We start from the raw sequence: 72089 nt of genomic DNA on the forward strand, positions 1-72089 counted from the left end.
CGCTTGCCTGCTTGTTTAGAATTTCACAGTCCTCCAAGCACAGCCGGAACGGGGAGGCAGATGCAGGCGCCCCAGACCTGCCTAGCCATTTCAGTGCGCCCAGAAGGTGCGAAGGTCCCAAACAAGCTGGACTCAGGGGAAAGTGCATGGGGCACTTACCTCAGGCCACCGGGTCTCTGGAACCAGTGGCACTAGCCTGCTTGCTTAGAACTCCACAGTCCTCCAAGCACAGCTGGGATTGGGGAGACAGATACAGGTGCCCCAGACCTGCTAGCTGTTCCAGTGCACCCGGAAGGTGCAAAAGTCCCAAACAAGCTGGACTCTGGGGAAAGTGGGCGCCCACCTGCTTGCTTAGAACTCCACAGTCCTCCAAGCACACCCAGGATCGGGGAGGCAGATCAAATGGCTGTATTTTTAACTGGATTGTTGCTACAACACATTTACGGTTATGAATATAGTGAATGGCAAACACGGTCCCAGTGGAAGCTCTGAGGGTTTGCTTGCTTTCTGGAGAGCTCCGTCACTTCCCACCTGACCCCAAGGTGTGTGTGGCCTGGACTAAGCAGCCCCTCCCTCCCATGGGTGCCCAAGCCAGTGGCACACTCAGCAAACCAAAGGTGCTTGTGTCTATCTACTTTGAGTAGCCATGCTTCTGACCTCCTGAGGGCAGTGGTCTCTGTGCTGTCAGCCAGGCAGCCTGGGCCCAAAGCGGAAGTCCTGCCTGTGACACCCACAGTTCTCTCAGGCCCTGCCCTTCACCACAACCTCCTCCTCTGCACACCTGTGCTGGCTCACTCTGCTCTGTGCACTGCAAGGCTTCAGCAAGTCCTGTTTTCCTGTGGGTGGAGAAGGACTTTTCTGTCATTTCTAAAGTAACATATCAGACTAGGGAAGTAAAGCTCACCTCCAAATTCTGGTTCCTGTGCCTTGGCTGGCTTTAAGGAGAGGTGATGGAGGAGCCCAGGATGCAAAGTGGCCTCACTGCAAGCGTCCCCTGCTCTAGTCCCAGCTAACAGAACCCTTGTGATTACATGTCATTTCACCAGTTTGTAATTAAAGTGAAATCCATACAATGTAAAGTCACTCCTGCTGACTGGGAGGTGCTTGGCATTTGGCACATGGTGGTGTTGGGCAGCTGTGCATTGTGTCCTTCTGAAGGCTCTTGGCAGCCCCTCTGAAAACTTCACACTTCCGAAGTTGGTCCCTGTTCCCTTTCTTCCCAGCCCTGCACCACCAGGGCCTCTCCAGGATGGAGCCTGTGTCCTGAGTCAAGCAGCACTAGCTACCTTAACTGTGCCCAGACACATCTGAAGAGTTTCTGAGTGTTATTTCCTGAATCCTCAGAAAAGCTTGAAGAGCTGAGTAGCAATAGCTGTGGGTAAGTGGCTCATCATCATCTATTATTACTATTTCCATTGTCATTGTCATATCATTAATTCTTCGTGTGTAAAAAGGAACCACTGATGACCACATTCATGTGAGAGGCATTGGTTTCCACCAGGAACAGTAAAGAGGGCTAGCCTGTGCCTCAGGGGCTGGAGCTGGAGCCTTAGGGTGAGCACTGGCCCAAGGCCTGCAGGGAGAGAGGGACCTGATGTGTAAGTGATTTTCACTTACCTTCCCTCTAGGCCATGGGGGAAGAAAGAGACCTGACCACAGCCCCACCTCAGAGGGGCAGGTGGCCCAGGGGTGCAGAGCTCAGCACCCCAGTGCTTGGAGAGGAAGGCAAACTCGTGCCAGCTCTCTGCCCTGTGCCCACTGGTGCATCCTTGTTACTGCGCCTCTCCTATTCCCATTTCCTCTTTCATGACACAGGTAATAAATACACAAGGGGCTCCATGTGCATCACCCCGCACCTCACATGCATCTTTAGGGCCGCCTCCTGGCTGGGGACACTGGTGCACACACAGGAACCAGCCCACCTGCCAGGGAGGCGAGGTTGGTTGTCTCGGGGCCATCGGGCACTCCCACAGCAGACAGCCGGCTGCAGTGTGGAGCACACGGGGGTTCCAGGGCCTGGGGCTCAGGGTGCACAGCCTCGCCCCAGCCTTACCCCCACACCTGCCTGTATGGCTCGCACGGGAAGCACCCAGCTCCTCCTTCCAGGGCCCCTCCAGGCCTTTTCCAGAAGCCTAAGGGGCCTTGTTGGGCGCAGGCACTTCTGTCACTGAGCTAAATCCCCAGCCCCCTCTTCCTGGAATGTCCCAGGGGATGTCTGGACCCGTTGCGGAAAGCTACATAGCTGATGGCAGGGTCTCTGGTGAGCATGATAATCTGGCGGGTCGGGAGGTAGAGCCATAGGTCTTATAAGGGGCGGCCCTGGGATCCCGTACTCGCTTTTATTGACCCATTTACTCTGAGAAATCCTGCGTTGCAGCTCATTTATGGCCTCAGAGTAGGGCCTTTTTGACTGCGTGTGTGTGACTTCCCCTCTTTTGGTGGTGTCTGTATCTGCCATTTTGTATACTTCTCCTTTCTCCCCATCATTATCTGACGAGTCTGGGTTGGGTGGGGTCACCTCGCCTGCGGCACTGGACTCGAGAGGTTGCTCGCTGGAGGATTCTGCCTGATGGTAATCAAGCGCCATGGCGCCAGCCCTTATATGGTCACGACAAGAGGTGTCTGCAAGACAGCTTCTCACTACGGCCCAAAGGGGTCTGACTCCTGGCTCCAAGAGGCCATTTTCTGCTGCAAAGTCAAGATCTCTACCTAATTTATCCCAGCTGGGGATGGTAACGGACCCCGTGGGACCAAACCAAGGTGCTACCTTATCGACCTGATCGAGGAAGTTTTGAATTTGTTCTCATTTCATTTGTAATCCCTTTTCTCTCAGTAAGTCGCTTAAGGCGACTGACAGTGGCTGAGTAGCCGTGTTACCCATGTTAACCGGAATTTCAAGAGTTTCTTTTTATTTTATATTTTTTTCTTTTCTTTTTTTCTTTCTTTTCTTTTTTTTTTTTTTTTTATACAGGGACAGCTTAGTCCCCGCGCCCCTTTACGGCGCCCCCAAAACCGGCCTCTTTACGGCCCCGGAACTCTCTTTACGAGTTCCTGACCCTTGCGATGCGTCCGCCCATGGTTGCCCGATAGCCCCCGCTATCCGGCCCTGTTGCGTAGCACCCGCTACCAACGTTGAGCAGTTTAACCTGTCTGCCCCCGCCCGCCAAGTAGCCCCTGCTATTGGCGCTTGACGGTTTTACCTGTTAACGTCTCTGTTCCGTCGGAGAGAGAGGTTCGTTCCCCGTACTGTTGGAGAGAGTGTCTCAGCGTTTCGGGCTCCCCGTATGGGCCACCAGTTGACCGGCGCAGCCCCAATGAAACAGGAGACAGGAGATGCTCTTGTGGACGACAGTTAACTGCTGGTTTATTTATGCGGGCTCTGGTTTATATATTTGGCCGTGACCAATCACAGGCTGTCACAAGGAAGCAGGGCGGGAATGGGATGTAGGCTCTGGCTATTATATCTAGCTGTGGCCAATCAGGAGTTGCCACAGAGTACGGAGTAGAGTGCGGGGTGCGCACAGGTTGGCTAATTTAAAGAGGGACGTAGCGCATTGTAGAAGCTGGCGTGGTCCTTAGTCCCGGCTGGGGTATGGTATGTTGAGCACCTGCGCCCAACAGGCCTGATGGGTGGGGTATAACTGAAAGAGCACTGTTTTGACACAGCAGAGAATATTGCACCAAAAATGTAGAAAATCACTGTATACCTTGGATATTTACCTTCAAAATATAAACCACTTAAAATCAGGACTTTCAGGTTATCTTTAGGTGTTTCAGGCCAAGCACCTGCAACATAGTAGGTGATCAATAAAAATAGTGACCCTGATGGTCGCTTGCTAGATATTTATTTATCATAAAATGGTTTCTTTAAGAATTTACTGTTTTAGAAAATAAAATTCTAATTTCCCAGTTTGGACTCATATACAAGCCAGTTGGATAGAGAAGGAAATTGCTTTGGCTCTCTTTAAACCTCACTAGAAAATTCAAAAGATATCCATCTTCATGCAAGGTGCAGTGCACACCTATAATCCTAGAAGTCTGCAAGGCTGAGGCAGGAGGATCAGTCAGGCCTGGTTTAGGCAGCTCAGCACCTTAGCAAGACCAGTCTCAAAATAAAAGATAAAAAGACTGCGGTTGTAGCTCAGTATGAGAGACCTGGGTTCAGTTAGCCATACTAGAAAAACAAAACAATCAAACAAACAAAAAGATGTTCTTTTTCTAGCTGAGTATCTAGAAAGATACCCAAGGAAACAGGTTTATGAGATGGTCACAAAAGCTATTCGCTGGTAATGAATCCACAAATGATAACTCAGAGGCTGCTGAAAGATTTGCTCTGAGAGTTTTAGGAAATATGCAGCCCTTCAGACAGAAGGCAGGAGCCAGAAAAGAAAAGAGAATCATTGCCTCAGTAGGAAAACTGGCCCTTTACCATCAGCACTGAATAAGCCCAGCCTTTCCTGCACCTGTGAGCCATCTGTCCTCTCCCCTGGTGTGACCTCAGGGCCTCCCTGGGCCGCGGCACACTTCTCCCGGCTGCTCAGCTCACAAGTCCACTCCCTCCCCTCAGACTCATTCCTCCCTCTGTTGTCTGGTTCCAGCCCCGCGGCTCCACTGAAATGTTCCCTCCACAATCACTGGCTGCTCCCTCACCACCAACCCCAGACACACCTCCCTGGTGTCACGGTCCTGGCCTTCACACTCACTGCTAGTGACAGTGACCTCCTCTGAGACTTTACTAACCTCCATGGTGCACCGCCCCTGGGTTTGCCTCTGCTGTGTGTGTTCAGCTATGACACACCGACCTGGGTTTCCCAAGGCACCCAAGATGACACAGTCCCTGACTAAACTCACGCCCTCTCCAACTGTCCTCCTGTGTCCTCCTTCAAGACCAAGGCTTCTCATTCACGCGAATGCTAAAGCCATAGCACCTGGTGGCATCTTTGATCATCCCTCTTCCTCAGTGCTGATCACCACCCTGAACTGACCTCACAGCCACTGGACCCGCACCAAGCTGTGGCCCAGTGAGCAATCAGCAGTGCTTGTCACGGTTGCTGAGTATCTCTCCAGTACTTATGCTTTTCGGTATCCTTCTCAAACCACTCCAGTTTCATTAGCCAATAAATAATTGGAAACTCTTAACAACTTCCTATCTATGAGCCTCACTTTTCTGGCATGTGAACTGACAGAATGTAGAACCCTAAATTGTCTCCTGCTCTGAATTGTGTAATTATAAAACTTTACAGCCAAAGAGATGCTCAGGGCAAAATCAACTGCAGTGCTTTAGGAGACCACCTCACTTTACCAATTTAAATTACATTACAGCTAACCACAGTTGGCCCTGACACCCGCATCATCACAGCAATCCCACAGTCCTGAAGACAACTTTGAGTAAGGCCTTTTCCCTCCAACAGAACCTGCCTTATGCAACACTTGGACTATAGGAAACATTGCAAATGCAGTTCTAGTACTGTTAACAAAGATACCTACTGTGGTTCCTTAAATGCCTTAAAAAGTTACAGCTCCCTTGAAAATGTCCCTTGTGGGGACTTTTATGTAAAGGTTCAGTCCTTTTGTGTTGACTCTCCCCCATAGGCCTGTGTGGTAGAGGTTGGTCCCTGGCTGGTGAGTTACTGAGGGGTGGCGGGACTTTTAACAAGTGGGAGCAGGGAGTCTTGGGTGATTAGGCTCGTGCTGCCAAAGGCAGCATGAGGGGCGAGGGTGGGCTGAGTACCCTGGCCTTCATGCACTGCTTTGCCACAAGCCCCAAGCACAGGGCCAGTCCATCAGTCACGGACTGAAATCTTCAGACCTGTGGTCAGAAGAAACCTTTACTTTCAATAAATGAATTAGCTTGGACGTTTATTATAGCCACAGAAAGCTGATGTGCAAACTGTCCTAGTAAAGGCCTCACAGGGACACAGGTGTGTGCTGAAAGGGGCATCAATTAATCACAGAAGGACGAACGTTCCTCCTCAGAGCTTGTGAGACTGGAAGCTGGCACGCACCTCTCTGCTAAGGGTTAATTTCTAATTCTAGGAACGGGACTTTCCTCTGGTTGAGCAGGCCTTTTCACGACAGTGCCAGCTCCTGTGGCATGAATGGGAGAATAACATTTAATGCCGCCTCTCATCTTCCAAAGACCCGGTGCGAAAGAAAGGAGAGCAGCAAATGGAGGAGTGCGGGGCCAGAAGTGTGCAGCCCTCTGAGCACAGTGCAGGGGAAGCAGCAGGCGCCAGCAGGGTCGGAGTGGACAGAGCCCAGCTGGCTGGCCTCTCCAGAGACCTGGTCTCCCAGAGGGGTCAGCTGAGTCCTGGTCCTCGGGGAAATGCCAGACTCCTCAGCTAAGAGCACCGGCCTGTCATCTTAAGATGCAGAACTAAGAGCTGTCTATACTTGACTGTTTCAGATGGAGTCATTCTAAGCTGCAAAACTGTCAAGTTGCATCAGACAGCTCTAATTCCAAGGCAACGGCTTTCAAAGTCTTTGGACAGCAACTCACAATAACAGGTAAAATATTTTTATCATAAATGGACACACAAAAAAATCAAAGGTTTTATTAAACCTTGTTATTAAACCTGGCCTCATTACACACACGACTCCAGCCGTGCTTACTGCAGTCTGCTCCCCTCTTTTTAAGTGCTCCTTACAAGTTCCAGAATTATTTCATAATCCACAGAGGGTCAGAACCCAACTATGAGCCTGCGGGGGTCGGCCACTGCCACCATCAGTCCTGTGTCCGGGTTTTTTCCAGGTTCATTAAGTTCATCTACAAACAGCAGCAAGGTGGAAGGGCCCCCATCACGACTCAACCAGCACAGCAGAGGGGACCCCACCATGACTCACGGTGCGGAGGCCCCTGCCTTGGCGAGGCGGTGATGTGGGAAAGGCAGAAGTTGGTCAGCGGCAGGCAGGACTCAGGCGACACGGAGGAAGGCAGCCGTCACTACACCACACAGAATGGTTCCTTAGGCATCCTAGAGTGAGGTAAGGGAGAAGGAAAAGCTGCCAAGGACACTTCCACAGTGAAAGGACCATGTCTGAGGGAGGGTTTCCGGGTACCATACGTGGCCTTAGGTACTTTCCACCCTCGGAACAGGGGTGTGCAGGACAGCTCCCCCAGTCATGTGGTCTCAAGTATCTCAATAGGCATCATTTAGTCATTTAAAAGGATGACTGCAAATTAAATTAGTTCATCCTAATTATGCCAAAATGATAAATTCAAATAAGCAAGGTAATTTGCTTCTAAATTAAAAATTTTTTCAATCACTTGGCATCTCAAATCAAAGCAAATGGGTAATGTTACCAATTATATCAATTTGACTCTTACATTTAAATACATAAACATAGGATGAACTGAATTAAAATTCTCATTTGATATGCACTTATTAACATGTGTACTCAGGTGGGGATGTACTCAGCAAGTGAACCAGGGTCAAGACCTTGGAAACCAGAGAAGGTTGCTGCAGAAGCACCTTCGTGAGATTCCAGTAACAGGAGGGGTCCCCGGAACCAACAAACAAGCTGGCCCCAAAGGCAAACCAAGGCAGATCCCCCATGGAAGGCAGCACTGTGCAAGCTGATGAAATGTTTATCAACAGGAGCTATTTGAAAATAATACAAATATTCAGTTTTAGGAAGAAGCCTGATGCTAAGATGCTAAGCTTCAACATGGCTTCAGTTATGATTTCAGGATTCATAGAAAGGAAAGAAATGAACATTTATTGAGTATCTATGTTTTTGCCTGTCATCACTAAGTACTTACATATACAAGGTAGCATTGGAATTAGGAATTAGAGGTGTTAAATAATGTGCGCTAGGTCCCACAATAATAAATGACAGAATGAATATTTAAACCCATCTTCTAATCACACATAAATTATTTGTGTCACTGTTACTTACTTTATCTTCATCAGCATTCAAAATATTATATAGTTCAAAACATTTGCTTAAATCATCCCTCAGCTTTCTGATTAAGAATAGGTCAACTCAGATTCCAGTTGCATGGCTAATAAGCAATAAAGAGATTCTGTTTTACAGGGGAGGTGTCTCACTGTGTGGCCCAGACTGGCCTTGAACTCCTGAACTCAGTGATCCGTTGGCTTCAGCCTCCCCAGTAGCTGGAACCATAGTTATGTGCCACCATGCCTGGCTCCACAAAGGGATCTTTTAAACATAATATGCAAAGAGCTAATCATGCATTCTTGGTAGCATCCTTTCTTTCTAGTATTTAATAAGGTCTATGCATGCTTGATGTCTTATACAAGAACAAAACTGTTCTAGTTATCTACTGCTGTATAAGAAATGTCACCAAAGCACAGATGACTTACAATGGTAATGTGTTCATCTCTCTCTATCCTGTGAGCTGGCTGGGTCTGGCTGGGCGGTTCTTGCTTGGGGTCTATTGGGAATTGCAGTTGACTGTCAGTTGGGGCTTCCACTGTCGAAAGGCTCAGCTGCACTGGGAGCCCAAGGGAGCAGCCCAAGAGTAAATGCTCCAGGGACCCAGGCTCTCACGACGTCCCACAGCCTGAGAAGTCCCAGGAGGTCACCTCCACGGCGACTACTGACTGAGGTACTAATGCAGCTGAGACCTAAGACGTAGAGTTAAACTCACTTTCTTTCTTTCTTTCTTTCTTTCTTTCTTTCTTCCTTCCTTCCTTCCTTCCTTCCTCCCTTCCTTCCTTCCTTCCTTCCTTTTTCTTTATTTCTTTCTCTTTCTTTTCTTTCTTTCTCTTTCTCTCTCTTTTTCTTTCTTTTTTTCCTTCTTTCTTTCTCTTCCTCCCTCCCTGCCTTCCTTCCTTTCCTCCTCATTTCTTCCTTTTACAGTGGTCTCACTGTGCAGCCCGGGCTGGTCTCCAGCTCCTGGGCGGTCTTAGCCTCCCCAGTGCTGGGATCACCAGATGCGCCACCCTGCCGGCTCGAACCCCACCTTTACATGAGAAACACTGCATGCACAGGGGACAGTGAGGAGCCTCAGCAAACTGGGTCCCTGCTCTGCCGTCCTGGCATCTCTGCTGTCCCCGCTGTGTTAGAAGGGAAAACAGACCATGAGATCACAACAAAACACACTTTTTTATCTTTAGTTCTGTCTTCTTCTCCAGGAGCTCAGGATTCTGAGTGAATGAATAGATGAATGTCTCTGTCTCTCCCTTTTCCATTCTACTCATTTTCCTCCTTCTGTACCTTTTCTTTTATTCTAACTAAATAAAAAGGCTTTTTTTAAAAAAAAGCAGTAACATTATGTATTGAAATATTATACTGTACACCATAAATGTGTAAGATTAGTAGGTGGGTTTTTAAAAGTAGCGAGTAATACTAACAGGTAGATTGGCAAATCTATGGTTAATAAGTCTCCACTCACGTTTCCTCTCTGACTCACTGACTGACTCAGACCGCGTCTTTTAGAGGAAAGTGCAGGAGAACTTCCTTTAACACAGGCAAAGAGAGAAAGGAATAGGGAGAGAAGCTGCTTATGAGGACAGAAGGAAAGCATAAACGGGAAGAGACAAGAAGCCAGATTCTCCCTTTTTCTTTCCAGCTCATTTCCACCATTGCCAGCCTGATCCAGTCTTATTTCCTAAAGTTCAAGTTACGCCATATTACTTACCTGTTCTTCTTACCAGAGCCTTTATGCCCTTAGAAACCATCAAAAAGTTTTCCACTGCTCAGGAGGCTGAGGCAGGATGGTTGTAAGTTCAGGACCACTCCAGAGACTGTATGCTGGTGTGTGCCTGTAATACCAGCACTAGGGAGGCTGAGGCAGGAGGATTGCCACAAATTCAAGGCCAGCTTGGGCCACATAATGAGTTTAAAACCAGCCTACACTACAAAGACCTATCTCAAAGAGGTTTTCTTCATGGCACTCCCAATTATAAATAAATAGTCAGCCCCTAAGTGACTTCTGAAGGTCAAAGTACCCCATAAGCACTTGAGTGCTTTTCAGAGTCCAGCCCAATACTTTTCACCAATATTGGCTCTTGCAGCCTCTAGATGATACAGTTGATGCTGTTAGAGCCCTCTAAGGTCTGTATACAAACACAGTGCAAAGAGAAATTAAAAAAGGTCTTGCCATTTAAGTCACTGTGTAATAATACATGAAATCTGGTCTAAGCAAAACAAAATATTATCTTTACATAGCAGTGCATCAATGTTGTGAACTTTAGAACTGTAATTAGGGTCCTAATTATTCCTTACAAACAGAGACTTTTTTTTATCTTCAGTCTTCAGTTCCAGTGGCATTCATCAACAAGTGCTACCCCAACATCTGTCTCGTGGGGCCTCACAAGGAGATCCCTTCAAGGTGGGAGCTGATGTTAGCTGAGTGGCTTGGAAGGTGATGGGATTGGCAGCATGCCGCATTCCAGGCTTATTCTAGCCGTGCCTTTCAACACTGCATCATCTGATGTGAATTTCTATGGAGATCTTCACCCAAGTTCCACTTCACTTTGTTTACTTGGTATACAGCAGTTGAAAAGATTATATTATGCCAATTTGGTAGCCAATTTGACAAATAGTCAATAACTTGTCACAGCTTCAATATGCAAAGAGTATAAAAAATAATTACAGGAAGAGTTAAGAACAGGACTGCTAATGCTATAGCTCTTTTAGAGGCTGATATTAAAGGAATTTTTAAAGCCAAATATGTGACTGTGGTGTCTGATTATGTAATCTGGGTGTGATATGTGATGAAACAGATTTCCTGGGTGCTGTGGGTCACTGTCAGGTGTAGTTAAAGCTATGGGTACCATTTGGAAAGTACAGACTGGGACAGGGGAAGAGACTTGTTTGTTTTGGTACTGAGGATCGAACTGATGACCTCATGCTTGTCAGGCAGTGCATATACGGCTGAGCTAAATCCCCAGTGGAAGAGGCTTTTTGAAGCAAAGAACAAATTAGGAATGATTTCAGTGATGATCTTGCCACGTCAAGCTCCAGGTCATCATGACCCACTCTGTACCCTTCAAAGTGTGTTGAAATCTGGGGGAAGTGACACCGAATCTGGGAAAGCATTACTGTAAAGCTAATGGCAACTTTGGGAAGGAGACGTTTGAAGTATTCAAGAGTAGGAAGCTGGCAGTCTGCAACCATGAAAGTAGACCTCAGCTAATACCTTAGCTTTTTAGAAAAACAACTAGTTTGCAAGCCTGGATTGGAAGTGTAAGCAATAGTCTATTCCTGTTTGACTTGCTTTGAGTTTGAAAGTCACAAAGAGAAGTAAGTCCAAGATTGCTGGAGTCACCCTGTGACCAAGGGTTCCTGTTTGGGGTGCGTGCGTCCGTGTGGGACATGAGGGGTGGCAGGACTTCCTCGAGAGGGCCCGCGGGAGGCCGTGTGCTTGGCCCTCACCATGTCTGGCTTCCTCTGGAGAGAAGGGACTCCTCCTGTCACGTGTGCTCGGCCAGCACCACCCTCGCACCCCCGCAGCGCAGGGCTCCAGGCCAGCTCGGCCCCTCTCCAGCCCCCAGCAGACAGCGGAGAGTGCCCCTGCCCACAGCCTCACCAGGATGCTGCAGGGCTTCGCGTCACTGGATTACCTTGCTTGTGTTCCTTTGCTTATTTTCTGTCTTCAGAGGCAAGGACATCACCGAGGTCCCTGTGTGCGGTGCAGCTGCCCCAGCTTCAGAGCAGGAGGTGCTCAGTCTTGCGTGTGGAGGGAGGGGCAGTGCAAAGGCTGTCACTGCCACAGCATCCCCGGGACTTCTGTCCAGGTGGAGTCACACGCAGCCAAGCGGTAAGTAGCCCTGACCTGTGCTCTCTGTATGCAGGAGAGCCCAGGTTGGGTTCCAGAGCTTTCAGCCCTTTCCTGCCTTGGGTTGACAGGGAAGAGGCCGTAGTGGCGGGAGTCCTATGAGGCCATTTTACTGGCTCTAACAGCTTTGGAAAAGACTCCACAATTCCTTTCTTACCTTATTTGTGAATTTCCAAAAATAATCCATGTTTTATATCTGTAATCCAATGAAAAGTGCTTTGAAGAAGTTAAAAGCACTCCATAAATGTAAGATATAATTATGTATGCATGCAGTCCCATTAACCTTGGCAACTGAGAGTTGGTTATACATTTAAGGTTTAATTAGTTTCGATAGAACAGTGGCTCACACTTTTCTAATGGGTAGGGCCAGACAAGGGCTTAGAATTTGTGCCTTTGGTTATTTTTTTTTTTTTAATCAAGATAAAGTCTGAAATCCCTCAAAGTGAGAGGTTTGGCGTAAGCGAAGGGTGCTGACCTCTCATCCACAGCTAACAATAGGCAAATGGTACTGAATGCTTGGGTTTTCTTGCTTCAGATTTCAGACAAGAATATAATTTCCACAAAAACTCTTAGGTTAGTCCTGGGAGCAAAATCCCCTGGACAATCTAAAAATGGAGATTTCTTTTAAAGATGTGTTTCCTGTTCTTTGCAGTCCTGTGTGCAGCCACCAGACTGGCTCCACTTTTGCTGAAGTACAAGGAGTTCACCTCGAACTTCCCTTTTGCAGCCTGCCTCGCTGCAGTGAGGTCCATGCGGGTTGCTTCCAGCGCCCTTTCACTCCTGCAGAGGTGAAAGCAGCGTCCACAGGCCTCCTACTCAAGGTTGCCAAAGGGATCACTCTGGCTCAAGAGTCCTCCTCATTCCAGGCTCAGGGCTCTGCACAGTGACATCAGGAAGCCGTGCTGGAAGGGGAAAAGAGAAGAAAAGCAAAGGCACCAGCTGAGGTATAACCCTGCAGCAGCAGGAGCACAAGATACCAGTGCAAAGGTGTGGAGCAGGAATGTGGTGGGCACAGCCTTGCACTGCACCTTCAGACCTGAAGTGAGAGCATCTGGATCTCAAGGAAGAGGCAACGAGACAGTTTCACTCTGTGAAGAAAATGGGTGGAGATGAGTTCTTCTCAAGCTGGTCATTGTCAGGACCAGCTTGCAGCTGAAACTGAGGAAACTTACGCAAATGTTATGAAGCACAAGGATGGCAAAAGTATCTTTTGTGCCACTCGTGTGCCTGCCATGCTGTCTGCATCTATGTTTGCGATGTATATAATCTTGGACTGATGGCGTCACTGGCCTAAACTCTATAGTCATCTGGTGTAACCTTGTCCTGGGGTTAGCACTGATGTCCCTCTGTACTGGGAATGTGCTAAATACTCCGGGAGGTTCAAAAATTGGAACTGTAATTGATCAGATTGTTGAAACACTATGGGGCAAGGTACTGAAGCCACTGAGTGACAATTTGATGGAGGAAAACAGAGCAGCCCGTAGCAGACTCTACCAGAGCAGGCCTGACTGACCAGGCGTCTCACTATTCAGATTATGGACAGTCTGATGGCTCCTCTCATCGACTCTGCTCTCCCTTTTTTATGCTTGCTGAAGAGTGGGAATGCAAATAAAAATAAACCAAAGTTTATCATCAAAAATGAATAAATAAATAACTAGAAATGGCGAGAGTAGTTTCTCTTGGGGAATGAAACCGAGGGAGCTGGAAGAGTGTGGTGAGAACTGGACGTGGCTGCTGCTGTCTCTGTAAACCCTTCTTTGCCAGTAGGCTTCCGAGTCATATGTATGATTACTTAAATATTAATTTTTAATAGGCTCTGAGGGACGAAATGGCTTCTATAAGAAGAGAGGAGGGGAGGAGCTGCTGATGCACTCAGGCTGCAGTGCAGGATGCAACTGCAGGAGAGGCCTCGCTGTCCAAGGCACTGAATAGAAGAGTCTGGAAAATACACATTTAGATGCTGTTGGAAGGAGGGCGGAAAACAATGGTGTTGAACAAAGGGGCGATGTACTTTGAACTAAGCTTGACACACAGCAGCAGTTCTCAAATTTGAGTCACACCAGAATCACTTGCTTGTCAAAATCTGGCTGCCAAGGGTTCAGCGGTGTAGCACTTACCCACCATGCCGGGGTTTGGTCCCCAGAACTGCCAAAGGAAAAAAAAAAACAATAATTATTGGTTCCCAACCAAAGAAATTCCTCCTTCCATGCGTCCAGGATGTGCATTTTAATGTTTCTGGGTGATGCTAACGCCTCTGGTTGGGCAGCACAAACAGAGAACTGCTAGCAAGGAGAAGCACAAATTAACAAGAAGTCAGGATGGGAGTGATGAAAGGGCAGCAGGAGAGTGAGGGTCCCGCAGGGAGGAGCAGGAGGGATGCAGCCCTGGTCAGGGAGCCGGCCATGGGACGAGGGGACAGATGCGCTGTTTCACAGACCGTGTGTGGGGTAATCACAAATCACAACCACTGGTAAATCCCCCATGCCTGTGCCAGGCGCACGAGGTGCACTTGAAATTCATATTTAAAATAGCAGCCTGTGTAGAAATTAAGCTCTGAGTTTATCTTCCTCCCCCTTCCTCCCACACCAGCAACCCCTTCCTAGTGCACAGTAGAGGGGAGACCTCTGCTACCGGTAGCTGGTCAGCTGGGGAGGCTGTTTCTGCATGGAAAGCCATACTCAAAACAGTTTCTGATTTCATTTTGCAGTATCTTGTAGCTAAATAAAGTTTGAAACAGATAAAGATCACAGGATGTGTTCATCTCTATGGAGTGGGGCAAAAAAAAAAAAAAATGCTTAACTCACCATAGCATGCAAATGCCCTGTTAACATGTGGAGGCCTCTTTTCTCAAATATTTGTAGAGTACCAACTACAGGACATTGTGGAGGTGCTTATGGTACAAACGTGAATCCCACAGCAACTCTGCTCACAGCAATTTAGAACTAGCGATGTTTTTCTGACGTTCTTGCATTTGCTGAGGATTATGTTCAGTTTGTAATAACCCAAGAGCAGGGACAGATGAATGACTTCTAAGCTGAAATTGTCTGCCATCTGATGATTTCACTGAGGGGCAGGCTTGGGTTCTGGACATTTCCCTAAGCGCAGATGCATTCTGCTGACACAGACTTCAGTGTGTCTCTGTATTTGGTTCTTTACGCCTTGTGAGCATTTTATCACTTATATCTTTCAGTGCCCAAAGAGAGTGCCACATGGGGCTTTTAAAATACCATTTCCTTTACTGCTTCCCAAAATAACAAGGTCGCTTCAGGACCAGAGAGCTTTTGGCACTGTGACCCCATTCCCAGGAGCAGTAATGGTTCTGGAGAGTAGCAAGCATTTTCACAGCTGCAGTCTTGGTGCTGGCCTTCCCACCGCCGGTGAGAGTCATGTCCAAGGGAAAACAGATGTGGAACCAGCCATCCCAGGGACAAGGCGACAGGACAGTGCTTCTGCGGTCAGAGAGCAACTGAAAATGATTCCTGCAGCTGGAACAAAACAAAGACACGGGCCGCGGGTCAGCTTCCTCTGCAGTGCTGACCAACCAGCACACCTAAGCAGCGTGGCTCATATGTTGAAGGCAACATTTCCCTTTTCAACTCTTCAAAAGAGCCCACATGCCAGCTTGGACAGTGGAGGAAAATGAAAGGAAACAGCTTCCATATCATTAGGATTAATGGAGTCATTGTGGCCCCCAGTGTCACCTGCCCCATCCCAACCCCTGTGGTCTCCACATGTCCCTTAGATCAAGCGCAGGACACGCTGTTGCCACCTCGCCCAAATTCCTGCATCTCGCTTAGCTCTCGGCATGGCATGCCTAGTTAGCTCTGCTGAGGCACCTTTGAAAACTCAAATGCTACTTCTAAAATCTTCACACACACACAGCCTGAGCTCATGTTGTCCTCCAACTCTTGCTCGTTGAATTCGCCAAGGGAGCTATCTTCCTGCTGCCCACCCATGCCCTGCTCACACTGCGTCTTCCTTTCCCTCTGCCCCACTGCCCAGATTGCCCTCCAGGAGCGCCCCTCTTCTCCTGGTAGAACTTAATTCATCTCTGCTCCCGGAGGAGCCTGCAGGGGGCGCCTCTGTGTCCTGGCCGAGCCAGGTTCCTATGCACTGAATTCACTACCATGTGTCACACGGTGTTTGCATGACTTCTGCTGTTGCTTGACTTCTGTCTGACGTCAGGCTGCTCACTCCCTGAGGACAGGACTCTGTCTGCTTCTTGCTGTACTGTAGGGCCTAGCACAGTGTCTTACACGTATTAGATACCAAATGAATACATTCAGGAAGACAGTGCCTGGCAAGTTGTTGTGACTAATATGAGAATAAGGAAGTCTAGAATTCGTAGTGAATGACAATAGGTCTCACATATCTAACTTTCAATGATAAGTATGGGTCCCAACCCAGTTGTTTTTATCGTCCCATTTCAAAGATTTAAAAACTGAGCCACACAGAGATTAACTACTCAGAATTACACAGTTACACATGTAAAATACCTACAGTGGGCGAGGTTTCATGAATACACATGCCACAAAAAGCCAATCTGTCCTAGGAAGTGTTTGTTCAGTCACTTTTAAAGATTTCAGCTACCAGTGCTTTAAGGACCATAGGTTTTCCTATTTGGAATTTGACTTGGAAAGTAGAATGCAATTTGTTCTCTTTACACATGTGTCTGTCAGTCACTCAGACACGAAGGTCAGGAACACCCTTCCCTGGATTTCACCTACTTCTATGCCTTTTCAGGATGAAATGTTTCTATGTGAGTATAAAGGCGCTGTGCTCCCAATCATTGTCCACCCTCACCCCCATCATTTTTTTAATGAACGGGACAGACATTGCTGAAGTTAAGTGACCAGAGGAAACAATGAGAGAGCTGGGAATATGGGAAAGAGGAGGGGGAGGGGAGAGGGAGGGGAGGGAAGTAGGAGGGGAAGAGGGGGAGGGCAAGGGGAGGGAGAAGAAGAAAACAGTAAGAACAACAGGAGAAGGAGAAGGAGAGGAAGGGAAGAAAGACTGAAGAAGAGATCCATTTCTTTAGAAAGGGGAAGAGGACCAGCAAGACGCCACTCTCCCGAACTCAGCAGGAAGCCACTCACCCCACTGGTCCCCAGAGCTGGCGGGGCTTTGGGTCCAATCTGGTATAGATGATGTGATGTTCAAAGGAGGCAAAGCCTTCGGGGATGGCTAGAAGAGAGGGAGGGTACTACACAGAAGTAGCAAATAATTTATTTGCAAAAAGAACTCTAGATGGAGCACTTCGCTCTGTTCGAGTTTCCCGTGATGCCTGACTCACTGGCTTGAGGATGGTAGAGAAACAAAGGGTGGGGTGGGAGCGCATCGGTTCTGTGGTGGGAAACAGAGCGGAGGGGCAAAACAACCACAATGAACTCCGCTTGGGACATGGAAGCGGGTGCTTTGAGCAGGATCCATGTAAAGAGAGAAGCAGAGAAAAAGAGAGAAGAAAGAAGAGAAGCAAGAAGGAGGAAGAGTTAGAGCAGGAAAAGGTCTGACCAGGGGCGCAGAAACTTGGTGTCTTAATCTGAAGAATACCACTACGCAGAGCTGGGATCCAATCACTGGGGTGCGATTCAAACGGAATCATCCATTAGTGGTACCCTCCCTAGAAGTCAGGCATCCGGTCTTTAAAATTGGGTTTTCATTGTCCTTTGCTCACACAGTATTTTTAAGGAATAAACTCTCATCCCTGTGACTGTCTTCGTACCTACTGCTGCTCAATCAGTGTTATCAGCTGCAGGTGAAGATGACCGATCACTTCAAAACCTAAATAGGAGGTCCCCGTTGTACTGAGTAATATTGCAATTGATCAGCAGTTAAGCAGGAGTGATATACTGGTCTCTCTTCCAGAGGCCACCACTCTTTAACGGTGAACCTTGTGTACATTCAGTGTCAAAAGCCAAGGTGAAGTGCCATCTTCAAAACTGCCCGCGGTAGGCTTAGTCTACAGCAGCATTTTCTGGTCTCTGCCTTGGCTTTCATTCTTTGTCTTTTCCTCCTCTGTTTACTTTGCTGCTTTGCTGTTTTCCGGTCCTTTGAAACCTGCGCTCCCCTCCCCACGTGAGGATCCTGGAGAGCCAGACTAAGCAGATCCGCTTCCCCTCCGCTTGAAAGGCTGCAGGCAGCCGGGAAAGGTTTCCTTTGGATGGGTGCCAGGCAACCTTGGGGAGCGGGGAGAGTTTTTAATGACACAGTAAGAAAGAAAATATTTATGCTTCATTTTAATTGAACTTTTCTTAAGCTCATTACTTTTTAGTAGATGAAAAAATCAACAGATGAGAACACTGGGAATAAAAATACACATAACTCTGACTGTGAGCTCAGACGTAGGGAGGCAAAGGAGCTAAAGGGAAGTTTGGGGAGGAGACTGATGGGAAAAACAGCACCTCCAGAAATCAAAGCTGAGAGGTGCTGCCTGGGTCACGTCATTCCTTTATCCTGTTGGTCTGGCTAGTAAAACTGGTGAGATAATGAGCGAGTTCATTACGTTAAATATCTTTCTATTTGTTGAGTCTACTGCAGAGCCTTGGGGAACAAGTTTATAGAGTGTCACACCACAGTTAAACTTGGCAAAGTGATCATCATACAAGGACACAGTTTCCCTAGTTCAGGTGACTCCAAATCACTATTTTAGTCACTGTTTATTAAACACTTACTATGTGCTCGGCTCTGTGCTACCTGCTTCAGATGTAGGTCTCCTATTTAACTCCCAGTAGCTCTGGGAAGAGGTGTCAGCTAACTTACCTTGCGTATGGGCACCGACAGGCAGGGTACTTGGTCACACAGTAGACCAGGGTGGAGTGGGGGTCATGACCAACCTCATGTGTGCTGCAAGCTTAGGTGCAACCAATAGCACTAAGTGCCTCTGTCCATTCTCAGAGAGACTCGTGCTATCAGTGCTTCTGATGGCAATGAGTAGAGGGGTTGAAAATGGGCACTGCATGTGTGTGTGTGTGTGTGTGTGTGTGTGTGAGAGAGAGAGAGAGAGAGAGATCATTAAATGCTAGTGCTACTGAACAAGTCACAGTGGAGCTGCGATAGAAACACCCAGCTCCTCTCACTGCTCCCAAGGGAAGGGATAATCAGCTCCCTTGGCAGTTTTCTCTTCTCCCTGTGTCACACTGCTTTTCCCTACATCTCTAGGACCGTTGAGCCTCCCATCCCATAATGCCCCAGTTTTACCATCCATATAGAAGGGGCAGAACTGAGAGCATTTTCAACATAAAGACAATGCATTTAAGACACCTGGGGCAGCAGCTGGCAGACTACCTATACTGTGAAAATTCTACCTGCTTGCTCCTGCTCCCTTCTCTAGTGGGGATCCCTGTCCATCTGAAGAGCTAAATTTAGTCTGAGAGCATGGATTTGCTTAAAAATACAGGCATCACGATGACATTGCTAAGGAGTGCACTTTGCTCTTGTGCTTTCTCTGAGATACAGAACTCTGACCTGACTTGCTCGGTGACTCCCTGGGACACGCTGCCTCTGTCCACAGCCCACTTGGCACACTGGGAGGAAAGTGGGCTGTGTGTTCTGTTCTCTCTACCACACTGAGAGAGGGAAGGTATTTTCATGGGTGATGGTAACAAAAATCACCTCTGGTCCAAATTCTAATAGATACCAAAAGGATCTGTTCTTTCCTACTGCATGGTACCATGATGGGCATGAGAACTTCTGGGCATGCCCACTAAAGTCCCCTGGAGGGCAGCAATCTAGGAATGCTCTTAATAGCTATAAAAGTTATTTTTCTCATTACTGGTATAAAATACCCAACACTCGAAGTTAAAGGAAGAAAGGTTTATTTTAGCTCACAGCTTGTAGCGGTTTTGGTCCATAGTTTGCAGGGTTCCAGGCAGGGCAACATGACAGGGTGCCATGGCAGAGAACTAGTCCATGGCGAACAAGCAGAAGACAGCAATGCAGTGGTGCCACCCAAACCGAGGGTGGGGCCCCCTCAATTCCAGCATCTCCCTCTAGATCTAGCCAATTCTGAAAAGCCCCACCTCTGAGCTCACAAGGCCTTGGGGGGCATTCTCAGACACGCAGGATAACTCAGGCCTGAGAAGCTGATGTGAAGACTTCAACCTCAAATCGATCTTCTTTTTCCATAAATCTTCAATTCATAGGGATTCAATATCTAAACCTGTTTTGGATGACCATTAGTCTTGGACTCAAAACATTGAAGAGTCTCAGAAAAAACCCTGTGAAAGTCCCAAATGATGGATGAAAAAATGGGCACCCACATGGTTTAAGTCAATAGCCATGATAATATCTTTACCTTAATATTCTAGCCTATCGTGTTTATCTTTCCTGAATTACAAAGATTTGCTACTCCTCTTCAATATAGATATTGCTCAATATTCTTCCTCTGTCTAAATAACACATGGAGGGCAGGAGGGAGCTTCTATTTTGATATTCTTTTCTTTTACCGTCTAATTTTAATTCCACTGTTACCCAAGAGAGGTTGCTTTCATAGGTCAAAAATATTAGATTTTCAATCTTATGTGTTTCAACTTGACTCCTCTTTAGTCAGTACAGTAGATTTCTTGGTTCTTGTGAATCACTCGTACTGTGAATTCTGTTTCTTGTTTCTCTGTTTTCTTAGCATACTTCAAAGTAAATATTATATAAAGGCAAAAGATCTACTGTGTAAATAGCAGCAAAACACACAGCTATTCATATCCCTGGGCTTTCAGGCATTCACAACACATTGCGATGGTGCCTATTTTGGGGTCCCCATAACTGCCTTGCCTCATCAGACATGTTAAGCAGATTTAATTAAATAATTCTAAACTGTGATTTGAATAGAGAATCAATACACAGCTGCCTGAGGCTGAGCGCTGCACCTAGGAATAACACCGATGGCAACCAAGACAGGGAACTCCTCCAACCAGAGCTTGCAGTGGGCCCTGATATATATTTTGTCCCTGGTCTGGACCAGCTGGAGCTCTGCATGGGCTCCTGATGTCAGCATGCCAGCGACCGTACAGACACTGATGAGAAAGGCATGGCAGAGCTACATGTCTGTCCTCAGCAGCGTCGACCACGTGACTCAGACCGCTTGCCATTCACTCAAGTGGGCGGAAATACCAAACAAGCTCCCTCCCACTCAAGTGGGCAGAAATACCAAACAAGGCCCCTCCAGCACTTCCTGTGCTGATGAACCTAGAATACAACCTGGGGGGCAGAGGGGGAGGGCATAAGCTAAGCGATTGGAAACTTCTCCAAGTCAAGCTACAGAGTGTGAACCAAGTAACAATGCAGTAGCACTTCCAGGGCCATGTCAGCTACTATTTCAGCCAGCAGGGGTGTGTGTCTATCCGAGAGAGGGGACAGGAGCACTGCCACCAGGCACAGTGTCACCTCAGGGGAAGCTTGGCAGTGCTACCTCCTTTTGAGCAGGCTAGGGTCAGGGAGCCCCACCAGCACTCAATGTCTTCACCTGCAAAGCGGGAGACACTTCTGGCTAGAATGTAGCTCAGTGGTGGAGCCCCAACCCAGCATGGTGCAGCTCTGTGTTCAGTCCCCAGCAGTACAAGGCAAAGGTGGGGACAGAGACAGCATTCTGGGCTGAGGGGAGATCACTGCGGTCTTCTCCAGTGCTGTCAGAGACGCGAGCTTGCCTGTTACTTTGTGATCGACCCTATCGGGAAGTCAGCTTCAGTGCTCTTTGGTAAGGGCCAAGTGGATCTGGGAAATATTCGCTGGCCAACCAGACAATGAAATGAGGAAGTCATCAGGCTCTGAAGCCCAGTACTCAGACACTGAACAAGCAGAACAGTAAACCAACTATATACAGTCTGTACATAGAAATAGAACACTATAGAAGCAGCTGTCCTCAAGTGTTTCCATTCTTAAATTTCTTGCAGCAGGAATGGATCAGCCCCCAAAGAGCAGCCCCCAAAAGACCTGAGCTCTGCTCTAGCTCAAGCTGTGTGACTGCACAAATTTATGAACCACTGTATGCTATAGGTTCCTCACTCAACTTGGGGACCACGGCAGGTCCTACCTCATAAATGGCTGCTCAACAAATTCACACATGTAAGTGTTTCAGAACATGCCCAGCAATAACTGCAATACATGTACTAACTTTTATTCCCAGTGAATTCTAATGCAGTCTAATCTGGGCATGCAGGCCTCACCGCAAACTCTTTAGCACTAACCACTGGCCAAACAGTACACACGTCTGAAAGCCTAGCTACTGGGGAGCCAAGGCGGGAGAACTGTTTGACTCAAGCTTGGGATCAGCCTGCAAAACAAATAAGCTAAACCATGCTTTGAAAAACCCACCTTGGCTGATGCTTTATTCCTCTTGAGAATAATTTTCCTGTTTCTACCACCTCCCTCCCTATCAGCTCATCTTTCCCTTAAAAGCAAAGGAAATTACACTTAAAAGCCTGGTAGAATTATACCACTCAACAAGCTCATAAAAGTCACGAAGTGCAAAAGTTAGGATCCCATGAAGACATGAGGTGGGTGTAGCAGCTCCCACAGATCGTTTCGGAGGGTGCGGGGCAGCCGCTGCTCCCAAGCTGAGCGGTATGCAGGCACCCCCTCCCCCAGAGCAGCAGCTGCAGCAGAGCCTGCGCCAAGGCCAGGCATGAGCCAGAGCCCTCAGGAGCCACTCCGTCCTGCCCCCATAGGTGCCACCAGTGGACCCCGGCTGGCCCGGGCTTTGCCATCTCAGGCTGGACAGATAAGGACCCTGGCAGACTGGCCCAACACGGGGTGCTGGACCTGGCCCGTACTGCGACCCAGGAGTTCCGGCTGGGTCCTGCCCACCTGTGTTCCCAACAGTGCCGGGGCTGTCCAGCCAGCCCTTTGAAAAGCACCCCAGCGTCTCCTCTGCCTTCTTCCCTGCCGGGTTCACAGAGCCCCTCTGGGACGCATGGAAAAGTGAGTGAAGCTTCCACCCACCAGTGCATGTGAATCCACCGCTTTTCAAGAAGTGGAACATGAGTTCTGTCCGCGCCCCAACAGTTCAAGCCGGATGCCCCATCTCAGCCGCTGCGACCCGGCCCTCAGGACCCACACAGACCCCGATCCACGCGCACTCGCACCCAGCCCGACGCCCAGCTCCCCCGGGTGCTTGGCATACGCGTTCACTGACGAATAGCAAGTGTGTCCTCCTGGTGCGCAAAGGAGGCGCCATGAGAAATCTGCACTCCTCATCAAGGCCCACGTGTGTTTACTTGTGCAGCCTAATACAGCCACACAATGGCTTTCCACCCACATGTAATGGGCACCAAGTCCCCAGCAGCGTTGGAAATGCCTCGCTGCCTTTCTGAGAAACGCCATCTGTGCTTTTCCTCCTACAGTTACAAATGAGTCACTTAACACAGGGGAGTTTAAAACATTACCTTCCTGAGAGGGTTTACAGGAACTCTAGAAATATTAGTGTGACTGCAATCGACTTTGATTTCATGGGACATTCGTGGATGTGTACCAAATGTGTCTTACTCTTTCCAGAATTAAATATGTGACTGGCTCTGCAGGCTATTGTTGAGAGTAATTTCTGAGAGTTAATAATGAATCCAGAAATTTATTATTATTCTATATGAATTAAATGATCAAAGAATGAAATTGTTTTTGTGTCATCCACTGAACAACCAGAATCGAACTCCAGCAAGTTAGGTCTGTCTGTCTGTCTCCACTGAGTAACTAAGGGCTGTTAGTCAGAGAGCAAGTCCACACTGAGGTCCACACTGCCTACTCCCCATAATGACGCTGCCCTCGAACACTTCCAGCATTCTGCTGAAAGAAGTCTGTGTTATCTCTCGGCCCAGTCTGTGTAACAGTATGTGGCTGAGATTTGATGTTACATCTAACCTTCTACTGGAGCTTGTCTTTTCCAATCATTAAATCAGGAAGAATTTGGCTGGTATATTCTAAACATTTTGTTTCTTTCAGTTTAAATCTTTCTAAAGTTCAACCAGGGACCAATAATGAATTTTAACTGAAAATAAGTGTAGGTTATTTCTGAATTTAAAAAAAAAAAATGATTTCATGCTATTGTTGGTTTCATAATAAAATGTGGTGGCAGCTGGGTTGGTTTCTTTCCCAGGTCTGAGTCCTACTTTTGCTTTTGTACACCTCAGTCTGCTCTTGTTTTATAAAAGAAGCTGTGTTCTCCCACTTGAATGATGCTTTTCTTACACAGACCACATTATTATGGGCAGCACCCTTCTTCTTGCAGTTAACTCATGTTTTCTTCCAGCACAATCAGGACGGTAGAGCATAAAGAGTAGTCTTTTGTCTATAAAGGTTAAAATCACAGTTTTGCTATATTCCATACAGATTTAAGGCCAGTCAAACTCTTGGCTTCTGGAAGTGAATTTAAGGCAGGACTGTCCATTAAAAATGCTGAGAGCAATCTTGATTTTAAAAAAATCTGGGAAATAATCAGATTCTCCTTAGCTACTCGGAAAAAGACAGAACTGACCTTTGAGGAAACTGATCAATAATGGGGCAATGCCAAGATGGTGAGAATCCAGTTCAATCCATCAGAGCTGAGAGCTGTAGATAATATGGAAGCAAAAGCTGACTTAAAGCTGGTCTTTCAGAAAGTTAGAAAACACTGAAGAGATGAGCAGAGGTCAGTGCACAATGTTCTGTGGCACAGCATTGTATTCTCCAAGATTTTGTTGTGGTTTCTTTTCTGAATTGCATTGAATTTTTCATTAATAGACTCCTCCTAGACTTTTGAATCAGCAAAAGATAGTAATCAATGAGGTAATTAAACAGTATGTTTTTATTAATAAAAGCAGATCTTAAAAGCTTTTTAATGTGCCTTTGCTGAAGAAATTCCTAGTGAGAAAAATATACATCTTTACTAGTTTATTAATTTTAACTCTGTGAGATGGAAAAAAGGAACTAAAATCTTAAGTGGAAAATATCTGGAATTGAGTCCATTTTCTGCATTTGATTTATAAGAGAATGTTGACCATGCCACGGGCATTGGTTCATTTGCTGCCAGATTCATAGAAAGTCAGCTCTTGACATAAAAATTACTAATTGGGAGTGTTTAGAATAGAGTCCGCCATGAATTTTTTAAACAAATCCTACATTTGCAACTATTTGTTTTACAGAGTTAGTGCCTAGTGCAAAATCAATTTCGTCTCCCTATAAAAGTCTTCACAAGCTCCCAAATATTTAATTTCACCCATCAGCAAACTTTCAGAATCTCAGCTATAATATTTCCATACATTTCTGAAGTCGTGTTCCTTTGAAGTTTAATGCTTTGGAGGAAACATGCCTGGGAGACCATTGTGATTCCATGCCAGGGTCCAGGCTGCTCAGAGGGCGCCGTGCCGGGGATCTTATGTAACTGGGTAAAACCGTCGAATGTGCGCCGAACTTTGGAGCTAGACTGATGACAGGTCCTGGGCCACTGTTTACTTTCGAACCTCATGTTCTCATTTACAAGATGAGGATGGCAGAAGTGTCTCCTGGGATTATTGCAAAAATTAAATACCATCCTGCATGTAAGCCACTTGGACAATGACTGCGTATATTAACCAGTCAGTAAAATGCTATCATTACTATTCAGCTGATACGCCATTACTTTAGCTCTTGCATATCATTGAAAAATATCTGGACATTTCCCTAGAAATGGCTCTGTGGATTAGCCTGCTGGGGCTGCCACAACAACATGGCCTAGACTCAGGGACTTAACCAGAAATGCTGCAGGATAAAGCCCAAGGTGGGTCCTCCCGAGCCACTCCCCTTGGTGGCTTCTCACTGTGCCCTCCTGTGGCTCTTTCCTGGGCCCAGGAGTTCCCTTGTGTCACTCTGGGTGCCCTTCTAGTGTCTCCTCCTATAAAGGACATCGGTAGACTGGATTCCAGGCCCCTCTCAGTGGCCTCGTTCTGACTCAGTCACCTCTGTGAGGACCTGGTCTCCAAAGACAGCCATGTCATGAGGTGAGGAGTTGGAATGTCCCAGCACGAACTGGGGAACACAGGCCCGCACAACCCATTGCCACATCTGTCACCTAAAACCAGACCTCCTCCTGGTGCAGCGTTTGCCCGGGGTCTGGGCCACAGTTAAGAGTCATTGTTCAGAGTTGAATAAGCGATCACAGGGGAGGGAACAAGTGGTGGGAAGAGGATGCCAGCAAGAGCAGAGCCCCAACTGCCCCTTCCTGCTCTGGCCCTCTGCTGGAGATGACTGTGCTGCCTTGGAACGCACTTTTCCTGTGGCCTGCTGTGCTCTCTCAAGACACTCTCTTTCCTTCCAGTTCATTCTTTCCTTCCAGTTCATTCTTTATTCCTGAAAGACTACTTACATAGTGAATGATAAAAAACTGTGACCCTCTGCAGCCAGCCAGGTGACTGCTCCTGCTGGACCTCTGTCTCCCATCCTCTCAAGGCCAGAGGTTACACTGGAGGTGAGACAAAGCTGCCTGGTCCCCAGCCCCTCCCCTTGGAGCAGGTGTCACTCCCATCCACACTGACAAGGCGGGGACTGCACCTTGCCCAACCACCTGACTTCAAACCCTGGGTCTCAGGGCCAGGCCTTGTGCTGGCCCCAGTAAAGACACATTTGTGGGTTTGTTGTGCACCACAAGAAAGTTCAGGAATAGTAGCCTTCTACACAGGGAGAATTTCCTCCCACGTAATAAAGGACACTTAGCTGGGCATGGTGGCTCCCACCTGTAATCTCCACACTCCAGCAGGCTGAAGCAGGAGACTGCCAAGTCCAAGCCCAGTTTGGAGAAATTAGTAAGGCCTTATCTCAAAAAAGAGAAAAAGAAAGAAAGAAAGAAAAAAGAAAAAGGATTTGGGATGTAGCTTAGTGGAAAAGTCCTGGATTCAATCCCTAGTACACAACAAAATTCTTTGAGCTATAGCCTGGTATTAGAGTATTTGCCTATCATGTATAAAGCCCCATGTTTGATCCTTAACACCACTAAACCAGAAACAAACAAACAAACAGAGGTTCTTTGAGATTCTGCTTATTTTTCAGTGTCATGCTGTCCGACTGTCCTTTGTGTTACCAGATGATGAAGCTGAAAATGATAATCATTTTTTTAAAATGTCCTAATTACAGAACAAGCAAAGAGAGTTGGCACAACAGTTTTGAAGTTAAAACCTTTGTTTTCATCCCAGAAATTTAAGATCTCAAATTCACCTTGGGCCAGTGTGTCTCCCTTCTGGTGAGACAGGTGCAGCTCTCTGTACTCAAGTCACCACCGCAGCAAAGGTGAAGCTCAGCTTTTTATCAGCTGGATTTTAAGAGTTACCCACTCACTTCCCCAAAGTTGGGCCCGTCTCTCTCCCACACTTGGGTTTGCCAACGGCTTCCTCTGCCGTGGTTTTGTGAGTGTGAAGAGCATAGCCTTCTCTCATCATAACCTGCAGAAAGCTTTTCGCCCTGAGATGCCAAGTCCAAATAGCGTGGGGACCCCGTTGGTTGTGCTGTCAGACTGTACAGTCTGTAGAAAAGACACCCTTCCACGCTGTGTGTGTGCTGTGCCACATTAATTTTTCACACAAAGGGGTTTTGGGGATGGGTTAAGGTAGGAGGGTCCAGAGAACAGGAAGACCTCTGCCCGTCCTTTGAGGGTAGGTGCCCTAACTAAACAGAGGCTTCCTGCAAATGGCTGATGTGAAGTTTGTGGCCAGTAGTAACTTCCTTCAAAATAAACCACCTATACCATCTGCTTGACAGCACCCCATCAATTATACCCAGAATGTGTGGGTTTTCCTCCCTGGAAAACGTCTTCTACGTGACAAGAAGATAAAAAGAAAGAGGATCCTGGGCCTGGCAGTGCTGGCCCCTTCCCTGCTGTCACCGTGGCCACTGTGGTGGGGTCTCTGTCATCTCAGCAGCTTCCTCAAGCAGGAAAAAGTCCATATGAGAAAGCACAGAATCATCTTAGAAACTCCAAAACCAAAGGAAGTGGGTTTGCATGGCAGAGAAACCTGGAACTGGGGACGGAGGTTAGCATGAGCAGTGGAGAAGCTGGAATGAGCCTTCAGCAGAAGCCACCGAGACGGTAGCGGCTATGCTTGGGATCTGGATCATTGTGCCAAACAGGACGAGGATGCACGAGCGGTAGAGGGATCTGGATATCCTTTTTTAAGGTTTTTTGTTTTTAAAAGAACAAAACCAAAGTACAACAGAATAAAGCTAATCAAAACAACACAATGGAAGTCATATAGGACTTCAAAATAAGATCATTGGAAATCACCAATGGCTACATAATGGATATCACTCCCATACCTGGCGAATATGTTTAGCAATCACTACTTGGCCCAGAGGCCAATATGGCTTTTTAATCCTTTCCTCAAAATATAGACTCAGGCAGGCACCCAAGAGTGACAGCTGAGCAATGCAGGGCTCCCCCTTGGCTGTGATTTTGTTTTCCACAGTTTCAGCTACCTGGAGTCAACTGCAGCACCAAACACTACCAAAACACAATGAAGAATTAGAATGTTTTGAGAAAGAAGGAAACGCATTGACATAACTTTGCTGTAGTGTAGTGTAATGTTACAGTTCTTCTACTTTATTTGTTTAACCTTTCTGTCCTTATTTTTAAATTAAGCTTTATCTTAGGTATGTATGTATAGGAAAAGACTGTAGAGGGTGTGATATTACCTGCAGCTTGAGATTCTCTCTGGGTTTTGGAACAAATCTCCCACATATCGGAGGGAAGAACTGAAACTACCTAACAGAGATTCAGAATAACTCAGAGCTCACTAAGAACTCAAGAGAACCTGGCCACGTGTGTGTCTACTCCATCCACCAACCCACTGGCAGGCTTGGGCCTCTGTGCTCTCTCAGCCAGGAGAGTCCCCTCTCCTGGGACTCAGGGAAAGGACAAGAGGAACAGGCCAGGTCTACCCAGTGCTACTCAGAAAGGCTATCTCCTAGGGAGAAGAGAAAGAGCAGCTGCAGAGCCCAGCACTTAGAGGATCTCTCCAGCGAGGTCACAGTGTCTATGACCCACAACTTCAAAACTCCTACAAATGCAAAACAGTGTATTCGGATCATAACGCAAAGCCTGACACTGATTCTGAAGTGCTGTGCCTTTAGATCACAATAGTATCATTTCCTTTGGCTTTACTTAACATAGCAGCCATGCTATATTATAAAACTTCTAAATAAACATTTATTCTTAAAACTGAAAGTAAAAGTTGGGCATGGTGGCACGTACCTGTAATCCTGGCACTTGGGAGACTGAGGTAGGAGGATTGCCATGGGTTCAAGGCGAGGCTGGACTACACAGCAAGATCCTGTCTGAAAAACCAAAAAAGGAGCCAGGTATGGTGGTGCACACCTGTAATCACAGCACTCAAGAGGCTGAGGCTGGAGGATCCTGGCAAATTTGAGACTAGCCTGGGCTTCAAAGTGAGTCCATGGCCACCTGGGCTGCATAATGAGACCCTGTCTCAAAAAGATAAAAATAAAGCAAAACAAAAAACCAAAGTGTTATAGTTTGTGTCTGGATGTTCCCCCAAAGCCTCCTACAGTCATTGGAGCAGAGTTCTAGAATTTGTTATTGATTCATGGTCCAATGCTTGGATTATGGGTGTGGATGCTATACCACCCTGGGGTGGGTAGTCTATCTACAGTATAAGGGACAGAAGGAGTCTTCTCTCTTGCTCCCTCCTTTTTGTTCTTGCTGTTTTTGCTGTCTTTTAACATTATGAATGGTAGTTCCTCAGCCATGTATCATCCAGCCTTGGAGACAGCTAGTTATGGACTGAAACCTCCAAAAACTCTGAGCTAAATAAACCTTCCCTTCCTTAATTTTGGGTATCAAGTATTTTGACTCAGCAATGAGAAAAAAGTAACCAACAGAGAGAGAAAGAGAGAGGGAGGGAGGGAGGGAGGGAGAGAGAGAGAGAGAGAGAGAAAAGAAAGGGAAAATAAACCAACAATAGGACGACAAGAGTAGAAAGGAAAAACAATCTCAAAAAGCTCTATATTTAGGAAATGAGAAAGTTAAAATGAAAAGAAAAATTCTTGTACTTGTACCAAATGAATCATATCAGGTGCCACCCAAGCCAAGATGTTTTGCAGGGCATATGCAAACAAGATGCCTTGAAACTAAAGTCTTCATCCTCCAATCAGCCATACGGCCTCTCAGAGGTCAGTCTGCTTCCCGCCCAGTTCACTTCTCTTCCTTCTGAGATTATTCAAGGCAATGTTGAGCTGACAACTACAAAATATAATTGTTAGGATGTTGTGAGGAAGGGATGTGTAGTCCCAAAACATTAAATTAGATGCTACAAATCTAAATGATCTTTATTTGTCAATTTAAAAAAATTTTAAAGGTCTGGTTGGGGATGTAACTCCATGGTAGAGCACACACTTGTGGTCCTGGGCTCAGTTCTTTGCAAAAAGCAAAACAAAGAAGCTTTTCTGCTGTGTGGGTGGGGAGGGGGACAGACACAAATGGTCATCTGGATGCGTGGTCCTCACTTGGTCCTCAAATGGAAGGTGGTGGGCTCTCTGTGGCATTTTGGAACATTGGTTTTTCTCTATCATATTGGAGAGTCTTATTTTGGTGACTGTGCACCAGTCCTTTACAAATGGTAAAATAAAAAGCCTTCCATTAGATACGTTTAAGAACTGCAACTATGGGAAACCCCGAAGGGGAAAAATGTAGACCACTCATCCAGTTACCCTCAAACTTAGCACATTTCTGCTTCTTTCGTTCTGTGCCCGCCTTTCCATTTGTTGCCCAGAAGTCACTCTTGCATATCCTCCCCAGAGCCCATGCTGAGCACATCCCTCTAAAGCCCAGAAATCAGCTTCCCTTGAGAATTTCTCCTGTCAAATTCCTCCAGCTCTAGCAATCATATGATGAGCTCCTATAAGGAGAATGCATGGTGAGCGTGTGAACGTGGGAGCACTGTGGGCCCCACTCTGTGCCTGCAGGCTGTGGTCTGCACACAAGTGTCCTCCCAAGCCCTGGGCACTCAGAGGGTTCAGCACACAGCTGGCTTCCTGTTAGGCGGTGGGGCGGTCCACAGAGTGGTCCCTGCCACGGAGACGGAAAGCTATGTCTGATTCCTGCCACCTTGCCATGGGCAGTGTCTCACAGGCTGTGCCCCTCTGCCACTTGAGGCTGCCTTGGAAGAGCCAGCTATGAACTGAACCTTGAGCCAAAATAAACCTCTCCTCCTTTAATTTGTAGGCATTGAGTGTGCCATCTCAGGGGCAAGATTACTCCCCAGCTTATCAACCCAAAGCAACAAGCACTCATATCTCACAGCTTCTGTGGCTCAGGGATGGACAAACGGGTGTCCCTGGGTGGCTCTGGCTCAGGGTTGCTCCCCAGACTGCTGACATCGGAGGTCACAGGAGCTGTGGGCATTTCAAGGATTGCCTGTGGGGGCAGCCACCAAGAAGCCCCCTAAAACTCACTGTCACACAGGACGGCCTCCATGCCTTTCGACACAGCCTCAGACCTGCACCATGGGGTGGGACAGCCTGGTGGCCAATCTGGTGGCCAGGGGACAGAGGGGGAGCCAGCCTTCCTATTATCTGCATCACATCAGTAACACCAGTCACACCCAGGGTGGGGACAGCAGACAGCAGAGAACAGCAGATGGTGTCTGAGGAGCCACAGTAAGGACTGCCTGCCTCACCACAGACCAACAAGGTGGACTCATGCAGGCACACAGGCCTTTGGAGGCTACAGTGGGTTCCCTGACAATGGCCAAAAGGAGAGCTCTGACATGGTAGGAAAAGGAGAACTGACTTTCCCGTGGGAGACCGTGGAAGGCCTTCTTGAAGTGAAGTTTGAGTGAGGTCTCAGACAGACCTCAAGAGTGATAGTTTCAGCACACGCAGGCCAACGCATGTCACTGGCTTGGTATCTAGAGGAGTGGTACCATCACATGGAGAGCTTCCGGCTCAGGAAGTCTGGGGGATAGCAGGGATTTACATTTCCGATGACGCTCGCTGGCAGCTTGGGCCTGAGCATTGAGCTTTTGAGAAATACAGATTTAAGCAAAGGATTGGAGATAAAGCATATTTAGAAAGAAACAAGTACTTTTATTTATCAAGTTGAACAGGCTCAATTTCCTAATCCTTCCAGATTCATGAGAAATGAAGGGAGTTAGTCTGTACTTCAAGAATCTCAAAATTATAAATTCAAGGTCTTGAGAAGAATTTGGAGAATTCAAACTGCTCGTTTCACAAGTGAGGTAAGTGGAGACAGCAGATGGGCCCAGAGAGGCAGAGCTGTCTTTTACAATCAGCTGGGTCTGTGTGGTTCCCTCACTCAGGGGTTCCTGAGGGAAACATGTGAGGTCTCCCCACCTCTCAGCATGCTGGTGCTTTCTGTTAGAGAGGAGGGCGACTCTCCCACTGAGATGCTCATCTTTCAGAGATGCCCATGCCCATATTTTGTTATGGAAGAGTGGCTGAAAGAATTTTCACAAAACCTTGGGGACCTTAGACACATTTCTGTGTGCAGCTGAGGTCTGCAACACCTGCCTGGCTCCTTGGGCTGATAAGCCTGGGCTGAGCTTCTGGTCTCTCTCAGCTTCTGCTGTTCTTTTCCTGTCCCAAGGGCTCTGATGCACAAATGTAGCTGCCTAAATGTCCCTGCAAAACTTGGTTTGGAAGGGGCTGGGGATTTAGCTCCGCGGCATAAGCGCCTGCCTTGAAAGCAGGCAGTCGTGAGTTCGATCCCTGGTACCGATAAAAAGGAAAAAGACAAAAAAAAAAAAAAAAAAAAAACTTGGTTTGGAGGTGCTGCTCCTTGGAAAACCCCAACCGTTAGTAAAATTAAATCTAAGAGCAAACTGGGTCAAACCCATCTTGACTCCAGAAATATGCTTTCTTCTGAAAGAGGGCAGTGAAACCCTGCTGTTTATTCTTTGCAACAAGTGCACAAAATAGTTTGGTGCCTTTGTTCTGTTGTTTGAGCCATTGTCACCTTTCACTCGACTGCACTGTGGAAAGTTAGATGGAGACAGTTTTGCACAACCCAAGGGAAACTCATTTGCATGTTCAAATACAAGTGTGTTTGTCATAATTTCCTGAGCTCTGGCTTCCTTTGCCCTCACTCTACCTGCAGTGCACAGCCCCCACTCTGACATACACTGTCACTCCTCAGATACGGGTAGACTCTTACAACGTGACAGAGATGCTAAAGGTGATAGAATGGCCACTCCTTTCCTGTGGACTCTGCAGCAACTTATTTCAGCACAGGGGTCTCTCAAGCTGCTGTTCTGAGAAGTCCTAGCTGTCACAGCACTCACTTCCTCCTGAGGGAAAGGCCTGCACCAAGCTTTCACCCTGAACAAGAGAGAAAGCACAGGACAGGTCACCTGGTGCTCCTCGCACACTTTGAAACACTCAGGTCCTGAGCACAGGCGTGTTGACCTGCTGGAGAGGATGTCACACAGTTTCACTCTTCCTTGCAAAGTTGGAGAGTTAAGAATGGCACAGTGCAAGTCTTTATTCCTGCCTTTGCCAACTCAACCAAAAATCAGCTTCTCCGCTGTGGAGGGAGTATCACTGAAGGAGCCGCATGAGGGGTATGGCGGGAACTGTGGCTGCAGAGGGAAAGGAGCGCAGCTCCTCTATGTGTCACAGTCAGACACCGCCTCACTCCTGGTTCTCTGGTTTTGGCAGAGCTACTGAGCTTCTCCAGCTCTCAGCATCCTCCTCTGGGCTTAGATTGCTCACCTGTGCAGTGCAGCTGCCTCAAGAGGGAGGGACTCTGCACACCGAATCACCCAGGGCTGCCCGTGACAGCAGGCACTCAGAGATGGTAGTCACGGCAGCTCAGCAGCAAGTCAAACCCAGGATTTTCTTCCCCCAAAAGCCCATTGGCTTCATTATGTTGTGGGCAGCTTGATTTTGATTTTCACTGGCTCAGAAAAGCTTTGGTGTAACCCCTTCTTGGTCCTAGCCAAACTAGAGAATCCGAAGCTGCCTGCATGCTAGTGTAGGGTTAGTCTCTGCCTCAAAACCTGCAAAGTGTCCAGCACACTTCCCCCAACTAACAGCAAGTTATTAACAATGTGTTTGCTCAGTCGTTAGCAAGGTACCTTCAAAAAGGACTCTGTCCCCCACATTTTCTGGGGTCCCATAGAAAAAAATGTTAAACGCTGGAAATCAAGGTATCAGCAACTGATAAGTGTTCATCTCAAGCAAAAGATGCCTTTTTAAGTAAAGGGGTTGTGTGCACACACACGCAGGAGAGACGCCTACAGAGCCAGCCTGTGGTCTCTGGGAGCCTCACGCCTCCCCTGCTGTTCAGCAGCCTTGATTTTGATGGGGCGATTTTTAGTCAGCTGCCTCGATTATTCTGGCACAGAAAAAAATCTTTTAAAAATTGTTACACTTCATCAAAGTGTATCATGAGACTTCACGGTCATTATCTCAATGGCCGCTCTGATGTGCGACAATTGGCAGAGACGCAAACGGTAGGGGGTGTGGGAGAGGAAAGCCAGCCCTTCATGTGGAAGCCGAGGAGCCACGCCAAGCTTCTGTCAGCAGCTCCACAGTCTGATCTGACGCGCTGAGCGTGCTGATGATGCTCTTGTTTCTGGAGGAAGTAAACAAGAAAATGAATTCTACCGAGCAACACAGCCTCTTTGTATCTTCAAAATGGTGTGACTGGACTCGGGCCAGCCGTGCTGAAAGTTGGGCCATTTATGTCATCGGGGCCCCAGTACTGATGCAGGCTTTGATTACAACTTGGACCAGGCCCTAAGATCCTTCAGGGGCAGCCACTCAGCAAATAAAGGCATTGATGGGTTGTTGGGTCAATTCAGCCATAAGGGCACAGAGCATGGTTCTTTGAAAAGCCTAATGGATTAGCGACAGAGCCTGTCCCGCTGCAGGCCTGATTTCTCAAGCAAGTCCATGACGGTTTTCCAGCTTGGCAGGGAACTCTTCCTCCAGAGCAGGCTGCAGAGCCCTTCTTACTATCAATGGTGAGCTGAGAGGATTAGACACAGTGGGCTTCACAATTAATGAAAACAGCTGTTGGAACAACAATTAGGGCAAACTATTAATTATGTAAAGTTATGCAGAAAGTGGACCGCTCCTTTGTTCAGGGCCCTCTGAGCTGACTGAGGACTCCCAGAGCCACCTTCCATCTTTCCCTGGCTCTCAAGTGGCAGGAAGTGGGGTCCTTGTAGGAAGGGGCTCCTGGGAATGTGAGCTGAATGGGAACAGAGGGCCAGGCTGCAAAGAGAGTAAAATACTCAGGGGAAGAATATTTGTTAGAGTTACCTGGCCTTAGGTACCCTGGGTCTTTTTTGATAACTCGAAGCTGCATTTTCTTGTCTTAAACTGGCTTTGAGCCTTAGTGCTGGCATCTCAACTTTACTCTTATAAAAACAAACAAGACACCATTCTTGTAATATGCCCTCCCTCTGGCCCAGGTTCACCTGAGAAAGTGACTCTGGGAAGAGGTAGAGTCTCTCGGTGTGTGAACTAAGTCAGTTTTAATCATGCGGTGATGGTCCAGCTGGACTCCCCCGCCCTTTCGCCTCTGCTCCCTGTCTTCTAAATGCACCATTTGCCCCTCCCTCTGCATGCTGGGTCTTAGGCACTCATTGCTGTCTCTTTGCAATTTCTGTCCTGCAGAGCTGGGAGTTAACTTAGGGCCTGCCGCCTACCCTGAGTTCCACGTCTGACATCCTTCCTCAGAGAGAATTGTGAAGGCAAGATGTGCCATTAAGAAGGTTATTAACTGTATACATAAACATTGCCTCCTGCCTCCAGTTAGATTTCTTTCTCTACACTGTCAAGTAACTGGTTTAACACTCTTTCCAGCATGCCCAGCGCCTTTTATTTGACTATATTGTTTTAGAAAGGCCTTTGGGAATTTAGCTAATTTCATGCTGGAACTTATTAAGTGGGGTTTGACACTCTTTGATAATTTCAATAAACCATTATTCAAGTCTCACTCCCTTCAGGGAAGGAATGAAAGCTTTATTAGCCATAAGGTCTCTATTCTAAACATGTCACCTGAATTTAGGAGTATATCTCCCCTGAAATGCAATTGACTTACTGACTCAATAGAACTTTCTCTGAAACTTCAAGAAAGCTGTCACTGGCTGTCAACAGCCAGACAGCATCTACATATTCTGAACATTCTCTGTGAACCTTCAAATGCATTTTGAAATAATTTAGCAAATTCAATTTATTGTCCTCTGATAAAGGTTAATAAAATGAACAAAACACTTGATTGTCCACACATGTACCTACACACTAATTCTCTCTAAGGTACCGGGTTCTGGCCATTCTTCTCCCAGGATATAAGAATACAGAATAATATCTCCTTCTGAGAAATGAAAAATTTTGAGACCCAAGCTCTAAAGCAATCCCCCAGAAAATCATTGAGTGTACAAATGCAATTCATTACTGGAGTCAGAAACAATAATCCAATTAGCATGTACTTGTGTAAGGCCTTTAAAATCACTGTAAACTCAAAGCCATATTCGTCTTTGTCTTTGAAATCTGCCAGCTCGGTGCCCAGACACAGCAAACTCCAAGTCACAGTTCACATTCAAGATTGCAGAACAGCATCCGGATTGCAAAAGCAATTACTCCAGTTATCCAGATGTGATTCTTCAATCATTCCAGGAATTTTTTAGCGGTTCCTATTCCATGGCACCACTCACAGCGCTCATGCTGGCACAGTGCTTACATCTCTTCATTATTAATTCAGCTCATGGAGCTTAATTGGACAAGGCTAGAGCGAATTTGACAAACATCACAGCAGCAGAAAAAGCAATCACTCTTTCAAGATGAAAATTTGTTTGATGTCTTACTGTGTAACTCATTTACGCTCCTCGGGAGTCACGTGACCTGAATGTTAATCAGCCATTGATTGGTTTCTCTCCTTGGACAGTCACATGACCTGAATGCTAATGGGCTGGCACTCTGTCACTGTTCTGTTAGGCGACCCCATGATTGGCTGCCAGGTTAAGATACAGAGATAAGTAGGTGCTTGATGAGCACTTGACAGAACTTCACAGAAAATTAAGGCCCTAAAATAGCATGAGAAAGTCTTGTCAAATCAAGCATGATTATCATTGAATGCTTAAGGAATTCATCATCGGCATGAAATTGATACACTTCAGTGCCAGCGGGCCCTGCAGTCAGCAGGGACTCATCAGATTTTTATTTATATGTGTTCACCAAATCACATTAATTCTGAGAGCTAAAACATGCTAAGGATGAAGGTTATTTTCTGTTCAATCTAATTTATCTATGACAATAATCATCACTAATAATGTGTCAAATTGGACTGCAGTCATTGTATGCAGGCATGCTGATTTGGAAAATAGTGTTAAACCGTCCCGCAGTAATTAACAACTGGCAAAGGTACGCTGGCCCAACGTAATCAGCATATCTAGATGGAAAATTAAGTTTTATAGAATGGATTTATAGATACATATCCTTATTTAATTCAGAATATAAATTATTCCTGGTAAAAGCCGACATCATTTTTATAACACTATTAAAGCCAATAACCATTGAGGGGCTCGCATTCTTAATTTGCCCTGTCATTCATTTTTTCTCTCATTTTCCACTGTTAACTTTCTAATGGCCGTCACCTTTTTAAGGGCAAGGCCTCCAGTCAGCCAGCCAGGTCTGGTGGGCTGGGAGGAGCATCCCCTCAGCCTGGGCTCCAGGTCCTTACTCAGTGACCTATCCCCAGTTACTGCTGGGGTGCAAGGTGGGCAGCAGGAGCCAGCACAAAGTGGGGTGGTGCTTCCCTTTGGCCTTTGGAGATTTCTCCATTATTTCTCCTCACAAAGGAACAATAGAAAAATTTGCAGATTAATTTATTAGGGGTTAATGTTTCTGGGTGCATTGTTTAAGCCTAAATCGCTCTTGGTGAAATGTCTTTTGTGGACCAGAAGGTTTTTTTTTTTTTTTTCATTCTTTCTTTTTCTGTTTTACATAACCCGGTGGTTTACAGCACCATTGCTGGAGTAATCGAATAGTGTTGTAATGAAACTCTAAGAAATGTGAGTCCCCGCTGGCGCAGCCTGCAAAGGAGGGTGCCCAACATAAGTGGAGGTTTTTCCCACAGCTCCCCGGCCTGGCTTAATCCCCAGCCGCTGGCCTTGCCAGGATTCGCTCCCCCTCTCAGGAGGTCTCTATTGATTAAATGAATCTGCTCCAAAGGCTGGCTCCCGGGCTCTTTGATCTAATCCGATCTGATTTTATCCTATCGCTTCAGCAGGACATCGGGGAATTAACAATAAGCAGCTTTGCCACAAGTGTTTAATAACTCGACGCCATCTCCTTGGGGCTGGGAGCTGCTCAGCTCCCCAGTCCACACGCGGTGGAGCAGATTGGCGGGCCCCCCTGAACCTGAGGAATCTCTGCGCAGGCAAAAACTAATCACTTCGAGTTTCTGGATAAAGCACACAAAGCAGATTTCTGCATCTTAACAAATTGAAACAAAACCCTCAACACCACATCACCAGCAGGGTGGGAGGGGCAGGGCGCGGCCCCACTTCCTGCTGGAGGGGGTAGGCAGCCAGGCTGGTGGGCGTCCTCCAACGCTTCCAAGGCTCCTGGACCTCTGGCTGCAAGTAACCAGGGACACACACATCCTGCAGCGACTGCCCGCAGTGAGCTCTCCCTGGGCCTCTGCGCGATGCAGGGCGCTACCGGGGTGGGCTTGTGTCCTACCCTGCTCGCTGCTGTGGGCAGCGGGACGTGCATGTGGCCTGCACGGGGGCTTTCAGTGATCACCCTGTCGCAGCACACCGGGCCTGAAACACCAGGTCTTTTTTTTTTTTTTTGGCAACTCTGGACTCCACCTGCAGCACTTGTACATGGCAAAGGCAGAACTTGTCATGTGTTTCTTCTCCCCAGGACAAAACAAAAGCCGGGCCCCCTCTGTCCTGCTGATACCCGCCATTCACAGGGTCAGCCTGTCCGCTGTGGCCCAGCTTTCTCCTTCTCCCACCCGGCTGGGAGGCCCAGATGAGGGAGAGGAGCCACAAGAGCCTTGAGCGATTGGTGCCCTGGGGAGAGTTCCACTGGAGCACCAGACTGCAGTGACACAGCTTTCAGCTGTTCCGTGTCAAACCCGCGGCACAGCAGAATTTCTCATTCAGACTGCTAACAAAGGACTTGCTCTCCCTCAGGCTCTGCCACTGCTTTCCCAGGACAAGGCAGGGTGGGCTCACCAAACCTGGCAGAGGGGATCTGCCCACAGGTGGAGGCCAGACTGAGCCTGCCTGCTGCCAAGGAGCCAGAGATCAGGATTTCTGTCTGATCCCCTGAGGGCCCACCTACTTGCAAATTCACAGAGACAGCAGGGTGCCTTATTATTGTTTTCCTAAGCAAAGACATTGACTTTCATATCCGTCTCCACCCGCATCCATGCATTACTATTTATTGACATTCTCCCCTACCATCAATATGCGCCCAACCTTTTGAGACAATGCCCTTCCACCACCACCCCACCCCAGTGCCAGCAGAAGGAACCTGCTTTGAGTCTGTGACCCTCAGTGTGGACTGGAGTGCTGGCACCAGCCATGCAATTATTTCCTCTTTGGAAATGCCTTTTGCCTTACTTTTTTCTCCTGTTCTCCCAGATAAACTATGTCATAACAGAAAAATCTCTGTGAAGTTCTCCAAAGAACTCTGTGCTGTTTCCAGACTCTGGGACTATAATTATGCCTGTGTAATTAAAGCAGAGAGACTGTTCCCTGCCAACTGCCAGCACCCCTGTTTGCATCACAAAAAGACAGCAGGATGTACTCAGGAAGGATCCAGCCAGAGTCATCCAGAGGGCTGTCTGGACTGGCTCTGCTCTCTGAATATTGTCCCTGGGCCAGAACAGCGAGAGCCAGGGGAAAGGACAGCAGGAGGAGAGGACGGAGGGCTGAGTACGCGCCAGAGTTAGGTGGCTCGGGCGGCGCTGGTGGAAGCCGGTGGCGCAGCTGGCCCGCGTGCTTGTGCTGCACTCCGTGTGCAAGCACGATGGCCTCCCAAGGTCCCAGCCATGCGCTCAGGCCACTGCGAAGGAGCTCTTGACCTCCAGCAGCACAGGAAGATGCTTGTGCCTGCAGCGCAAGGGGTTCGCCAGCTCCTCTTTCTCTGCTGCTTTCTTTGCAGGCTGCAGCAACTGGAAGGAAATTAAAAAGACACAGAGGGGGACAGACCCTGAGAAAAAAAGGAAAAAGAAAACAGCAAGACCACAGGGTGAAAAAAATCGCTATAAAATAAAAGCATATTATGTTTTTGTATATTTTTAAAACATTGCCAAACTAAACCATTAAATGAGTATTTTGTTTCACAAAGTTGGCAAACTATTCAACCGCTAACCCACTATACCAAGAATGTGGTGCCAACCAAAATATGTCAGGATTAGTAGGCCTCAATAAAATCTCAAAACCAAATGACATGCAAGCTGTATTCCATGATGCGAGCACTTCCTTATGTCAAGAACATACATATTAACTTGTTTAAACACGGCTCTGCGCTGTCACTCTGTTTGTCAGAAACAGAGGAAAGAGAATCTAGTGCTAACCAAACCCATCCAGAAGAAAATGTCACGTTCTCCTTTTTCCTAGCAGGCGGCACCATGCAAGCCATGCTCACACTCAGAGAGCAGGGGGAGGCGGGAGAGACCACCACCTCCTCACAGGGTGCACAGGGGAGCAGCAGAGCATGCAGATGCCGGCCCAAGCTCCCTATGCATAAGGGCAGGCCCAGAAATGGCAAGAATCCAAAAATGCTACTTTCCCCTCAGACAGCAAATTACCAAAATTATCAAAATTACAGAATGCAAACACTTCATGTCTTTCCAGTAAGATGAATGCCTCAGCCCTAAGGGTTCCATAATGTGTAAACAAAGACAAAGGCGTCCCTGTCTATGCATTTTCACAGCCCTGGCGCCTGTGCAGATCCAGGTATGCGATTATCCACAATCTATAAAAGAAAAGCCTGGGTCTCCAAGAGATGAAGTGACCTGCTCAACGGGCATCGTCAGGAACAGGTAAAACCAGAGCCAGGGCCAGCACAGTAGCACACACCTGTATTGGGAGGCTGATGCAGAGAGGGTCATCAGTTCGAAGTCAGCCTGTATTACATACTGAGATGCTGCCTAAAAACACAAAAGCAAAACACAGAAACCCAAGGTGGACCAAAACCAACCAAAAGTAACCACGGCAGGATCCCCCTGTCCCTGGAATCCCAACCAAAAGGAAACTACAAAAAATGATGCTGTTCCTCCTAAAGCGATGTCTCTGAGAAGGAATCTGAAAATGGACAGTGGTAATTATCTCCTCCTCTGACTGCCCACAGAAGTGAGGTGCAGCGTGCTCCCCCTGACAGGAGGGAGGCGGTTCTCTCATTCACAAAATGCTGCAGGAGGACCTAGAGGAAGGCAGTGGCCCTCACCCCCAAGGAGCGTTGGCTGAGGGAGGTGGGACCTGTGCCATTACCTGCTGCTTCCTGCAGGAGCTGCCCTGGCTGCCTGGCCACCCTGGGGACTGGACAGGCAGCAGGGGCCACCTCCTCCTGTGCCCTGCACCTCCAAGCTGCCCTCTTCTCATGCAGCGCCCTCGTGCTGCTGGGGACCTGTGGCCTCCCCGGGGGCCCTCTCATGCCACAGGCCTATGGAGCCAGCAGCCTTAAGCTGGGCAGTGCGCACTCCCTTGTCCAAGCAGGTGTTGGGCCTTTCAAGATCTGGGAGCTGCCTGGCATTGTGGCTTCATCCAGAGCCCTTGTTCCTCACAACAATGACAGCTGCCCCTGAGACACTGCTGCATCATGCAAACCCACTTCTCTATCTGCCCGAGGCCCTGATTCACAAGCTGAGCTCCTCCCAGCACGACCAGCTTGGGAGACCAGGCCTTTCAGAGGACAGGGAGGAACACCGAGGTTGCACATGCAGATGGGCCCTCACTCGCCCTGACTGGGGTCCTTCTAAGCAGAGATGAGGTCCCCAGGACGTGTGCACACAGCAGGAAGACCCTGTGAAGACCCTCTGAGACAATATGGCCACTGCATGCTGAGGGGAGAGTGGAAGCTCTGTGGCTTCAACTCCTGAATTGTGAGAAAATCAGTGTCTGGTTTTTAAGTCACGCCGTCTGGGGTGCTTCATCCCAGCAGGCCAAGCAAAGGGACAGAACTACTGATCTTGTTTCCTGCCTACTAAGCCTCCGCTGGGTCTGTGGGCCCTCGACTGCTGGCTGGGTGGACATTTCCTATCTCCCATGCTGGACTCAACTTGGAGGCTCCTCTTCCATGAGGGCCCCTCGGATGACCATGGGCACTGACAGCTCATCTATGATTCCAAGGTGTCATGACATCTGCCTCTTTTAGAGAAGTAAGTTCCACAGAAGGGGGACCTCTCATGTCAGCCCTGAGACCCAGCATGGTGCTCACATCACAGAGAACACAGTTAATGTCTGATGGGTCAGGATGGAAGATGCTAACAGACAGTTGTGACCAGGACACACTGCATGTTTGCTATGTGCTGCACTCCATGCTAAGTGGGGGACAATAGTGCATTCACGCCTCGGCAGATAATATTGTTATTCTCACTTCAGTGCCAAAGGCCAAGGCATCTCAAGATGAATAAACCTGCCCAAGATCACCAGGGCCAGAGACTTCAGGCCAAGCCTGAAGTCTGCCTTCCAAGTCTGCATTCTTAAGAAAATGTCTTTTGAGGAGAAAGAAAAGGAAGAATATAGGGCACAAAGAAAGGGAAGGAGGGCTGGGGGTTTAGCTCAGCGGCATAAGCGCCTGCCTTGCAAGCAGGTAGTCGTGAGTTCGATCCCTGGTACCGATAAAAACCACACAAAATAAAAAAAAAAAAAAAAAAAAGAAAGGGAAGGAGCCACCAATTGTGTAGGCCTGATCCAGAGATTTCAGCTCTTTGAAATTCATCAGTTTATCTCTGTAAAGTCTCAAGTGAGATAATAAACAGTAAAGAATGGAGCCCAGGGCTCTGTGAACCCCCAGCCCTGCTCCAGGGGTCTGAGGGCCGTTGCTTCAGCAGGTCGGGGCCAAAGGCAGGACCAGAGGCATCCTGCATGCTGGGCATCCCTGGAGGACAGGTTTTAGGGAAGAGGAGAATGAGTGGACAAGATGAGGTGCGGGGCACAGCGCCCTCTGCCTTGCACCCAGGACTGGATGTAGTGCTGCTGTTTTTCAGAAATCCAGAGGCATCACTATCCTAGTGGGGCAGACATGTGTGTGCTGCCCTCAAGCATGGCGCTTGCCAGCTGGCTGACCGAGGCGCTCTGAGGACACCCTCAGTGCTGACCACTGCAGCCTTGCAAGTTCTGAGGCCCCTTCGCTGCCTGTGGAGTGCAAGGGTCTGCTTCCTGGAATTGCCAACATGGAATTTCTGGTGTTTTTCTGGTTTGGGTTTTGTCTCAAATACTGTCTACCCCTCTGCACTGGAACACCCCCTCCAACTCTGCAATGCACTGAGCATGAAATGATGACTCCTGGCCATCCTGCATCTGGCCATCTGCACCTGGCCATCCGCACCTGGCCATCCCACACCTGCGGACCTCCTCTTCCATGGCGGCTTTCGGATGACCTAGTTACCTAGGCCCGGAGGAGAATGGTTAGGCCCTCAGCTGTAAGTAGAAGGCTCTGTTTAGCATAATCCTCTCCAGAAGACTCTATCTTCTGCAGTCACTGTAATCAACCCTGCAGTGTCAGGCAGGTCCTTGATTATCTCCCCATGGCATAATGGCATAATGTCTCACCACACAGCTGATAATAAACTGATGGATTATCAAACAAGATTACAGCTTTAGCAAATAAAGTCATGTTTTGTGTTGAGACAGAAAATGCTTACTATCCCTATCTGCCTGGCTAAATATTTACATACCAAGCTTTCTAGGGCCCCTGTTCTTTGAGTCTGATTTTAAAACAACACAGAGGTTAAGTTAACAAAAAAGGGAACACCCTGTGCTTTTGGCACTCAGCTCAACGAAATGCCTGCCCAAGAGAACACAGGCACCACCGGAAACAGACCTCAACCAAGGCAAGGCCTGGGCCAGGGAAACAGACCTCAACCAAGGCAAGGCCTGGGCCAGGGAGCCCAGCAGGTCCAGGAGATGAGGGCAGCACTGCCTGCCAGAGAACTAGGAGGCCTGATTTCACAGGGACACCGCAGACAGGCAGGGAACCCCAAGCACGCGTGGTGGGGCTTACAGGAAGGGGAGTCACGGGTGGGCACAGTCTCATGCTCCTCTGCGGCCTTCTGTTCTCCAGAGCTCTTGGACCTTGGGTTCAAGTCCCACACAGGGTGGGCTGGAGAGACGCCATCTCATCAGCACCTGAACTCAGAAGGACACACAGACATGGGTTTCCCTGCCACACTCTGCCACGGCTGGCTGCTCAGTTTCCTTCTCTGATACACTGCGCCAAAGAGCCGTTCAGGTCAGGGCCAGGCCCGCAGGTCAGGGGCAGCAGCTCGGGTTAGTAGCAGCTGCTCGGGTCAGGGGCAGCCACTCGGGTCAGGCGCGGTCCTCACAGGTGTCCCCATTAAGCATTTAACAACCCGGATGCTCCCAAAGTACTTACTACAGCTTCTCCTACTGATGGACATTTAGGTCACTCTCTGTCTGGAACTCCTGCAGTGGACGATGTCATGGTGAGTCCTCAAAAAGGAAATAGCCGTCCTAATTTCCACAGGTGCTGCGTGATGACTGTTTTATCTCCTACCTGAAAGCTGCTTCTTCACTCTCACCAATTCTGGTTAGCATCGTGGGTTTTGGTTTTTGTATATTTATTTATTGGCCGTGCTGGGGATGGAACTCACAGCCTCACGCACATGCTGTGCCATGAAGCTGCATCCCCACTCTGATTTTTGCTAATTTAAGGAGCAAGACTTTCCTCTTGTCCTTTTCCTGTGCTTTACCCATTTTGTGTAGTTCTGAGGGATATTTTAAAATTTTTAGTGAAGGCTTAGACCTTATTGATCACAATCCACTTTAATTATATAACCTATAAATACAGTGTTGTAAATCTTCTGTCAAACTTTGTTGTCTTTTATCCTATAGACTTGTGTTATAAAATCTGTTGATCTTTTGTAACTTCTTTTAAATGGCCCCAAGTTTGTACTCTATCATTGTTGTAGTGATGCTATCTTGTGCCCTGTATTTGACCCAGTAAAGTGAAAAATTACCCAGTACAAATCCCATGAGAAAAGCAGAATGAGCTGCACCCACAAGACAGAAAAATTAACCTCTCAACCAAGAAGCAGGGTACAGGTGTCAACCAAAAGCTAATGTAAGATTCAGTTGTTTCCAACAGGATGTCTTATTTTGCAGTTTTCTGCTTTAAATGTCTTATAACCATCCAGTTTGGGGTCACTCAGTCCGACACTAAAAAGGGTCTACATGAGTGGTTGCTGAGCTCAGCTTATAAAATTCTAAAATTTATCAATTCCTATATTGTTTACAAACCCACTTCAATCATAAAAAGGCCTTTCTCATTCTGAGTTACTTTTCCTGCGTTTTCCTCTGCCTCATGTTCCTCCTGCTCCTCCTGGTCCTCCACACTTGTTCCCCTCCCCCTTCTTATGGAGACAGGATCCCAGTGTAGTTCAGGCTGGCGTTGAACTCACTGCGTAGCCCAGACCGCCCTCACACTTGCAGCAACCCCCACCCCAGCCTCCCAAATGCTGGGATCACATGAGTGAGCCTCCATACCTACATTTTCTTCTAATACCTTTAGTTGTCCATGTATTTATTTTTATGTGTAGCTCCTCAATGCATCTGAATGAATATTTATTCATCTGACAGATGGGGCCACTTTATTTTTCCACAAATACACTTTACAGTTACTGTTTCTGGAACCATTTATCACATGGTCCCATTTTGCTATCCAATCGAAGAACTTTTCCGGATAACAAACACCAGCTTGCTCAAATGTCTCTTGCAATCACCTTAATGCCATTTCAATGTTTAAAACTGTGTGTCATGCTTCCATTTTTGGTAGAACTTCCAGTTCATCATTTTTCCCCAAATTCTTCAAAACTATATTGTGCATTTTTTTGATCAAGGCTTTTAAACATTTTTTAAAAATAGTATTAAGTTTATCTGTAAGGCATAAACAGTATCAATGAAATCAATATGCATGCAATCTCCATCCTACATTAGGTCTCAAGATAAAATTTTAAAATAGTATGTATATCTAATTACATAGAGAATACAGCAGAACTTAAAATTGGAAGAGCACTAAATTTCTGGATGAACTGAAAGGAACTGATATTTTTTAAACATTAAGTGTCCTCAAATCAAATCATGAGATTTCTCTTAATTTTTAGATAGTTTCCACGACCTGACATTTTTCTTCATATAGACATGTGTTCTAATAGTTTTGTGTCTTTTTATGTAAAAAGTTTTCGGAATGTTATGTGATAGCTTATGGTGGAGATCTAGGTAAGTTACTGGTTTTTACAGGTTGATCTAATTCTTACCAAGTACTTAACGAGTTTTATTTTTTAGTTGTTTTGGATTGTGTAGACAGACACTATAAATAATGCAGTGAAATATTTTGTCTTTTCCTTCCCACTATTATATTTACTTTCTACTCTTTCTATGGGCTCCAAGAGCTGGGCAGAGGGGCACGTGGTTGTAATCCCAGCTACTCACGAGGCTAAGGCAGGAGCTTAGCAAATTTGAGGCCACCCAGGAAAGACCCTATCTTAACATTAAAAGCAAAAAGAGGGTTGGAAATAAATCTTAGTGTAGAGCAACTGTCCAGCACAGCGACAGCAAATCTTTTAGGATGAGCACCAAAACTACAACCCAAAACCTAATTACTTATCTTAAAGTGCCAGCACTGCAATTAACCCTAACCATGGGTGCTGGTTTAGAACAACTCAGACATTAACATCTTCTGTCTTAGAAGAAAGGCAGCACATATGCCAGAGGTTCACCACCTCTGGCCTAGCCTGTGCATGGCCCTGGGTTCGATCTCCTATGTAGGGGGAAGCCAAGAGCCCTCATGCGGAGGCGGCTGCAGCCTGGAGGCAGCGAGCCACGCTTTGCACATTGCTGTGGCTTTTGACGGAGGCTTCACTTCATCATGTAGCTGGATGTTTGCTGTGGATGTCTGGAAGATACACTCCATCAAGTAGTGAACTTTCCTTCTCTATTTAGAAGTTATTCTTTATTATTTTAAATCACGAGTAGGTACTGACATTTCAAGTCGCCTTTGATGAATGAGTGGTTTTTCCTGTAACTTTTTAATGCAGTAAAACGCAGTGTTAAATCATCTAATGTAGCAACGGATAGTCACCTACAATTCTACCACTTGGGAAGCTGAGGCAAGAGGATTGCTGCAAGTTTGAGGTCAGCCTGGATTGCACAGACACAGTCTGTCTCAAAAAACAAACAAAACAAAAAAATGTGTATCGATGTCTAGAAAAAATCAGCACCTATCAAGCTCCTGATCAGGCAAGAATCTTTAGGGTTTCAATTTTGGCTCCACCTCGGTTTCCAATTCTCTAGTCCCTGAATGCCCAGTCCTAGATCCTGACAAACTGGGCTTTCACACTCTTTCATTAACCTTTGCTTGTGCCTATGTCCTGTGGCTTCCAGCTACAACCGATTTGTTGGTCTTTTTTCCTCACATTTTAATTATTGCTTCATTCATTTTACTCTTCTTATTTCACAATATGTTTTAAGACTAGTTTCAAAGGTTTTGTGTAGTGAGGTGGCACACACCTGCAATCCCAGCTACTCAGGAGGCTAAGCAGGAGAACGGCAAGTTCAGGAACAGAACGGGCTTCTGAGTGATGCCTTGTCACCACATAAAAAGAGCTAGGGATGTAGCTCAGGGGTAGAGCACCTGGATTCAACTCCCAGCGCTGCAAACAAAGCAAAACAAAAGAAGGGGATGTGCAGTCATATGCAAAATATCTTCATCTTCTCAGCAACATAAAAGTTCAGTTGAGTACAGAATTCCAACCACAAAATTATTTATTCAGAAATAGGTAACCTTTAGCACTTGGGCTATTTATGTTAAAATTATTAAAGGAAATGTGCAAATTCTATTAGTAAAACGGTGCTAAAATTGGTTTTCAATGCACACAGGAGTTGCCTTTTTCCCTAGCCTACTCAGCATGGTGTGAAGAAGTTAAAGATGCTGAACCCGAAGATAGGATTCAGTCTTGGACACCTCATGTAAAGGGAATCCCCAGTGCCACCTGCTAAAGTGCAGAGCTCTCCAGCAGAGTGAAGTGTGCAAGGGTCCTATGTCCTAAGTCCTCTGGTCACGCTCTAAACTCGGTTCTGGTCTGCTCCAGGAGGGGTCTCGGAAGTCCGGTCCACTAAGTTAACCCCACTTTTCCACAGCGCTGCTGTTCACATTGTTAGCTGATAGTGGTACCTAAGGTGGTCACAAAGGACCGCATGGGGCCTTCTCAGCTCTGCGCTGAACGCCCTGCTGCTTAGACAGAGTGTGCCACCCGGAGTCATCCTGATTGTTTGGATGAAGAACACTTCTTTAAAGTGCTGTGTATAATTTTAACACAAGCCATGCTCCATGATTCCAGTCAGCAGAAAACTCGGTCACTGGAGTTACAAAACTTAACAGGGATAAAAAGGTCCTGCTCACTGCACACATTCTGTAGGCTTTTGTGAAGAAGTAAATAAAGTCTTTGAAAAAGAACATTTTCTCCCTCCCTCTACTCCTTTTACCACCATTTCTGTCCTCTCAAATTTCCTGGTCATTGGAAAGCCACAGCAGAAACTTCAGAGCCTCATTGGAACCTCAGAGGAGACTCCCCGGTTCCCACCTCCCATCTGGCAGAGCGGCACCACCACTCTCAGGATGGTGGCGCCCAGGGAGGATGCTCAGACCGCAGACGGGAAGCTCTCCCTGCAGCAGTGGCTGTGAGTCCCTCCTTTAACCCCCAGCGGGAGGGCTGCAGCCATTCTGTCTTCACCTACTGTCTAACACTTTTACCGGGAGAGCACAGAACAGCAAAAGGACCAGTGGGACACTGGTGGTGCGCCCTGTGATCTCAGCACTCAGGACGCTGAGGCAGGAGGATCCCTGTGAGTCGGAGGTCAGCCTGTGAGTTCGAGGTCAATCTGAAGTACATGGCGAGATCCTGCCTCCAAAATGAAAGAAAGATAAAAAGAAAGAAAGAACAAAAGAATCACTAGACTGTCCATCCAAGGTCATAGACTGAGTGTGGGTAAACTTGTGCCCCTCCTGTGTGTATCCCAACACTCAGCCCACTGCCGATGGAGCCCTAGGGAGGGGAGGAGCACCAGCAGGGAGCCTGATGCCCGAGGTCACCACCTTGGCTGCAGAGACCCCAGATGGCCCGGCCTCGGGACCGGTAGTGCAATCCTCTGGGGGCTTGCAGGCCCCACAGTCAGGGCACTGCATGTGGCAGCTGAGTCCAAAAACCAGACCAGGCTACAGCCCATAACCAACACATCCTGGGTCACAGAGGGGTCTGATCCCAATTCCTGACCCCTGTTTAAGGGTGACAGCAAGGACACAGGCACCCCCTAAATAAAGGAGTTGGCGGGGCTCAGAGAAGAGATCGAAGCCGCAGGACCAGATGGACCCTGCAGAGGCTGAGCACGTGGCCGGCCAGGGGCTGCAGCTCAGCCCAGGTCAGAGTCCTTCTGAAGGCATCACCTCCAGGGCACAGGATCCATGGCCAGGCAGGCAGCCTCACCCAGGGCCCCAGCTGCCTGCTGCTAACCGCAAGAGAGCAGCCTCCTGCAGGCAGGTGGTTAGAGGGGTCAGTTTGCTCTGAGCCGTGCAGAGCCCACCAGAATACAGACCCTATGGCTCAATTTTAGTCAGAAGACCTGAGATACCTCACGTGTCAAACGTCAGGAGTAAGAATTTCTTATGTCTGCTGCATGATACAAAACAAACATAAAACCTACAAACCCATGGGTTAAGAAGGCCGCAATCCTCCAAGTACTCTCGAAGTTACCACTCTGTGTGGGGTCTGTCTCTTACAGGCCTTTGTCCACCAGCGGCACGCTCATGGGATTGTTCCACGTGAGACCTGGGGCTCTGTGCAGCAGAACCAAACGGAAGCATCTCTCAGGGACATGGAAGAGGCAAGTAATTAAGGACTTGGATCCACATGGTTTTGGTAAATCAGAATGACTTCTAGTCAAGTAGCTGCATTCTCCCCAAATAGAAAAATCAAATGATATCCGATAGCACAATAACGTCGTAAAATCATACATACCCAGGTAAACTGGGTGTCAGGGTAGGTTTCTCATTGGCTGAAAGTATAAACAAATGTCTTGATAATTAATCTCCCAAATGTATGTCTGCTGTACTGAAGAATGCCAGTACACAATTTGATTCAAAGTGCCTTTTAGTAAAGCACATAATGATGCATGCTGGGGAGATACAGGTATATTTAATTGGATATAATTAAAATAATGATGTGTGTTTAAAATAATGATGGATTTAAAATGTTACATGTACGTGGCTGGAGAACCTGTAATAAAGTCAAAGCAGTAACTAGTTTTTGATTACCTGATTATTCATGGAGCTGATACCCCTCACTTAACAAGTAATGCAGGTAATCCCGTAAAATGTCCGGCAGAGGGGCCCAGGGCACCCTGCAGACAGTGCTGCCTTTGCTTCCTCAGGGACAGACTAGTTTCCCCGTCTGGGTCTTTTTGCTTCATACCAATTCTTTTCATAAAAATAAATGAACAGTGAATGAAGAAATAAACACAGAAACTTCTCGAGGATGTGAAAGATGCTGACCATCGCCAAAGCTGGGCAATGGGTGTGTGAGGTGTGTATTCTTCCTCTTTGCTTTTCGTATTTTTGAACATTCCTTTATTAATAGACAGAGATATTTCTGAATCTAGCTCTACGATGTTTGATAACTTCACATCTTCCCTCTGCAAAGACAGCCTTTATTAACGGATGTGTGCATCCAGTGGCTCCCCGAGACAAAGCCTCAGAAATTCCCTCAAACTAGCGAGCAGACAAACAGCAGAGGAAGCCGCATTTCTGACTTTCATCCCTGGCTAGGTGAGGCCCCCTGGAGACACTGCTTTGTGGCCTCACAGGTCTCTCACCGTCTGGAGTTACTTTTTGGTCCCTTCCTTGTCTCTCACCGTTCCTCTGCTTCAAGTTCAATCAATGACTCCTGTCTGCCTCATTATCTTTCAGAGTCTGGTCCTCGTCCGTCCATGCACCAGGACTTCTCAGATGAGCACCCAATGACCAGTACCCCATCGCCCCGGCAGCTCATTACCTCCTGTCCTCTGCTGCCTGGCTGTGACCTCCAGTGGGGCTCAGTTCAGCTCCCTGCAGCTCTGTACAGGCAATTAGTATCCCTGACCCCCAAGCTCTGGAATCCATACCAGATCTCGGGACAGGCAAATGGCTTCATTTTTTAAAAAAAATATTTCTGTTTATATGACTAAATTTTTCCACTCAAAAGGGGAAAACCGTGCATTTGTAACAGTTAAGGATAAAAACTACATTTCACATGCTTTCTATATATCCTCTCTTATTTTTTAGTTCAGTAACTGCTAAATTATAATTCTGGTTTTATAAGTCTGAAATATCTATTCTAGACTTGCAAAAGATGATTCTGAACTACACGTCACCTTCTCTAGGATTGGAAACAGCAATTCTGCAGTTTTACCTGAACGTGACGGTAGAGTAGGGCTACTTCCCCACACAGGGACGCCGAGGAAACAAAAACGACAGGAAATAAACATCAAGAAAATGGTCAGTGTTATTCTGCCTTCTAGAGATTCAATTTCCAGTTCTGGTTATTTAATAGCGATTAGCTTCTCCTAGTCCTGCTGTGTGAGGTTCCCCTTTTCATTACTTTATTTCTCAGCATCAACCTTAGCAATGGAGAAGCAAAGAAATACTGGTAAAAAAAGATTACAAATGAATCCATCAAGCCCATTTTAGCTTCTCTCCAGTAAGATTCTGTGGAGGAAACTCTGAAACTACTGACAAAGTAAAAACCTACGGAGTTCAAAGATTGTGCCGTAATTCTTCCCTCAATGCGAGAATCAATGGAAGAGCTGTTTTCACATTTAAACATTAGCAAGATAACCACAAAATCCAGTTCTCAATACTGCAACTGAATTTTTTTTATGTAAGATTTTCCAGCTAACGTGGTGCATAAACAAGAACGCCAGGGCGCGCCAGGGTCCCAGCTGTCTGAAAACTCAGCGGTACTCCATGAGGCTTGTGCGTTAGAACCCTTGCATCTAAGCTGAGTCTCAAAGAATTGTTTTATTATTTTTTCAAATCTACTTTATTCAAACATAAAAAGAGAGAAAAAAAGAAAAATACAATAAAATTTCAAAGCACATCAATCAAGGGTTGCATTGTCACCCCCAAGTCATTCACCCCAAGCACAAGATATCTGCATTGGATTCTCTGAACAATACCAGTACAAATCTTCCTTTTCAGTGAACTCAGAGAAGTCAGAAGTATAACTATCTTAACTTTTTATATACATATTCATACACATATACGTGTTTTTCTTTCAGCTTGTCACACTAATGAAACAGTACAATGTTTACACATATGTCTTATTTATTTCACTAATGAGTTTGTTTTCAAGGTGCATCCACTTACCTATAAGAGTGTCTAGTTTATCATACTTTATGGCTGAGTAGTACTCCATTGTACAAAAATCTTTGTATCCATTCCTCAGTCGATGGGCATTCAGATTGTTTCCAAGATCAGGCTATTACAAATTGTGCTGCTATAAAACATGAGTGCACATATATCACTGTGATATAATGTTTTTAATTCTTTGGGGAAGATACCCAGAAGGGGAATAGCTTGGATGAATGGGACCTCTAGTCCTAGTTTTTATTTTTTTTTAAAAGCAAAACAGAAAAAAAAAAAAAAAGGATACAAACGATACAGAATTTCAGAAAGAAAAAAAGTAGGGAATTTTTACCAGTTAGTGTACATTGTTATCTCAGAACCAATTGCTCAAGGCACAAAATCTGGACACAAAAGTGATCAAGTCCTAGTTTTTGAAGAATTTCCACAGTGGGTGCACCAGTCTGCAATCCCACAAACAGTGGAGAAGGGTCCTTTTCCCCCCAGCCCCACCAGCATTTATTACTGCTTGATTTCTTGATAGGAGCCATTTTTTCTGCAGTGAGGTAGAATCTCAGTGCTATTTTAATTCACATCTCTTGAATGACCAGTAATGTTGAATATTTTTTCACATATTTATTTGCCATTTGGATTTCTACACCTGACAAGTATGTATTCATCTCAGATATTCATTGTTTGATTGCGTCTTTAAATCTAGGAGGATTGAATTTTTGGGGCTCTTTATATGTTCTTGGTAGTACTCCTTTGAGGAACAACTGGCAACCTTTTTCTCCCACACTGTGGGTTGGGTTGTCTCTTCACTCTGTTGGTGGTTCCTCTTGCTGTACAAAAGCTTTTCAGTAGGGTGAGATCCCACGTGTTGATTCTTTGCGATAGTTCCTGTGCAATCAGGTTTTTTCTTTTTTAATTTAAAAAGAAAAAAGAAAAAAAAACACAAAGCAGTAAAAGGGTACAAGTAGTACAGAATTTCAAGAAAAAAATATACAGTAAGAAATCACTAGTTAATAGATTACATATTGTCATCTTAGAAACAGTTGTCCAAATTACTAAATTAAAGCATACAAAGTGGACATTCATACAGTGAGATTGCAGACAGTTCTGTTCAATGATCCAACAAAAACTCAGTAGTATGGTTTTCTATCCTACACACTTAAATATACATGCAGTTATATCCTGTAGGCCACTTTCTTTTCCTCTCTTTTTTACAATAACAATTACACTTTCTGGGTTTAATTACTCCCATAGTTCTTATTACTTTTTTTTGAAGAGAATAAAACCAAATGTGACAAAACAAAACAGAGTCAGTTAGAACAGAAGGATGGACAGAGTATATGATGCAAAAATAGAATACCAGGTGATCAAAAGTGATTACCATTATGCCTCTTGCTATCTTGAAAAGAGTTGCCTGTATCATCAGGTATAATATAATTGAACAAAACAGTACAGAACAAGACCAATGAAACCTACACTGAAGACCTTACAGGACTTCAAAAGAAGATAATAGTCAAACCATAATGGGCATCCTAGTAAATCTTATTGCCTTCAAAGTGGTTGCCTATACCCTCAAACTTGATACTATCAAACAAAACAAAATATAGTAAAATCAGACAGAACAAGATGGGGAGAGCAATACTGGGGTTCAAATTACATTAATAGGAAAACAAAAATCTGTTTATATATAATAGATATATTATATCTATCTGTAAATCATTATATCTATATAATAGATATATTATATCTATATAATAGATATCTATATAATAGATTATATCTATATCATTATATCTATATAATAGATATATTATATCTATCTGTAAATCAAAGGCAAAAATCTGTTTATATATAATAGATATATTATATCTATCTGTAATATATCCCACTATTTTTAAATTTAGTTTTCCCTTAATTAAAAAATAAGAAAATTAAATTAATTTTTAAAAAGTGGGAGATTGAGATAAAAGAGGACATAGTAACAGAACAACACAGGTCAGAACCGAACAATTTAAACATCACTGTGTTTCACCACCAGATAACCTGACATAATAATAGTCACCATAGTGTCTCTTTCCTTGAATTATTTGAGTATAACTTTGTATACTATAGCATCAAACATATTAAGGCAGTGTGAAGCCATTCAAGAGAATGTAAGAATTACAGGGTATTTAGAACCAGCTAACAGAAAATGAATAATGGTTTCTATATTATCTCTTTGCCTATAAAAAAATTTTGTTTATACTATCACATATACTATACTATAATAAAATACAACATGTTAAAACTCATGGAAACAGATGAAAAACAGCTTGATGGAGCTTCAAGACAAGATGATATTAAATCAACTCTAGCTATTATGATGTCTTGTTTTCTTCAAAATTGCTATTCATACTATCACAGCCAATAAAATCAAACAACCCAGATTAAAACCATTCCAATTAATGAGTGAAAACATTATATGGCTTCAAACCAATATGACTGGGAATCATGATTACCACATACTTTTATGTATACTTATCATTTCTTACACTAGGGAAACTATTCGGTATTTATACATGTGAGCTTGATGGTCTCAAGCTGTGTCCATTTATTTATAAAATATCTCAATGTGATCATTCTTTATAGCTGAGTAGTACTCCATTGTACAAAAATACCACTACTTTTTTTATCCATTCCTCAGTTGATGGACACTTAGATTGTTTCCAAGATCTGGCTATTACAAATTGCACTGCTATAAACATGGGTGCACATAAATCACTGTGGTATGACGCGCTTTCTGTTCTTCTGGGAATATGCCTAGGAGTGAATAGCTGGGTCAAATTGTGCTTCCAATCCCAGCTTTCTGAGAAATCTCCAGACTGACCTCCACAATGGTTGCACCAATCTACACTCGCACCAACAGTGCAGGAGAGTTCCTTTTTCCCCGCAGCCTCTCCAGCATCTGTTGTTGGTGATTTTCTTGATCTTGGCCATTCTTTCAGGAGTGAGATGATATGTCAGTGTGGTTTTAATTTGCATTTTTCTAATGACTAATGATGATAAACATTTTTTCATGTATTTATTTGCTGTTTGTATTTCTTCATCTGAGAATTGTGTATTCATCTCAGACATGCCCACTTTTGGATTGAGTCTTTGAATTTTGGGGGTCTGATTTTTTTTAATCCTTTATATGTTTTAGACAGAAGTCCTTTGTCTGAGGGGCAGTGCACTAAGACATTTTCCTAGTTTGTGGGTTTTCTTTTCACTATGTTCGATATTTCTTTCGATGTGCAGAAGCTATTTACTGAGAGGTGATCCCAATTATTGACTCTGGGAAGTATTTCCCATGCGGTTTAAGTCTTGTTCATGAACTCTCTACCTACTCCTATGTCTTCAAGGTTTTTACCCAATTTTTATTCCAATATGTTTAATGTTTCTGTTTTAATATTTAGATCTTTGATCCATTTAGATTTTAATTTAGTACATGGTGATATGCATGGGTCTAGTTTTAGTTTTCGGCAAATGGAGAGCCAGTTTTTCCAACACCATTTATTAAACAGACTTTTGTTCTTCCAGTGAACATATTTGGCCCCTCTATCAAAGATAAGGTGGTTGAGTGTGTTTGTAGCTGTGGTTGTATCTTCTAATCTATTTCACTGATCTTCAGCTCTGTTTTGTTTCCAGTACCATGTTGATTTTACTATAGTTGTTTTGTAGTATAACTTCAAGTTAGGAATTGTGATGCCTCCTGCATTGCCTTTGCTTCTTAGAACTGTCCTTGCTATTCTAGGTCTCTTCTGGTTCCAGATGAAATTTAGGAGTGATTTCTCGAGATCTATGAGGTATGTTGATGGTATTTTTATTGGGATTGCATTGAATCTGTATAACAGTTTTGGGAGAATGGCCAGTTTCACAATATTTATTCTTCCTATCCATGAGCAAGGAATGTCTTTCCATTTTCTGAGATCATCTTCAATTTCATTTTTCAGTGTATTATAATTTTCCCTCTATAGGTCTTTCACTTCTGTCATGAGAGTAATTCCTAAATATCTCATTTTTTTGGTTGCTAGTGTGAAGGGTGTGGCTTCTCTTATTTCTCTCTCTGTGATTTTGTTGTTAACATATAGGAATGCTATTGATTTTTGAGTATTGATTTTGTATCCAGCTACATTGCTGAATTTATTTATTATATCTAGGAGCCTTTCAATGGAGTTTTGGGGGTCTTCTATGTAGAGTATCATGTCATCTGCAAATGTTGATAATTTAACTTCTTCTTTTCCTATCTTTACGCCTTTTCTCTCTCTTGTCTAATTGCTCTGGCTAGTGTTTCCAGTACTATATTAAATAAGAGGAATGATGAGGGACATACTTGTCTTGTGCCTGATTTTAAAGTAAAGGCCTTCAATTTTTGGCCATTTGGTATGATACTGGCTGTTGGTTTGTCATGGACGGCCTTTATTATATTGAGGTAATGACCATCTATTCCAATTTTCTGCAAAGTTCTTATCATAAATGAATGTTGGACCTTATCAAAAGCTTTTACTGTATCTATAGAAATGATCATGTGATTCTTACTTTTGGCTCTATTGATATGGTGGATTACATTTATTGATTTACATATGTTGAACCATCCCTGCATGCCTGGGATGAATCCCACTTGGTCATGGTGTATAATCTTCTTGATGATTTGCTGCATCCTATTTGCCAATATTTTATTGAGGATTTTTGCATTTGTGTTCATTAGGGAGGTTGGTCTGTAGTTCTCTTTTTCAGTTGGGTCCTTCTCAGGTTCTGGTACTAGAGTAATATTGGCTTCTAGGAATGATTTAGGCAGGATTTCTTCCCTTTCAATTTCATTGAATAGTTTGAGGAGTGTAGACATTAGGTCTTCTTTGTATTTCTTGTAGAACTCTGCAATCAATCTGTCTGGGCCTGAGCCCTTCTTTGTAGGTAAGGACTTAATTACATTTTGAATTTCATTAATAGAAAATGGGTTATTCAGCTGTTTTACATCTTCATGACCTAGGTTTGGTACTTCATAGTACCTAGGAATCTGTCTATTTCCTCTGTGTTATCAAAACTTTGAGAGTAGAGGTTTTCAAAATAGGTATTGATGATCTTCTGTATTTCTATAGGGTCTGTAGTGATTTCGCCTTTTTCATTCCTTATCGCAGGAATTTGAGCTTTCTCTTCCCTTTTTAAAATAAGGTTGACTAGAGGCTTATCGATTTTATTTATTCTTTCAAAGAACCAACTCATTGATTCATTGATTCTTTGGATTTTTTTTAGTCTCTATTACATTGATTTCTGCTCTGATTTTTATAATTTCCTCTCTTCTTTTGGCTTTGGGCATGACTTGCTCTTCTTTTTCTAGATGTTTGAGGTGCAACATCAGGTTATTTATTTGTATATGTTCTGCTTTCCTGATGTGGGAACCCAGTGCAATAAATTTTCCTCTGAGGACAGCTTTCATTGCATCCCACAGATTCTGGTAAATTGTATTTGTGTTTTAATTTGTTTGTAGATATTGTTTAATTTCTTCTTTAATTTTCTCTGTGACTCACTGATTACTCAAGAGTGTGTTATTCAGTTTCCATGTGCTTGTGGGATTTTTGCAGTATCTTTTATCATTAATTTCTAATTTTATAGTGCTATGATCCGATAGCATGCAAGGGATAATTTCCACCCCTTCGCATTTATTTAAATATGTTCTGTGAGTTAATATATGGTCTGTTTTAGAGAATGATCCATGTAATGCTGAGAAGAATGTGTATTCTGTTCTTGGGGTGGAATACTCTGTATATGTCTGTCAAGTCCATTTGTTCACAGGTGTGATTCAGTTCTTTTATTTCTTTGCTGATTTTCTGTCTGGTTGATATGTCCATTGGTGTCAATGGTGTGTTAAAATCTCCTGTCAGAATTGTGTTGCTATTGATTCGGTTTTTCATTTCTGTTAATACTTGTTTTATATAGCTGGGTGCTCTGGAATTTGTTGCATATATATTTAAGATAGTTATCTCTTCCTCTTGAAGTTTTCCCCTAACTAGTATGTACTGACCTTCCTTATCCCTTGTGATCATTATTAGTTTGAAGTTTGCATTGTCTGCAAACAGAATAGCTACTCCTGCTTTTTGTTGGGTTCCTGTTGCATGAAGTATTGTTTTCCATCCTTTGATGGGTTTCTTGTAGACAGCATATGGTTGGATTTTGTTTCTTGATCCATTCTGCCAGTCTGTTTCTTTTAATTGATGCATTGAGACCATTTACATTAATGGTTATAACTGTTATATGTTGGTTTATTGTTGGCATGTTATCTTTCTGCTGTTGCATCTTTATCTTTCTGTTCTGTTTAACTGTCTGCTTTGTTTAGTGTTTTTTTCCTAAATGTATCTTGGCTGTCTTTCAGTATTCTTTGCAGGGTTGGTTTGGTGTTCATGAAGTTCTTCAGCTGTTCTTTGTCATGGAAGTATCTTATTTCTCCATCGATTTTTCAAGGACAGTTTTGTAGGGTACATCAGTATAGGTTGGAAATCATTTTCTTTTAGGATCTGAAATAGTTCACTCCATGATCTTCTTGATTTTATTGTTTGTGCTGAGAAGTCTGCTGTGATTCTGATAGGTTTTCCTTTATAGGTGATCTGTCTTTTCTCTCTGACAGCTTTTAATATTCTATTCTTTTGTTCAATTTCTGGGACAGTGATTATTATATGTCTGTATGTAGTTTTATTTTGATTATAGCTATTTGGAGTTCTATATGCATCATTGATGTTGATATCAGTTTCCAATCTCATGTTTGGGAAATTTTCAGCTATTACTTCTCTAAATATCCTCTTGACATCCTTTATGTTGTCTCCTTCTTTTTCATTTTGTTGTTTCTGTTTGCATCATCTTGCAGGTATTGAATGTTATTTCCTGATTTCTTGTTATTTTTAAAAGATCTTTCCTTCTCTGTTCACTGGCTGCAATCTTGTCTTTGAGGTCTGAAATTCTATCTTCACAATCATTGAGGCAGTTTTACAACTTTCAATGGAATTTTTGATTTCCTGTATATCTCTTTGAATCTGCTTATGATATTGTTTCTTATATTGTTCATCAAGGGATTCTATCTTTTTGTTTAGTTCCTCCAGATTTTTAACTGTGTCTTCTTTAGATATGTTCAGCATCTCCTTCATTTCTTTTATCATTGCTTCTTTTACCTGAGAGATTATTTCTAGTCTGAATTCCTTTAAGGCTTCCCAGAGTTGCTTCTTTATTTTGGTTACTATTATTTCGGGTATGTGGCACATATTTTTTTCTATGTACATGGCTCCTAGGCTTTCTTGGGATGGGCTGGATGTTTGAGATTTTGGTCTTTCGTTTTGTCATTTTCCTATATTTTCAAGCTTCAAGTGTTGTTCCCAGCTTCCCCTGGGCGTGCTGGAATTGTCTTTTATGTCCTGGACTCCTGGGACTCCTCTGGTAGTGTAGTTCCCTCCTTGGACAGCGAAGCCCCCTGGATTAAAGGAAGGTTGCCAGGCTCCTCTCAGGTAGACCAAAAGCCTCCTCAAGCTATACAGCTCACACCTGTGGCAGCAAAGCTTCCCTCCTCAGCAGGGCTGCTTCTTCCTCCAGGTGGTGGCAGTAGTGCTGGAGCTCTCCAGGCTGAAAGAAGGTCATAGGTAACCTCGGAGCAGATTCCCGCAGCTTGGCCCAGTTCCCTCTTTTAGGTGGGGCAGCTGCCGTGTGCCCTCCGGGTGAGAGAGGGTGGTCGGCAAGGCTGTAACGGGGTCCTGTGGCTCAGCCTGCCTCACTGTTTCAGGCAGGAAGCTGTATTGCATCCCTCAGGCGAGAGAGAGATGTCTGCCAGGCTGGAAACGGGGTCCTGCAGCTAGGCCCACTTCACTGTTCCCAGTCGCAAGCAGGGTTTTGTTCAGAAAGTCTTTGCCTACACCAATGTCTTCAAGAGTTCTACCTACTCTATCTCCCAGCAGATTTAATGCTTCTGTTTTGATATTAAGATCTTTGGTCCCTCCCCATCCCGGCTGCACTTGGAGAACCGCTGAGCTTCCAATGGGTGGGCGGGCCCACGCTATCCCCGGAGCCCAGCCTTTTTGGGCCTCCCGCACCTAGCCATAGGTGTGCAGAGGAGGGGCTGGGCGGATCTGGGGCACCTGCATCGGCCTCCCCATGTGTCTGGAGGACTGTGGATGTCTCGGCGGGCGGTGGAGCATCGCAGGTTTCGGAGACACTGCAGCCTGTGGTGAGTGCTCAGCACACTCTGCGCAGAGCCCAGACTGTTTGGGTCCGTCCAGGCTTCCAGGTGCAATGAAGTGGAGAGGTGGGTTTGAGGCGTCTACATCTGCCTCCACATCCCGGCTGCGTTTGGAGAGCTGTGGAGCTTCCAAAGGGCAGGTGGGTGCATAGTGTCCCTGAGGCCCAGTTTGTCTGGAACTGCGGAGTTCTGAGCAGGCAGAGGAGGGCCATTGGTTTTGCAGGCCCAGTGGCTTGGGGTAGCATGGTGCCAGAGTCTCAGTAGCTGCAAACATAGAAGGGGATTTCCAACAGATCCTAAGGAAGCTTTCAAATAACACTTGAAACACAGAAATATAGGAAAATGACAAAACGAAAGACCAAATGACAACCTCAAACCTCCAGCCCATCTGAAGAAACCCTAGGAGCGATGCATATAGAAGAAATTATATGCCATTCACCTCAAATATCGGACACAATAGCTACTGAAATTAATAAGCAACTCCAGGAAGCTTTAAAGAAATTCAAACTCGAAATAATCTCCCAGGTAAAAGAAGAAATGATAAAAGAAATGAAAGAGATTCTGAATATATCCAAAGAAAACACAGATTAAAAATTTGACGAACTAAACAAAAAGATAGAATCCCTAGACGAGCAATATAAGAAACAAACAGAATACATAATGCAGATGCACAGAGATATACAGGAAATAAAAAACTCCACTGAAAGTTGTAAAAACCGCCTTAATAAAAGTGAAGATAGAATTTCAGACCTTGAAGACAGGATTGCAGCTAGTGAACAGGAAAGGAAAGATCTTTTAAAAATAACAAGGAATCAGGAAACAACAATTCAACAACTGCAAGACGATGCAAAGAAAAATAACATAAGAATGATAGGGATTAATGAAAAAGAAGGAGACAATGTAAAGGATGTCAAGAGGATATTTAGAGAAGTAATAGCTGAAAATTTCCCAAGCATGAGATCAGAAACCGACATCAGGATCAGTGAAGCATATAGAACTCCAAATAGTCATAACCAAAATAAAACTATACCCAGACATATAATAATCACCATCCCAGAAATCCAATACAAGAATAGATTATTAAAAGCTGTCAGAGAGAAAAGACAGATCACTTATAAAGGAAAACCTATCAGAATCACAGCAGACTTCTCAGCACAAACAATAAAGTCAAGAAGAGCATGGAGTGAAGTATTCCAGATCCTAAAGCAAAATGATTTCCAACCTAGACTGATATATCCTGCAAAACTATCATTCAAAATTGATGGTGAAATATGATACTTCCATGACAAAGAACAGCTGAAGAACTTCATGAACACCAAACCAACCCTGCAAAAAATATTGAAAAACAGTTTAGATACACAAAGGAAAAAACCACTAAGCAAAGCAGATAATTAAACAGAACAGAAAGATAAAGATGCAACAGCAGAGAGATAACATCAACAATAAACCAGCATTTAACAGTAATAACCATTAATGTAAATGCTCTCAATGCACCAATCAAAAGAAACAGATTAGCAGAATGGATCAAGAAACAAAATCCAACCATATGCTGTGTACAGGAAACCTATCTAACCCAGAAGGATACTCACAGACTGAAAGTCAAAGGATGGAAAACAATACTTCATGCAGCAGGAATCCAAAAAAAGGCAGGAGTAGCCATTTTGTTTGCAGACAACGTGAACTTTAAACCAACAATGATGATAAAGGACAAAGAAGGTCACTACATACTTGTAAGGGGAAAATTCCAAGAGGAAGAGATAACTATCTTAAATATATACGAACAAACTCCAGAGCACCCAGTCATATAAAACAACTATTAACAGAAATGAAAACTCAAATTATCAGTAACACAATTGTAACAGGAGACCTTAATACGCCATTGACACTAAGGGACAGATCAACCAGACAGAAATGAGCAAAGAAATAGCAGAACTGAATCACACCTGCGAACAAATGGATTTGATAGACATATACAGAATGTTCCACCCAATGACATCAGAATACACATTCTTCTCAGCAATACATGGATCATTCTCTAAAACAGACCATATATTAGCTCACAGAACATATTTAAACAAATGCAAAAGAGTTGAAATCATCCCTTGCATGTTATCGCATTATAGCACTCTGAAATTAGAAATTATAGATAAAAGATACTGCAAAAATCACGCAAACACATGGAAAACTGAATAACACACTCTTGAGTAATCAGTGGGTTACAGAAGAAATTTAAAAAGGAATTAAACAATACCTAAAAGAAAATGAAAATGCAGATACAACTTACTGGAATTTGTGGGATGCAATGAAAGCCGTCCTGAGAGGAAAATTTATTGCACTGAGTTCCCACATCAGGAAAACAGAACGAATACAAATAAATAACTTGATGCTACACCTCAAACAGCTAGAAAAAGAAGAGCAAGTCAAGCCTAAAGCCAAAAGAAGAGAGGAAATTATAAAAATCAGAGCAGAAATCAATGCAATAGAGACTAAGAAAACAATCCAAAGAATCAACGAATCAAAGAGTTGGTTCTTCGAAAGAATAAATAAAATCGATAAGCCCCTAGCCAACCTCATTAAAAAAGGGAAGAAAAAGCTCAAATTCATGCAATAAGAAATGAAAAAGGTGAAATCACTACAGACCCAATAGAAATACAGAAGGTCATCAACACCTATTTTGAAAACCTCTACTCTCAAAAGTTTGTTAACACAGAAGAAATAGACAGATTCTTAGAAACATATAAAGTACCAAAGCTAGATCAAGAGGATGTAAAACTGTTGAATAACCCAATCTCTGTTAATGAAATTGAAAATGTAATTAAGTCCTTACCCACCAAGAAGAGCCCAGGCCCAGATGGATTCATTGGAGAATTCTAGAAGAAATACAAAGAAGACCTAATGCTGACACTCCTCAAACTATTCAATGAAATTGAAAGGGAAGCAATTCTTCCTAAGTCATTCCTGGAAGCAAATATTACTCTAGTAATAATTCAATTCTAGTAATAATTCTAGTAATTCAAAACCTGAGAAAGATCCAACTAAAAAAGAGAACTATAGACCGATCTCCCTAATGAACACAGATGCAAATATCCTCAATAAAATATTGGCAAATAGGATGCAGCAAATCATCAAGAAGATTATACACCATGACCAAGTGGGATTCATCCCAGGAATGCAAGGATGGTTCAACATACGTAAATCAATAAATGTATTTTACCATATCAATAACCAAAAATAAGAATCACATGATCATTTCTATAGATGCAGAAAAAGCCTTCGATAAGGTCCAACATTTATTCATGATAAGAACTTCACAGAAAATTGGAATAGATGGTCTTTACCTCAATATAATAAAGGCCATCTATGACAAACCAACAGCCAGCATCATACTAAATGGCCAAAAATTGAAAGCCTTTACTTTAAAATCAGGCACAAAACAAGGATGTCCTTTATCACCACTCCTATTTAATATAGTACTGGAAGTACTAGCCAGAGCAATTAGGCAAGAGAGAGAAATAAAAGGGGTAAAGATAGGAAAAGAAGAAGTTAAATTATCATTGTTTGCAGATGACATGATACTCTACATAGAAGACCCCCTAAACTCCATGGAAAAACTCTTAGATACAATAAATAAATTCAGTAATGTGGCTGGATACAAAATCAATACTCAGAAATCAATAGCATTCCTATACACGAACAACAAAATCACAGGGAAATAAGAGAAACTGCACTCTTCCCATTAGCAAGCAAAAAAATGAAATATTTAGGAATTACTCGTACGAAAGAAGTGAAAGACTTATACAGTGAAAATTATAATACACTGAAAAAAGAAATTGAAGATGATCTCAGAAAATGGGAAGACATTCCTTGCTCATGGATAGAAAGAACAAGCATTGTGAAACTGGCCATTCTCCCAAAACTGTTATACAGATTCAATGCAATCCCAATAAAAATACCATCAACATACCTTATCGATCTAGAGAAATCACTCCTAAATTTCATCTGGAACCAGAAGAGACCTAGAATAGCAAAGGCAATTCCAAGCAGCAAAGACAAAGCAGGAGGCATCACAATCCCTGACTTGAAGTTATACTACAAAACAATAGTAGTAAAATCAACATGGTATTGGAATCAAAACAGAGCCAAAGATCAATGGAATAGATTAGAAGATACAACCACAACTACAAACACACTCAACCACCTTATCTTTGGTAAAGGAGCCAAGCAGGTTAACTGGAAGAACGACAGTCTCTTTAATAAATGGTGCTGGAAAAACTGGCTCTCAATTTGCCAAAAACTAAAGCTAGACCCATGTCTATCACCATGTACTAAATGCAAATCCAAATAGGTCAAAGATCTGAATATTAAAAGAGAAACACTAAATCTATTGGAAAACAAATTCGGTAGAAACCTTGAAGACATAGAGTAGGTAGAGAATTCATGAACAGGACTCAAACTGCACAGGAAATACTTCCCAGAACCAATAACTGGGACCACTTCTTATTAAAAAGTTTCTGCATGTCAAAAGAAATCTCCAGCATAGTGAAAAGAAAACCCACAAACTGGGAAATGATTTTAGTGAACTCTCTCTCAGACAAGGGACTCTTGTCTAAAACATATAAAGAATTTAAAAAACTCAGACCCCCAAAATTCAAAGATCCAATCCAAAAATGGGCATCTGAGATGAATACGCACTTCTCAGATGAAGAAATGCAAATGGCAAATAAATACATGGGAAATGTTCATCATCATTGGTCATTAGAGAAATGCAAATTAAAACTACACTGAGATAGCATCTCACTCCTGAAAGAATGGCCAGGATCAAGAAAACCAACAACAACAAATGCTGGAGAGGCTGTGGGGGAAAAGGAACTCTCCTACACTGTTGGTGGGAGTGTAGACTGGTGCAGCCTTTATGGAGGTCAGTCTGGAGATTTCTCAAAAAGCTGGGATTGGAAGTCCCATTTATTCCAGCTCTTCCACTTCTAGGCATATTCCCAGAAGAACTGAAAGCATCATACCACAGTGATATATGTGCACCTATGTTTATAGCAGCACAATTTGTAATCGCCAGATCTTGGAAACAACCCAAGTGCCCATCAACTGAGGAATGGATAAAAAAGTTGTGGCATTTCTATACAATGGAGTATTATTCAGCTATAAAGAAGGATCACATTGAGATATTTATCAATAAATGGGCGCAGCTTGAGACCATACTCATTAGTGAAATAAATCAATCTCGCATGTGTGAATACCGAATAGTTTCCCTAATGTAAATAATGATTCAAATATATAAAAATATGTGGTAATCATGATTCCCCATTAGGTAGCCTTGAAGCCTTATAAAGTTTTCACTCATTAATTAGAAAGGCTTTATTCTGGGCTTCTTGATATGAAAATATTTGAAGCTAGAGTATATGAAGTTTTATCCAAATATTTCAAGGAAAAAGACACTATGGTAACTACTATTAAGTCAGGTTATAAGGTGGTGAAGTACTAGGTTGTTGAAACAGTCATGCTGTGACCTCTATTGTTATATTGTTATGTCCTGTTTTATCTCAATCCCCCCCTTATTGTTTCAAAAAAAATTATTTAGTCATTTCTTATGTTTATCTTAATTAAAGAAAAAACTCAAAAAAATTAGGATATATAAATAGTAACTCTTTTTGATTTCCTATTAACTTGTTTTGAAGTCCTGTAATATTCCCACGATCTTGTTTTGACTGATTAGACTCTGTTCCATTCTGTATGATAGTATCAAGTTTGAAGACATAGGCAACTACTTTGAAGACAATAAGATTCACTAAGATACCCATTCTGGTTTGACTATTGTCTTCTTTGGAAGTCCTGTAATGTTTACAATGCTTAAGTTATATTGGTCTTGTTCTCTACTGTTTTGTTCAACTTTATAATATCTAATGAGATAGACAATTCTTTTTAAGGAAACAAGAGCTATTGTTGATAACCATTGTTGATAACCTTGTACTCTGTTTTACATCATGTGCTATATCTATCCTTGGTTTTGACTGACAGCTTTGTTTTGCCATATTTGACTTTATTCTCTCCCCTCCAAAAAAAGTAATAAGAACTAAGGAGTAATAAAACCCAAAATGTGTAAATTTTGTTGTAAAAAGAGGGAGGGGGAGAGCTCTAAAGGATACAACAGCAAGTGTGTTTAGGGGTGTTAAATAGCTGACCATATTAATGTTTTTGGTTGGATCATTGAACGCAACTGTTTGCAGTCTCACTGTTTGAATGTCCACTTTGTATGATTTGATACTGTGATTTGAGCAACTATCTCTAAGATGATAATATGTAATATATTAACTGGTGATTTCTTACTGTTTTTTTTTTTTTTTGTAGTTCTGTATTACTTGTATCCTTACACTGCTTTGTTTTGTTTTGTGTTTTTCTCTTTTTCCTTTTAAATAAAATTTAAGAAAAAAAAAGATCTTTGGTCCACTCTGATTTTAGCTTAGGACATGGTGAAAGAGATGGGTCCAGTTTTAATCTTTGACATGTGTAGAGCCAGATTTTCTAGTACCATTTATTAAAGAGGCTTTATTTAATTCAGTGAATGTATTTGGGACCTTTGTCATAGATAAGGTAGCTTAGTGTGTCTGCAATTGTTTCTGCATCTTCTAATCTGTGCCACTGATCTTTCATTGATCTTCAGGTCTTTTTTTTTTTTTTTTTTTTGCCAGTACCACACTGTTTTTATCACAATAGATTTATAGTATAATTTCAAGTCAGGGATTGTAATGACCCTGACTTCTTTGTTGCCCAGGATTGCCTTTGCTATTGTAGATCTCTTCTGGTTCCAGATGAACTTTAGGACTGTTTTCTCTAATTCTGTGAGATATGCTATTGGGGCTGCTTTGAATCTGCATAACAGTTTAGGAAATATGGCAATTGTCACTATATTGGTTTTTCCTACCCAAGAGCATAGGATAGCCCCCCATTTTCTAGTATTTTATTTAATCTCCTTTTTTAGAGTACTACAGTTTTTAATGTAGAGATCTTTTACATCCTTTTTTAGATTAATTCCTAGGTAATTTTTTTGGATGCTATTATTGCTTCCCTGATTTCTTTCTCAGAGAGTTTGTTATACATGTACAGGATTTTTGAGCACTGACTTTGTAATCAGCTACATTACTGAATTTGCTTATTAAATCTGTAAGTCTTTTGGTGGAGTTTTTGGGGTCTTCCAAGTAGAGTATCATGCCATCTGCAAATAATGATAGTTTAAATTCTTCCTTTCCTATCTTTATTCCTTTTATTTTTTTTCTCTTGTCTAACTGCTCCAGCTAAAGTTTTCAGGACTATGTTGAATAAGAGTGGAGACAGTGGACATTCTTGTCTTGCTCCTGATTTTAGAGTGAAAGCTTTCAGTTTTTGTCCATTTAGTATGACGTTGATTGTTGGTTAATCATACATGGCCTTTATCAGATTGAGACAAAGACCATTAATTCCTATTTCCTGTAGGGTTTTTCTCATGAATTGGTGCTGGACCTTGTCAAAAACTTTTTCTGCATCTATTGAGATGATCATATAATTTTTATCTTTGGCTCTGTTAATAAGGCAAATAAATTACATTTATGGATTTATGTATGTTGAACCATCTCTGCATCCCTGCGATGAACTCTACACTTGATCATGGTGTAGTCTTTTTGATGACTTGCTGCCAGTATCTCTGCCAGTCTGTCTGCCAGTATCTTATTGAGTATTTTTGCATCAATGTTTATCAGGAAGATTGGCCTGTAATTCTCTTTCTTATTTAGTTCTTCTTTGGTTTTGGAATCAGAGTAATGCTTGCTTCTAGGAATGAATTTGGGAATATTGCTTCCCTTTAAATTTCATTAGAGTTGGAAAAGCAGTGTAGTAGGCCTTCACTAAATTTTTTGTGAAATTCATCAGGGTCTGAGCTTTTCTTTGTTGATAGGTTTTTAATTACATCTTTGATTTCATTTATTGATGTTGGGTTATTTATAATTTTTATATATTTTTGACTTGGCTTTGGTAATTCATATGTATCTAGGAATCTGTCCATTTTTTCTGTAGTTTCCATCTTGTTAGAACACAAGTTTTTAAAGTAGGTATAGATGATTTTCTGGATTTCTGCAGGATCTGTTGATTTCACCCTTTTCACTTCTACTTGCATGGATTTGACTCTTTTCTTTCCTTTTTTTGATAAGGTTAGCTAAGGGTTTGTCAATTTTACTTAATCTTTCCAAGAACCAACTCTTTGATTCATTGATTCTTTGTATTGATTTTTAGTCTCCAGTGTGTTAATTTCTGCTCTGATCTTTATAATTTCCTCCCTTGTATGAGTTGTTGGTTTAGCCTGCTCTTCTTTTTCTAGAAGTTTTTTGATTCAACATTAAGTTGTTTACATACACTTGCTCTGTTTTCCTAATAAGAGCATTTACTGCTATAAATTTCCCTCTTTAGACTGCTTTCATTGTGTCCCACAAGTTCCGGTATGTTGTATTGTCATTATCACTCAATTGTAAAAACTGTCTAATTTCTTCTTCAATTTCATCTGTGACCCATTGGTTGTTCAGTAGGATGCTATTTAATTTCCATGGGTTTACAAAGTTCTTGTGGTTTCCTTTGGCATGGATTTTCAATTTCATTGCACTGTGGTCTGATAGTATGCATGGAAAAATTTCAATCCCTTTACATTTACTTAAGCATGTTCTATCAGCCAGTATATGGTCCATTTTGGAGAATGTCCCAAGTGCAGCTGAAAACAAAGTGCATTCTGATGTTGTGGAGTGGAACACGCTATAGGCATCTATCAAATACATTTGCTCAAAAGTCTGATTTAGTTCTGTTTCATTGTTGACTTTTTGTCTAGTTGTTCTGTCTTTTGTGATGGGGGGTATTGAGGTCTCCCAAAAACAATTTTATTAGGGCTTATTTGATTTTTCATGTCCATTAATAATTGTTTTATATAGCTAGGTGCACTGGTATTTGTTGTATATATATTTATGATTGTTATTCTTCCTCTTGAATTGTTCCTTTCAAGAGGATGTAGTGACTTTTCTTACCTCTATTCATCAGTCTTGGCTTGAAATTCATTTTGTATACAAATAGAATAGCTAGCCTGCTTTTTTCTGGATTCCTAATGCCAGAGTATTGTTTTCCATCCTTTGACTTTCAGTCTATGACTTTCTTTTTCAATTAAATACATTTCCTGTATGCAGTATATTGTTGGATCTTGCCTCTTGATCCATTCTTCCAGTCTGTGTCTAAAATTTGACTGGTGAATTGAGACCATTAACACTGATAGTTAAAACTGATATGTATTAACTTATCCTTGTTATGTTATTTTACTGTTGTTGGTTCCCCATAAATTTTTCCTTTCCTCTAATTGTTTGCATTTCTTTTTTGGATTCCTTCTGTTAGGGTTCATGGAGTTATAGTCCTTATTATTTTTTTTCTAGAATGTACTTCAGAATATTTTAGAGTGCTGGTTTGATGGTAAAACATTTCCTCAGATGTACTTTGTTATGGAAGCATCTTACTTCTCCCTCAATTTTGAAGGTAGTTTTGTGGGAAACATCAATCTGGGTTGAAAGTTGTTTTCCTTTAGAACTTAGAGCACTTCATCCCAAGCTCTTCTTGATTTGAGAGTTTGTGCTGAGAAATCAGCTGTCATTCTGATTACCTTTCCTTTATAGGTGATTTGTTTCTTTTCCCTAACAGCTTTTAAGATTCTATTCTTGTGTTGAATTCCTGGAATCTTGACTGATATGCTTGGATGTAGATTTTTTTTTAATCATTGCTAATTGGAGTTCTACATGACTCACTTATTTGTATGGCAAATTCTTTTTCTCTACCAGGAAAGTTTTCTGTCACAATGCCTGTGAATGTGTTTTTAATGTCATTGTGGTATCTCCTACTTATTCATTGACTCCAATTCATCTTAAGTTATTCTTCTTCATCTCATCTAGCAGCTACTGGATTGATTTCTCATGGTCCCTTGCTAGTTTTGAGAAATCTTTTTCTGCTTACTAACTGCAAGCCTGTCTTCAATATCTGAGATCCTGTCCTCACATTGTTCTAATCTGCTTTGAATGCTTTCAGTAGAGTCTTTATTCTCTTGGGTGTCTGCTTGAATCTGCCTTATGGATTCCATTTGTTTCCTATGCGCTTCTTCCATAATTTGCTTAAGCTCATCTATTTTTTTGTCTGGTGTATATTGCTACGCATGGTGTATATTCTGGTAATTTCTGTAATTATCTGAGAGATTATTTCTGATCTCTTTTTTTTTTCCAGAGCCTCATTCAATTGCTTTTTTGTTAACACTTTGAGAGACCTGGTGAGGGTTTTCATACTGTCCCACCTCATTGCCCCCAGGTTTATTTTTGGTGAACTGGATGTCTGGGACTGTACCTTGTTTAAGTGTCCTCTCATTTCTTTTCTTTTTTAGATTAATTCCTGTGGTGATGCTTGTAAATGGCCTGTGGTGGGTTGCTTTACTGGTTGTACTTAGGACACTTAGGTGATGATTACTTCTGTCAGGAATTTTCTAGGTACAGCTGGTTTTTGGGTTTTGAGTCTATTGGAAGATCTTAAATCTTCCATTTGTTGGAGATGAGAAGTTGTTGCTTGTTTGGCCTAGTCTCTGATTCTTTGGCAGCATTTTCTGTGACCCTTAGTTAAACTCAGTCATGGATTATCAGGGCCAACAATTGTTTAGAACAATTATGTTAATTATGGCTATAGTGGTTCCAATAGCACTAAACACCTACTATAAAACAACAAACCAAGCTAACCCTTAATTTGCAACTTTTAACTATATGAACTAGATTTGTGATTATATAACAAAATGTAAAACAAACCAGAAAATTATATGTAATATTTAAGTCAATAATGTGCCAATTTTGCCTTTAGGGGTTAAAATTTAAAATGCAGTAAGGAAAAATAGAAAAGTGGAAAAAGAGAAAGAGATTACAAGTAAGGTTGGAGGACAAATGTGGATCCTGCCAGCTTGTGGAAACTGGTGCAAAAGATTAAAGGAAAACAGAGATGAAGGAGCTAAAAGGAAGAACAGAACAGAGCCACACCTGCAAAGAGGTTAGGAACCACCCTCACACTCATAAAAAAAAAGAAAGAAAAAGAGAAAAAACAAAATGCAACAAAACATACAAACAAGAAAAACAACAACAACAACAACAGAAAACCCCAACAGTCCATTTCTAGGATTGTCTCTGGGTTCACTAGTAGGCAGCCTGTAGAGACAGAGTCCTGAATTACACCACTGTATCCTAGCAAGCCAGCTGTTGCTTTATGGCAGAATAGTAGATGACCTTAGCATACCTGCCGCGAGACCAGACTCACTGAGCCCGCTGCAGTCCAAGCAATTTCCACTGGTCTGTGCCCAGCTAGGAGCTGCTGGGGGAAGCTGGCAGCAGTTCTGGTTCTGAGCTATCTGGCAGACTTCAAAATGGCTCCCCAGCCAATTGCCCTCTCTGGCAGGAGGACTGAGTCCTCTGCACTCACTGCCAACCAGTGCAGTCCTCCAACATCTGCCAGTCCCCTCCA

This window comes from Cavia porcellus, unplaced genomic scaffold (assembly GCF_034190915.1).
Source record: "Cavia porcellus strain 051 isolate PalLab524CR breed Dunkin Hartley unplaced genomic scaffold, mCavPor4.1 scaffold_1, whole genome shotgun sequence".
Lineage (NCBI taxonomy): Eukaryota > Metazoa > Chordata > Mammalia > Rodentia > Caviidae > Cavia > Cavia porcellus.